The sequence below is a fragment of the Botryllus schlosseri genome, chromosome 6, assembly GCF_051294905.1.
Source record: "Botryllus schlosseri isolate E-star chromosome 6, Bs_hap1, whole genome shotgun sequence".
Taxonomy (NCBI): domain Eukaryota; kingdom Metazoa; phylum Chordata; class Ascidiacea; order Stolidobranchia; family Styelidae; genus Botryllus; species Botryllus schlosseri.
The window spans coordinates 1,718,459-1,774,136 of NC_137241.1; the positions used below are offsets into that span (position 1 = coordinate 1,718,459).

General features: G+C 40.2%; 2 protein-coding genes across 2 annotated transcripts; one reads left to right on the forward strand and one right to left on the reverse strand.

Moving 5' to 3' along the window:
• Positions 1-630: 630 nt before the first annotated feature.
• Positions 631-40,958, reverse strand: LOC145440351 (MAM domain-containing glycosylphosphatidylinositol anchor protein 2-like). The gene is made up of 20 exons (XM_080317935.1): positions 39,821-40,958; positions 31,875-32,010; positions 28,386-28,519; positions 26,508-26,681; positions 26,255-26,431; positions 24,049-24,217; positions 20,967-21,079; positions 18,308-18,447; positions 18,103-18,203; positions 15,393-15,672; positions 11,757-11,889; positions 10,104-10,200; positions 9,026-9,337; positions 8,433-8,509; positions 6,445-6,579; positions 6,171-6,389; positions 4,274-4,408; positions 2,864-2,982; positions 1,916-2,030; positions 631-873 (listed from the first exon to the last, which is right to left on the reverse strand). Exons 1-20 carry the CDS (start codon positions 39,930-39,932, stop codon positions 689-691), a joined length of 3,063 nt encoding a protein of 1,020 aa, XP_080174061.1. The 5' UTR covers positions 39,933-40,958; the 3' UTR covers positions 631-688.
• A 6,021-nt stretch (positions 40,959-46,979) lies between these two features.
• On the forward strand, positions 46,980-51,254 carry LOC145440136 (uncharacterized). The gene has a single exon (XM_080317725.1). It carries the CDS (start codon positions 47,895-47,897, stop codon positions 49,383-49,385), a length of 1,491 nt encoding a protein of 496 aa, XP_080173851.1. The 5' UTR covers positions 46,980-47,894; the 3' UTR covers positions 49,386-51,254.
• Positions 51,255-55,678: the final 4,424 nt, after the last annotated feature.

Here is a 55,678-nt window from a genome sequence, read left to right on the forward strand (position 1 = left end):
GGTTAGCGCCTTCGTTCAGACCTTCTCACGGCCTATATGGGAAACTGGCGACTGTATGTAGTAATAGCAATTATGTTATCATGAACTCGTCAACCATCGTCAGTCAAAACTATAGAAACGTTACCTTAGGTCTTTTGAAACGATTTCGATGTTCATCCAACACACGTCACGTGAAATACAGACGATCTATTGATCTATATAAAATTTTGGTGACGCTGAGCATGTGTGTGTGTATGTATATTGTATAGCCTACTGTTACCAACTAGCACTGTCGGTTAGTTGTAGTTTTCCAGGAAGGATAAACTCTCGTCCTATCGACTTCTATGCACCCGACACTTTAATCTGTGTAGCGATTGCCAGACACCAGTCATACGTTACAGTAGGTGGCGCTTTAAAATGACGCTTCGGAGATCTGAGACTTTATTTGCCGGGTTCGTATTCCACAAAGATCTTTTGGAAAATTAGCTAAAGTTTTCGGAATTGATCTGACGCTAGAATCCAGGTAATTGACATTTTCGTAATATTCATTGGTATCAAGTTTTAGTCGCCAAGACCCCCAGAGAATAGGCGAAGCCCCATGGGGTCGAATACCCTAGGTTAGGAACCCCCGCCTTAAACTGAAACGTCGTATAACCTGATTGTTTGTATTTTCAAATTTTATGCACAGCAGTTATGAGTGTAGGTAATATCAAAAAACACTAAAAAATGTAAAAATGTTCGATAATAGGTAGGATATGAAAACTTGAGTAATAATCGAAGCTTTAAAATATTGCGATATCCTGATTTGTGGAGTCATCATCGTCAATGCGCGGTTCGACCAGATACTGGTGAACGATGAGGTTCCTTGTGCAGCACTTGTGGATGACAACGGAGCTGTAAAGGTACAATATTTATATATCACTCTTCCTATGCTGACAATCGGGTGAATAAAAGAATTCAGGAAAGGTAACATGCAGTCATCGTTACAACCCAGATAGAAGTACTAAATAACAGTGTACAAATAGTAGTAATATTCGGGCAATGTCAAATCGACTTCGAACAGAAATAGAAGCACGAGGGATTGAAACTACGAAGTGTATTGAGAGGAGACTTTCATTGTCGATCGACGATAACTATTTACAAAATTACCAGATGCATTCCAACAACTTATAGACTACCAGGAATGTCAGTGCTGTTTTAATGGGTTAAACTTCTAAACAGTATGAAGTGCCAGGGATGGAACTTTATTCAACTGTCGTTACTGCGATCCCAATCAGAACACTTATCTGACCTAATAGAAATTGTTCAAATCCATGCTATAGTATAGCATGTATTGGCAGCAGTAGCAGCTATACCAATACATTAAAAGCTCGCGAAATTTATACGGTTGATGTAAGCAAAGGCTAATAAAATGTGAGAGGGAAAAATAAACCACTTAGCCTAATCAGTTCAATTGGGCATAATTAAATTGATTTCGCTCAAAGACATTGGGGGTAAGTCAATACTGACCACATCTGATGCAGAGTTGGAATTTCGTCAAATTAGATTAGAATTGAAATTATAGCTGTGCATTAGTTGCCGAATTATATTATAATTAGAATTATCACTTTATCCGGAAAAACACTTGAAAGTTGAATTAAGTTCCGACTTGGAAAGAAATACAACAAATACCTAGTTCCGTTCATATCAAATTAATGTTCATTTTCAAGAAAAAGTGAATGGCAGGTGTATGAGTAGCAAGCTTGGCTTGTTTCGCACTATATGCAGTTCTGATCAGCATGATCTGGAAAATCGGAAACTTAGTTTAGAATTGAAATTAGAGTGTAGAAACATTCCATGAATTACTTTAGAAACGTATCGCCGGGACTTAGCTCCAAATGCACAACAATAATTATCTAGTTGTTCAAGTCTGGGCATATTTCTGATGGTAATATACCTGCAGTGGTGAACTCCGGCGGGCACGGTCCCTCGTCGATCGATACGTCGTCGATTGCAATATTTCCCAAATAATTAGAGCCACGAGGATTTAGAATGACTGCTTCAAAGACAACCTGTATAAAAGTTTAGATGTGCAATAATATACCACCATTCCATGCAGTACATACACTGTAGGTCTGCAGTAAGTCACCAAAAGTTTGTGAACAAAAAGTCTGGTCCAGGATGAGAGCAACTTTTACCTGTGCCGCGTTAGATACCACAACTCACTAAACTCTGAGAATAATGTTGATGAAGCCAAATGCGAGACCACGATGACATTTTTCTCAGGACAAAATGTCCTTTCGCCTCCCGACTACGCCCCTGGGCATAGCCTCGGAACACGCTTAGTGGTAACGCCCATCTTCAACAAAGCCGCTATTTGATGCGTTTATAATTGTCATATCGCGACGGTGCAATCACAGTAGCTTATATCAACTTTTCCAATTTTGAGAATCATTTTTTAATTCATAGAAGATTAAGTTTTTGTAATATTTTCGACCAGCTATGGGAACATCAATAATGCTGGTTTAGCACTGTGCAGCAATACACAGCACTATACTCATTCAAGAGAGATGACTAAAGCTGCATTTTTATTTGTGGGCTAGTCATCTATATAATTACAGACACTAAGATGAAACTCGTGCGGTTCATTTATGAATTACTGTCTTCATCATTCCATGACCAAAGCTTACATCAGGTTGTTGTTTGACTCGTCAGTTTAGTGACTTATGAAAACCTATTCTGAGGCATAAGTGGCGTCCTTTCAACAGTCAACGCATTTCAGGTGCCAAAATCATCGCCGGTCATTTTGACTGAGACATATGTAAAATGAAACGACCGTATATTATTGAAGTCACAAATTTTCCATAGAGTTAATTAACTAATAATTTGTGAGACACAATGTTACCTGGAAATTCTCATACTTCGCTATCGTTATATGTCCTCTGAGCCATCTGTTCTCCTTCGACCCAGTTCGGCTCCAAACAAGCTTGTCCGTCTTTGTGCGAATCAAGACATTCAGTCGGCCTATTTTAAAGAATGGGAATGGTCGGTAATTCACTACGTCACAAAACCAGACATGTCACACGGACTTGAACAAACCATTGGATTTCAAAATGCGCAGCTGGAAAAAGAACTAAAACTACTCACTTTTCAAATCTGACAATAAACTAAGTTAGAACTATAGAGCTGACGGCTTTTAAAACCGTAACTAATAATTAACTGCAACACAACGAAATACTGAATGGGAAATGAGCAATGAAATTTCGGAGAATGGGTCGGAATTTCAATAGAACAGAGTTTCGAGGTTGAAATGGGAGGGCTTTCGGCCCCTAAAACTGACCCCTGGATACACCACCGTTAGTATGTATGTATGTATAAGGAGTTTATGGTGCTCGACTACTAAGGTCTTGTGCACCACGGCTGGGGAAGCTAATAGTTGAATCAGATGCGTCTACACAATACGACAAATTCTATGACTGGATTAGCCATACGGGGATCAGTCAACAGACACATCCAAGTTAAAGCTCACACTGCTATCTATGTTAAGCTATATTTTTTAAATATTGTCTATTGTGATAGTATCAAGGACACGTCAGTAGGAAATGGTCGACAGTTTCTGGTACGCTGCACGTTTTGTAGACACCACTGTCATGACGACTCATGCGATGGAGGTGATAGTTCAATTTACAGTGTCCAGTTTGTGGTCGCAGTATAATGGATGATTCCCTCCGCGACAAATTTCGTGGACGGGGAATGCACGAGAATGGTGCGTGTAAACGTAGGTACGGAGAGTCTTGCTCGATGCCGTTCAATTCCGATATTCACTTCTCAATACATATTCCATTGGTGTGTGACTTCATTTCGGCAAGTGACACCACCGTTAGTAGCCATGACTCTGAGCTAGTAATGGCTGAGAGAAAATCAATCAACAGAACCCCGATATCGCGATTCACGAGAAACGACGACACGCCTTTATAATTGTTCTATACCTAAATTCTTTGGAACATAACTACAACTAGATCAGATCTAGAATTATTCACATTTCGAAGTCCCACAACTAGAACTAGTACTACAACTACTCAAAACAATAGTTAGTTGACCGTCTATCTAAATATATTGTTAGTTTATGCAAGTATGATGTCAGATCGATTCCATTATTTGTTGTATAGGTGGTAGTAATGACTGAGAAACTAGTAGGCTAGAACTGGTGCGGTGCGCGTTAGAATAAAATCTATTGTGCAAAATAATTTCGTCACCTTTAAAGTCCGGGCCTACATATCACTATTCTCCTGTATTTACGCATATGAAAACCAACCGATGTCGGCTCCCCACATGTGATAATAGAACCAAACGCATTTCGAAGCCAGGCGGTTTTTTCGTATCGTTGGACTTAGCAATCTTGCTCTGAAGTTTTTCCTTTTATTCGATGACGAAATAAACATGTATCCACCTGGAAATAGACAGATACATTAAAATGCAGCGAATGAGCGGCGGCATTGAGTAACATTCAGTAGTATTGCGGTATGGAGTAGCAGGACTGTAATTACTCGAATTGCGATGGTTTTGGTGACTTGAATCGAGTCATCCCTTTTAAATCTGATTCCGTATACGGAATCGGTCAACTTCATCTGGCCCTATCTTTATTTGGCTACGTCCTAGAGGCTTCATTTTTGTTTGTAGGGAAAGCTAGCAATCTTCTGATTTATATGATACCAAATTCGAAGGTATAAGGCATGACAATTTTCGAGCACCGATGATCTTACATAAGGAGTTCGGCCGAAAATACGCATGCAGAAAAAAATGGTTATCACCAAAAATTTCCAGGTATTTTCCGAGTGGGAAATCTGGTCAGACATTCTGCCAGAACATTAGAAGTCGACATGTACGGTGTTTTGTGTAATTTTCACCGTTTCAAACATCAAAACTTGTTCTTGGGAGTATTCTGAAGGGGTTTCGTAATTGTGGTCACGCTTCGGTGATTGTCAAGAACATAGTTAAGTTCGTGACCAAATATGAGTCATAAACTGGTTTACTATGCCTGCAAATGGCTCGATACGACAAGAGAAAGTATACCACGTTGTTTCATGCCATTAACTGGGCGGTAGGGGTCCAATTCGGAATTGATCTTGAAGTTGACCATTATGACCACTTACTGACCACACCCATATGTAAATTTTTCATGTATTTTTGATTTTTCGATAACTGGCGAGCGGTAGGGTTTACGGCCATGGTTGACGGCTTGTTTGAAACCTGGCAACGGTGGCTACGCACTAATGCATCATTTCTGAATCTCTGGCGCTCTCCTGGGGGTCAGTCTTAAAGGCGAGAAAGATATTTTTTAGAGAAAAAGTCTGTTTATTTAGTCTTATAAAAAACCCTAGACATGTCTTGGGGTGTCGATCGCGGGCGGAAACGGTAGAGGGATATAGTCCGCCCACTTTTAAACTGAAACAGCCCAGAGTTAAGTCTTGCTGAGGTCACGGTATGAATTTGAAAAGTGATGGTCAGTTTCGCGAAAACTGACCAAATTTCAAAAGGGTTAAAATACGGAAGATTGCTCGACACGACTTCAGTCAATTTGTGTATGATCGACTTGTATGTGAATCACTGAGCATTATTCGCATGATGCCAAGAGACCAACCATGGGACACGAACACAGTACATATCTCAAACTTAGGAGAAGGAATAATATGTACGTTGGCATTTAGGATTTATGACAGCGATATAATTTTGAGTTAGGCTTTGTTTTTCGTGTATCACCCTATTCGGCCCTTTGGGTCGGAAACCTTGAATACACGCTATGTTCGCTTAGCGTGTGCGAGTAATAAACAAAGACACTTTTTGCCAATGTTAGGGGGAGGGGGCGTTTGGTGCGTGGATTATTGGAAAAAGGAAGCGTTGTACGTACACACAACGATGGTCCAAGTGGCAATCGTTGGTGCTCAAGTAGTATCAACAATAACGCTATCTACTCAAATATAAGTACAAGTAGAGATTTCAGGAAACTAAGAAAGTAAGTATTCTAGGCCTTGTTTTGCCAAAAAATGATAACTGTCAAGTAGAACTCGAGGTACGCCGTTATTATCCACCTTTCTCTATAGGAGATATGGCGTGGCGGGTCATTCCAATGTTATCAATTGTGCAGAGTTGAAGAAAAAGAATTTCATGATCACATAAGTGATCCATAAAAACTAGTTACAGATCTAAAATACCTCTTTCTTCCCTGAAGGTGTGGTCAACCAACGGCCCCGTGCCGTGTATCTTTTTCAAAAATGTGACATCATTATTGATCGTCCAATCAAAGTCATCCACTCCCAAAATACCACCCCCTCTTACATCACGTTTGGATACCTCCTGAGAAAAACCACACAGGTCTCCATCCGAAAACGCACAGTTGAATCGCATTACATATGCGTCACTCCGACGGCTGGCTAAAAGTAATATGATGAAACGTATAATTCATGTAGAAATCTGAATATACACTACCTTTTGTAGTGGGATAAATTGTCCTCGTTACCGAATCTCCGTAGCCATATTCGTTCAACGGGGTGACGTCGACCTCGTATTCAGAAGATGCTAGATTTCTCAATTTGTACGTCATAAGCTGACCAGTTGCGATTTCTGCGAAACGTGAAATATAGCAAATATATCAACCGTTAGTAATGATTGTACGCCAGTGACTCGTAATCTTCAAGCCTTCGGGAACCCCAAAGTTTCCCCGAGTTATAAAAACAAGAATATTTCATAATAATACATCGAATTGATTACTATAAATTACTGGTTCACATAATGAACTGTGCATCATCAGAGTTTTAAAAAAAAAGCCAATAAAATATAATTTTATTCACACAAAACGAAAACACTCAGTGTGACTTCTGCTTTTACCTTTCAAATACCTGTTCAGAAGTGCGAGGTTTCACCTTAGAAAGTGCAATCGTATTGCTTCAACCAGACTGATCAGAGTGATACCAATTGCTTAATTACAAATTGCCAAACCTCCCATGCGACCACATCCACAACTATAACTACTGTCCGTGTATAATTGCCTGGAATCTATGAAGGTCAAGATGGAAGTGTCATCACACATCATATGTATGAGTTTCGGGTCTTGACCTGTAGGGTCGCTTATCACCAAAACACGGTGCCGAACCATATGCATGGATTGGCATCTTCGCGCAGACTCACTCACGGCTCATTTAGGTAGCTTGTTACTAAAAACGGATTCGGTAAGTAAAACAAGAGTTCGGCACATTCGACCAGGCCTACTCACCGCTTATTTAGGTAACACATTACTAAAAAAGGGTGCGATACCTTCGCGCAGACTTATTCACGGCATATTTGGGTGGCTTATTACTAAGGCATTTTTTTGACATGCCAAAGAAAGTCAAAATTTCGTCAAAATTGTAGCGTTAGGTCAAAATCTGTCAAAATTGTTTACAAAGTCATAAATTTTTTGCAACCTGCATTTTGCTGTATCGTAGGTTTTGCACTAAGGGTGAACTTATCACTGATATTTTACAGCTTGTAGCCTACTTTATAGGCCTGCCGTTGTAAACGGCCCATTGTCTGCTCATTGTGAATCATAAACATTCAAATGAAACAAATCAGTTGGCATGGTGTTATGCTCAACGTACCGCAATATCCTAATTCCTAATTGATGCAATTCTGCTAGGGCATTGTATGACTCTTATAGCCAGAAGCGCATGATGAAAAATTATGATGCAGACAATATTGTCAGAATGAAGCAACATCGTGTGCCACCAGCAGTGTACGCACAACTTCAGTGTTTACAGTCAACAAGGGCTGCTGCTGAACGCTCTTTCTCCATTCTTGGCAAGCTACTTAGCAAGGACAGGCACTTCTACCCAAGAATATAGGAAAGTATCTTCCGTCGTGCTACAACAAATTATAATTATTCCTACCATAATACGTGATGTAACTACTGCAATTCTTCATAGCGCCAGATTTCGTTAAAATAAAGTTTTTTCATGTACAAATTTGTTACTTTTTGAGTCAAAAAAGTTTTTCAGGCCAAACTACTTCGTAAGGACAGACAGTTCCAACCAGAAATTAAGATAAGTAGTATAAACATTATGTGAGAAAATACCTAATTTGCATACGTTAAGTCAAAATTTGGTTAAAATTAGTTTTCAAGATCAAAAAATGCCAAACATTGAATGTTTTAGGTCAAAATCTTCTGTTTTTAGGTCAAAAAATGTCCCTACTTATTACTAATAAAACGGTGCGACACGTACAACAAGGGTGCGGGACCTTCGGCCAGATTTACTCACTGCTTAGTAGGGTAACATAGGTGCGGCACCTAAACAAGGGTAGGATAGCCTACCTTCGTCCAGACTCGCCCACCGCTTCTTTGGGGAGCTTATTAATAAAATAAGTGCAGCATTAGCTCGGGGAACTTTTGGGGTTCCCGGAAACACAGGTTATGAACTATTAATCTAAAAGTTCATTCTCACCACCAACAATGGGTAGCGTGGCCTCTTTCCATTTACGGCCGGCAGTCGTCTTTAAGTCACTCCGTCTCCACCTTATCCTGCGTTAACATCATGATGGATCAGTCAGAACGAGAGCTATGCACTACAACAGGGTTTCCCAACCTGATGGCCATGACCAAAATTGAAAGAAATGCTACCAGCTGTAAGTATCCTATACTCCACTCCATTTTAACTGCGTGAATATATTACTACCACCTCTCTATATAACTGCTTCTTCATATTATTGCATTTACGTTATCCCCCAAACACCAACCAGCCTTTAAGACATTGCCATGACTAAACAAGCTAAACCATCACATCAAATGAAAAGGTAATAACTAATTAATGTAGCCTACTATCATGGTTATTGCGTGTGGTAGGCCTATTCATATCATTTTATCGTTCTACTGGTTACTAGACAGTATAAATCACTTTCACAATTACAATAACATATCTTTACCTTTTTTGGACAGGTTTAACTAATAGGGGGCATTGATTTATCAAACTTTTCAAAGGTGGCCACGGTGATAAAATGTTATGCAACCCCTTCATTACATAGTCAATAATAAGCCTACCTGTATTCTACTATTGGAGCAACGGCAAGAGGTTTCTTCTGAGTCCATCTCAAATCATATGTTATCTCATTCGCGTTTTCAGTCGATTGCAACGGTGAAGCAACACTCCGGGTATTTATCGTGTCATCTTGGTAGTAGAATTCTGGCTGATATGCGGATCCAGTCACGTTGAAGATACATGACGAGGACCCGATGCTGTTGGTGACTCGGCACTCGTAATTTCCGTAACTGGCGGACTGTGTACTTTCGGATATTATAGTCGAAGTGCTTCCCAGCGACTGCTTGTTCTTGATCCAAACGTAACTTGGATTGCTGGAACAAGAGATAGAGGTGATATTGAATCGAGCACAGCAGTTCTTAACCTAACTTTCCGATATTTTACCGGCTTGTCAAGTTATTATCTCATCGCAGTCAAAGATTTCAGTGTGGAAAGTATTTCATTAGCGATAAATATCACCATCATTTAAACGGTGCTGTCATGATGAAGTAGGCAATCTCCAAGTCATCAGAATCATGCTTTTGTGATTTTTGGGCAATTTCTTTATCCAAACGCTGCCAGAGGCCCATCGGAAGATGGAAATACGCGAAAGGGCATTGTTGCGCTTTCAGAATGCAGAGGAAAGATGTTTGGTGATGGTGAAGTGACGAAATTTCGAAACCGTGAATAGTACTATTTCCCAGAATCGTGTAAAGTTGAAGTCGTTGAAACTTCACTACTAGTTGGGATTGAGACAAATTTGAAGCGCGGCAATATAACAATATTTTGGGATAACTGTTTTTGGCACTCTCAGTATCCAATCACAAGCCGAAAATATTCGGGTTCATTTCAATATGAATATACTATTCAATCACAAGCTCATGACTACGACAGTTGTAATCCAATATTAAATTGTTGATAATCAAGACAAGGTTCCCCTGAAAATAGGCTTACGCGTCCTTAATGTATCGTGCGCTGGACGCCCGTTTAAGACCCACTGATTTAACACTACCCACGTCGCGATCAATATCTGCCATCATGGAATGATCACATTTTCAGGCTCATATGCGCATCAAGGAGGCCAATGCTTTAATTTCTCACCTGCGTTGAGACTGCGCCGATACGATACACTGAATCTCAAACGCAGAGCCCGGAGCCACTCTACGAACTTCATAACCAGGGTGAACGTCAGGCGGATCTGGTGATAGTGAACGTAGGGTTGATTCACTAGTCTGGCAATTAGGCCTACTGCTCCATACAAATGGACAAGCTTAGCGAAAAGAGTGTGTATTCACGTCCAAAAAGGTGGTACATGAAAACGTAACCTATATCAGAATTATGCCGCAGTATATAGATAACACGACATTTCCATCCGAATTAAGCTTGAAAAATTAGGCTAAGCTCAAATGGATAACGAAGTAACCTAGGGACGTAGGATTATTAACAAATCTATCACCATGAACCAATTAGAACCCTTTTTTCCGCAATGTAATCAAAAATGCTAGCGATACAATCAGAGATATCTAAATTAGATTAGATTAGATTACATTAGATTAGATATCCAGATAAGATCAGATATCCCTGGACTGAATATATACAGAAAAAGAAAACGCCGATTGATAATGATGATTGGCCTAAACAGCGCCATTATTTAATCCGGACACAGAAATAAGAAAATGCTGTTCAGTCGCTATTAAAATTGAACCTTGAATGAGATGGCATTTTCTCGACCCAACTCAAGATGTTTTGTGTATTTTAGGGATGGTGTGAACGTGAGGGTCACGTTCGAGTTCTGTATATGTGAACCTCCGAAATTTAGAGTTTCACGTTCACGAGCGAACCTTGGTAGATTCTTCACTTGGGTGAACCCTTTTCATATATTACAATTTTCACTCCATTTTGACACCTTTGGTTTAAATTTATTGCATTTCGACTGCGGGTCACTCTATGCATGGCTCTGTCAGCATAAAAATATCCACACTAAACGAGCATGCATCTTGACAATCTCATAAATTTTACTTTCTTCGTTACATAAGTTTTCTCGAAGTATCGAGCTTTCGTTTGAAAATATGTAGCGACTCTCTGCTGTGAGCTTGACCCGCAATCACGCAACATCAAGAGCGAAATACATTACATGTAGGTAGCCAACTAATGATGCTTATTCAACCAATCAATGAAATTGATATCGTTGCCTGATCTAACAGGCGTAAGGGGTGAATCTTGACGTCATATGTTTATTGTATCATAAAAAACAAATCTATTCGATTGGGGTGTTGGCTACTGTATGACTTGTTAATGGGGTAGTATCGGTGGTAAATGTATAGAAACCCGTTTTACACTCTGCTCAATATCAACGTAGCAATAGTCAGAACCCGAATACATTGTCCAGTCTGGCCTAGACCGCTAAGGCGTGAGCTTATATTCCCTTGCAAGTCCTCGTCGAAATTGTTGGCAAAGCGACGCAAGATATTGATTTTATGTGATTATTATATCATTTGATTGGTCCAGTTAATACATTCGGCGACTTTTAAAACGTCAATATGTACTTCAGCAATGTGGCATTATGTGGCCCGAGTCGTCGCTAGGTATCGTGTACAATGTACGATAATATAGGATATCGCTTCACTGAAATGTATGGTTGGAATTAGTAATACGACGTCCTGCGACGTCATGACGTTCACGTTCGCGTTCACACGAACCTGGACCTTCCAGAGGTTCACACCATCCCTAACTTGCATAAAGTCTGACACATACATCTAACTAGTAGTTCCGTTTGAGCTTGAAAGTTTATTCTTGCCCTTTGACTGAAGCCGTTGTCCAAGGACGGCATGCAGGTGTAGACTGCTTCGTCGTGGCGCGACACGTTTTTTATCGTCAAAATCCCATCCTAAAATAAATTCAGATTAGAAGATGAACACAAATTTTTCAACTGCAAATCTGCAGATGTGTCAGCATCACGTTGGATGACTAGAAAAGTGCCAGCTTTTACAAAGTATATGAGTCTTATAAGGGCAATTCCCTGCACAGACAACCGATGTTCCCACCACTACCTGTTCAAATTTCCTGAAATTTGGTACACGCACAGATGACCTAATTCCAAACAGGATGAACTCAATTTTGTGAAAATTGGACTTTGGCGTCAACAGTGACGTCACTTTGAAAATTGACAATTTTCTGCTCATTTCGGGTCTGCACATTTCAGGTTTTATCAATGCAATATTCAAGAAGGTGTAGCTAGATGTTAGATGACAGTTGAGATACGGCACTTGGATTCATCTGAAGCTTGTCTGATCATCTATATTTCCAAGTGAAGTTCAATGCCCTGTAGATTAGAGTCAAAGGTTAAATTGAGGGGGAATTTGGTCAATGGTCTAAAATCAGTGAGGCGTTACACGATTTAGACTGCGGATTGCTCAAAAACATATTAAAATATTTTGTAAAATATGATCTTAAATGAAAGTTTTGAGACTGTGAAGTAATTAAATTGCAGTTGCAAGAGCACACTTCATTTGCACATGGAAATGCAGTAGTAGTAGGGTGTGTTCGGACATCGAGTCTGGGGTGTGTGTGGACATCATGTCTGGGGTGTGTTCCGACATCATGTCTTGGGTGTGTTCGGACTGTGTTGCCATTCGAACATCGTATCTGGGGTGAGTTGGACTGTTTTGCCCCTCGCACATCGTGTCTGGGGTATATTCGGACATCATGTCTTGGGTGCGTTCTGACAGTTTTGCAACTCGGACATCGGGGCGAGGGTGTGTTCGGAATGTGTTGCCATTCGGACGTCGTGTCTAGGTCGTGTTCGGACATCATGCCAGGGGTGTGTTAGGACTGTGTTGCGACTCGGACATCGTGTCTGTGGGGGGGGTGTTCAGGCATCATGTCTGAACACTCCATAACTATACAGTTTATTTTAGTTACATTCGAATTAGAATTACTGAATTCACAAGAAAAATCGACATTGAATTAAATTCCTTATTTGAAAGAAATACAACAACAATTCAAGTTCGGTTAATATCAATATAGATCTGTCGCATGAGAATAAACGAAAAATTTAAATGGCTTCGCGGCGGCTTATAGGCTACTTGTTAGATTTGAACCAAATTTGGGGTGCAGCGTTTTTTAGGGTAACCTGACAATTTAATCAGTGAATCACTAGAACCCGGAAAACCAACCCTAATTGGGCGGTGCTGTGATATTGGTGATTCGATTTGACGTGGAAAACTAGATATTTCTATCGTCTAATTACTAGGGCAAGTTTTTGCAACTTTAGCAACTTTTTTTACAGCTCCCTGCAGCTTCCTAAATGAATGCAACTTTCCACGGATTTAATTGCAACAAACACTTGCCCTACTAATTACACTGAGCTAAATGCCGGTTGTTTAATTCTAATGTAATTCGCGACATGTTTCTGTGCTCTCAATTTAATTGCAACGTAATTTCCGGTGTTCCCGAAAAGGCTACAGGAAAGCTGAGCGAAATGAGCCAGGACTGGTTTACAGACATTTGCCATTCTTCGCTTATGAGAGTGAACTCTGGTTAGAAATGAACTGGGCTTGACTTAGCCGTAGTTCTTTCTGACTAGGAATTTTATTCAACTTCCAGGTTTTTGCAAACTCATTAATTGTAGCTATAATTCTGCGTCTGATATCATTTAGAAAATATGAAGAGATTCTCGTTGGTAAACTCTGGATTCGATGTATCCGTAACGTCGCGTGACATAATTAGCGACTCCTTGAAATTGGGTTGTCGTTGAACTAAAAGATTATCTATCGCTAGGCTCTTGTTGTATTATTCTCGGCATTGCATAATGCATAGACAACGAAGCGATCTCGCATGCGTGCCTTTGCCAGAAGAATCCATTACGCGTTGAAGACATGCCAATAGAATTGCTATTCTCAGTAGTTATGATTTAGCTTTTAGCTTATTCGATTAGCACGTTGCCTTCGGTAGCGTGTAAGGTTCTAATATAAGACCATTTTATATACTATATATACATGAAGGATGTTCAATCTGCAACCTGTACCGCTAGCCGTTTGGAAAAATATCTCTGATTACGAATTTTCCTATTCGGCGTAGATTGATCTATTAATGTAGGCTGGCTTGGTGATCATGTAACGCGTTGTTGAATATTGCTGTTCGCGATCGATAAACTATACCTGATCGGATGATCTAGTATTTATGCTATAAGCGATCGTAGTAGTAGGGAAAATAGCTTGAAAAGCTACGGTGAACTTTTACGCAACGATCATGCTCCATAGCAGTGACGTGCGGTGAGGTTCATGGCTGGTGATGGTGAGGCACGGACCCCCCCCACACACACACAAACACGCACGCTCCTAAAGTACGGTAGCCTACCTGATAAAGATATCTTAAATGTGAATAACAACAGCAGCAGGTATACAGAGTATTTTCTTTGCACACTGATAGCCGTTGCAATTCCACATTATACAATGCATGTAGGCCGTAGGGCTGGTCGCTATTGTGCTAAATGGGCAAGTTTAGACGGATAATAATTACTATCTCTTCAAGTACCAGTATAAATTATTGGAAGAATAAAGCAACGACAATATAGCCTGCAAGTAGCTATCACATACCACAATTTAACGGAAAATAAATAACAGCTACATAAGTAAGGGTATGTATATGCGTATTATATGATATTACGTATTGGCCGTCGCTACTATATATTTCCCACAAGACAGTCAAGTCAAGACTGTTGTATTCCGAAATCGATAGCGCGTTTCACTGTGCTGCGATTGTCCAATTGTTAGCGAAAAGTGCAAGAGGCAGATTCGTTTGTGCCTCACCTGGCCATTGTTTCTCTGCGATGGCATTGTCTGTGATAAAGCCGAATGTCACCTTCCTTGGTGATTTTGAGGGGGTTCTGGTAGTCTGACACTGCTAATATTTGGATTTTCGGAATCAGTGTGATGATAGCATTTGATTCATACCGGTTGTTATGAATTCCGAGCTATTTATGATGAATTGCTTTGTCGCAGAGGAGGCACGACCCGCCCGTGCCTCATCTGTGCCTCAACTCTCCTTTCGCGCTGTATTTTTGAATAATAATTATGTAAACTGATGATGTTGTGTGAAAAAATGTTCAAATTTAGTTATTTATGAACATCGATGTAAAATATCAATAATCAGCGACTCATGGAGGGTTTTCACAATTTTCACTTACTCGCCCTGACGACAGGTGAGGCACTGCCTCACCTGCCTCATTGGACCGCACGTCACTGCTCCATAGTGATTTTTACACTGTGCTCGAAAAATGCTGGGTGATAAGAGAGAGCTCTGGCGCAGGAGCAATTTAACATTTACCTTAAGCCCTGATTTCAGCGACGGATCGGTAAGACTTGCCAAGTCGGCGTTAATCAATATTACCTTATTAACCGATGCCCGGCCCGTAGTGACAGTTTCGTTGCCGTTTTTTAACCACATTATCCTGGAAAGCGGCTGTCCGATAGCTTCACAAGTCAGCCTAACGTCGGATTGCTCTTTAACCACGACAGTGCGCCGTGGCGCGGACACTCGCGTCGGTGCGGAGTCCCGAGTGATAGAGATAGATTTTTCCGCTACTGCCGCGATGGAGGAATTCAGAAGAATCGCTTTACAAATGTACGTGCCGTAATTGTCCGCGGTCGCTCGACGAATTTCCAGCACACTGTAGAATTGAAATTGACATTGAGTATGCACAGTGCCCACTGCACACACATTCGATTATTTGCAGAATCCCTTCCCAAGTGTTGCACGTTTATTTAGTTTGCTGCTAGCTATCTGACCCGCATAAGCGGTGTCTTGAAAAAGCCTAGAAGTGAGCCGTGCTACAAGTCGGAAGACACAAAATCATAGTAAAGAATATTGGTCTGGTGTAAATGTTCATTACATAGTCGTAAATCACCACAAACAACCAAAACACCCGATTGATTTAACGCAGAGGCTCTTAAACTGAGGTCCATGGGCCCACTAGGTGTCCCCGGGCTGGTTTAATTGAGTCGGTAAACGTCTATAAAAATCTTTAACTATAAACTATAAAACTAGATCGTACCTGATTACACGATCTGTTCACATTTTGACCTGTCCATTCATCTTTTCAGTGAGCACCAAAAATGATGACGTTTTTTCGGCCACTATGCCGCTTTTTAAAACACTGCACCTTGTTTTTGCAATTATTGGGTTTTGTTATAAAATTAAATAAATACCAAGACAGATAAGGTCCGCATGCAACACTGACAAATCCCCATTCGAGCGGTAGATCGGTAATTAAGTGTGGCCTGGTGTACAACATTAGAGGCCCTTACTGCAATCGTGCGGCTGTAGAATCGCAATAAGGAATATCGGCCTGGAGTAGGTTGACCATAGAAGTCGAAACGCCATGAACACTAAACGACAACAGCACCCTCGCCCGTGGAGTCGTACAACTAGACAATTTTAATCTTTTACCAATTAAATTCCAACTAGAATCATAGCTACACAATTTATTCCGAGTTAGACTATAGAATTAGAACAATAGCTACACATTATTTTTCAAATTGTATTAAAATTAGAATTATAGCTACGCAGATTTTTGCAAATTAAATTCGAATTTGAATTACTGAATTCACAAAAACTTGCAAGTTTATTCAAGATCGGGTCATATCAAATGAGAGTGCATTTCCGTAAGCATGTGAATGGCAAATATCTGTATAGCAAGCATAGTGCGTTTCAAACTATAGTCCTCAGGTAGCATTTTCAGAAAATCATAAATTATGTTAACATAGAATAGGATTAGTGACATTTCGCTTTGGATTTAGTCTAACTAGAATTACCTACAGTTATCCAAATCCCCCCATCAGCAAATGTGTAAGTAGATTTATGTCGTGGTTACCGGAGTCAGACTAACTGCACCCAAATACCCCTCTATATCATCACATTATCATTGATTTAAAAATTGCGCCTACTGTTACAATTATACGGGACATTCAATTATAACCCCGTGAGGATATCATGATATCCGCTTTACACATGGCGTGGCACGCTGTACGATCCATTCATCACCATGAGTAGGAATATATTTGCATTCACCGCAACCTAATTTACGCCCGCAGGCGGCGGTAATGGTGTCTTTGCAGCTAAATATTTACGCTACGACGTTGTACATCGGTCGGTGAATCAATGATTAGTATGGCAACAGGCCACACGCAGCTAACAATTTGACTCTTTGCGCAACGCGTATTATTGATATACATCTACGTGATGTAAACCCAAGAGTAATATAAACCAATCTTCCGTGTTGATGGATTGACTCTCCAAAATACGCTCAATACATGCGATTTCAGTCGTTTCAAAAACTTTTTGTCAATGACATTACGGTGTCTATAGTACAAAAATTTAAGGAATAAGGGAGAGGCATCTTCAACCACCCTTTCTAAGCCATTTATCGCAAGCAAGAAATCCAGTTTAACATATATGTATAATGTGAAATGACATGTCGCCTATGTCTGAGCATGATATCGTCATAACGACTGAAATATGTTCTACATCCCGACCTGTACAAATTACTTGAGTTTCAACATTCGAAACTACAACTACAACTAGAAATAACGACCTAAATCCGCCACTATTCCTTTAGATACGACTAACTATAGATACAATTCCGACGCGAATGATACGAATTGCAGAATTGCAACTTAGCTGAGAGGTATTGGGGATATGATCGTCATTTCGAAAGGATGGGTTTCGAGTTTGAAATGAAATGGGGAGGTTTCAACCAGTAAACCCCCGTCCTGGCTACAGCACTGTTATTATTGGTGTTTATATGAGCTAGCAATGGCTGCGCGAACATCGCACGACAGAACACCGGTATCACGATTCACGCCAAACGACGGCGCGTGTTGTCTATTTATTCGGCAACTACTTGTAATGCGCCATTAAAATTGAAATATAAACTACAACTACTCACTTTTCAAAATCCGTAACTAGAACTTGGACTACAAATAATCAAAAAACTAGTTCATTGAAAATAAATTAACTAAATTTATATAGTTTGTAAAAGTCTGTAGATAACGGTAATCGGCAATCGCCAGTCACTCAATCACGGGCATAATTCACTCACGTTGAATGAGCGGGTATCGTTACATATCTTCTTTGTACGGGATTCAAAAGTTCCTTGGACACGACGTTATCCGCTTGGATCGAACGTCGCCCACTTGGCTCCTACAAATATAATGCAAAATCGGCATCATGTACATTTCAAGGGTTAATAACTGCTGGAAAAAGCTAGTCAGTGCGCCGCAGAGACCGCAGCGATGTTCGCCTACCTCTTTGTACCAAAAATAACGAAGTTCGTCTACCGGTTGAGCATCGGTATTACACGTCAATGTAATATCTTTGCCCAATTCCAATTTGCCATCATCGCTCAGCGGGTCTGGCGTAATCCAGAATTTCATAGGACGAATGTCTGGAAACAAATCAGTAGCATTGAAACGGGCACGCGAGAGATTTTTCGGAGGTACGCGAGAAACTTCATTTTCTGTCGTTGTGACAATTATTTGTAACAGCGATTTTATGGTTTATGTGTCAAGTGAAAAAGAAATAATTTATTTTCGCCAAACTCATCGGAATAAAACGTCATGCTTTTACATCGCCGTGTAACGTTATTGCCGTGTAACGTTATTGCAGTGTAACATTACTGGCTCCACTGCTGCGGTGATGACAGTTACTAGACGTAGTCTAGTCTCAATTGTATGGCTAGATCTCGTATCAGCACCGCCATCAGTGCAATCTGCTTATTATGAAGACAGGTACTGTAATGGCGCCATTGATATGTTCAGTGTTTTGCCTATGTAAAATGACATTCTTATGCCCCTCCCCTCCACTCACAGTTGCGACTTGTGATCAAGGTTTGCAGTTGTGCATGGCATGATATACGGAACAGATTACGCGCCAGACATTCTGAAGAAGATAATTTACGCGAGTGCCTTTCCGGAGCACGTATATAACGTGGAATATCGTCAAGCTCCACCATCGCTGTGAAATGATGTTTTGAAAGTGTAATAGCATAGTTTGTTGTGTTTTTCTTTTAATTGTCCACGCGGTACATGCAGATAATTTGAAAGAGTACGAAATTAAAAAGATATCGATAACCCCTGCCACAACTCCGACCCCCACCCAAGACACACGGCAGTGGGGAACGTCTGTATTGAATGTATGATTAATCATACGAGGAAAAAGCTCAATACCTACAAATTTCGTACACAAGAAAGCTCCATTTTTCTGGATGTTCCACACGCTATGCCGATCTAGACGTAGTGATAATACCGGCACTTGTGGCCGGCCGCCATATGTTTCATGCCTTGACTCAGAGTCTTAAAAGTCCAAACAACCGAAAATGTCATTCCCCAAAGGATAAATTAGGGGTGTAATGTGTTTTCGATGCGCCGCCTTTCAGTATAGGAACGATCGATAGCGCTGTCATCGATACTATAACGGACGCGATTCAACTTACTGACATCATAATGAACGTGCGGATCGCATCGAGACTAATTTTATAGATTAGATTAGAATTCTAATTTTTTTATTAGAATTAGAATCAACGAATTCGAACAAACTTGTAAATCGAAATAAATTGCGAACCAAACACAACAAAAATCAAGCTCAGTTCAATTCAAATCAGAAAAATCAAATCAAAGGCCAGAGAATGGCTAATGTCAACTCACAGAGCTTGGCTTTCAGGAAAACCAGAAATTATAATACAATTGCAATGAGAGCGTATAAATATAGTATATGGGAATTAGATTTCTAAAACATCGCTCTTATTAGTTTATTATACAACTAGACTTATTTAGTAGTCTAATCCAAGTCTAGTTGCTCCTATCCATTCTTGGTTCAGATTCAAGCTGTTGGAACTGCTCAAGTCATAACGATAACTGACATATGGAAACTGAAAAGTAACAATGGCTGATGCCTGCGTCGTAGTTTTGATCTCTCTCTTCGTCATCGTTAGCCTTCATTAGGAAAAATGTTGAAGGAATAAATGATCCCATCAAGACAAATATCGATTTATCTCAATGCCCCCGAGCATTCCGCATTATGGGGAAACGGTCGGTTATTCTCAACTTATGCCTATATCCGTAGTGATGCGATTACAATCAAACTTCTCAGATTTATTCAACCGATTGCCACATCACACGCGTGCAATGGACGTAAGATATTTCTCTTTTTAGATGCAAGATTACACAGCAAACTTCTTACGCATGGCCGATAGAATGCGCTTAAACGGTTTGGAGCTGTTTTAGTTGGATCAATATAATTGCTTACTTGAGAGATCACGATTAGCTATAGATGGCTTCTTCGGAATCCAATTTTTGGCGGCGGTTGAAGTCAAGATTTTGGGCAATTTCTGTACACAATGTTTTAGTGTACAGCGATACGTAAGGAGCTAACATCATCAGATTATGTGCGACAACTCACATACGCCTAAAGCTACACTGACGACAACACCGAATTGAACCTTCAGAGTAGGGCTTGGCATAATGATTCGATGAGATACGATTTTTTCGGGTACCCAAATCATACGCCACAATCAACTAGGATTTATATTATATCAACAAGAATTATAATTTCGATGCCTTTTTCCCCAACATGGAATCGGGGAAATCTCAATTGATCAACACACAGCATTGTCCACCAAGTCCAGTGAAGTAGGCCGAGGTCTGGTCGAAAATACGAAACTATGTTTATGTGGTGCTGAGCTGGCATTATTTTTTTGCTGGTAAAATAAAGGTATATATTAGAACGATTCCTGTCATCCATATTCTTTCAAATTCATAATGAGTGCTACTCGAAACCCAATTCCCTTTCCAGCATCTATCACTCAGGTACTCGATGTTGATCAGCCCGCGACTCTAAGACATGTGTCTGATATTACACGATGGATTCATATTGTATCAGTACGCTGTATACTGACCTACAACTTACATCGAATGACAACTTGAACATGCCGAACAACAGCTTTTTGGATCAAGTTATCCGCGATGCAGCTGTACGTTCCGCCCTGGTCAACGTCTACGTTTGCAAGAGACAAAACGCTTCTGAAACAAGAATACAGTGCCTGTGCAGAACACGTTCAATTAAATAAATGCCAGGGCACAAGAGTGTCGTGAAAACTCGTGCTTAATTCCGCGAGATTTTGAGTTTCCGATTAGTGTGATAACATCGCATTTTCATGCTATGCAAGGTATGCATTTACGAATCTCCCCTGCCCAAGTATAGATACGATACGAACTGCTTTTGTCAGGACCGTAACTGCCGCACCCCAAACCCCCCAATTGGGGGGGGCCGAGCTCGAAGGGGTCCCAAAATTATTTCGTAAATTAGCATAAATTATAGAGTATTTTTTGAAAATTTATGCAGTTTTTTCAAAAGATTTTCGCGCTTCGCGCGATTTCTGGTTGCCAAATATCTTGATTATTGGGTACTCTTCACCCAAGAAAAAATACGCAAGATTTATAGAAATGGGCATATCGGCGTTGGCCATTACCGCGCCACGTCACACCGAGATATAAAGTTTTAGGTAATGTAACATGCGACTCCAAGAGATGTGCCAGAACGATCTTCAGCGAGAAAACCTTGGCCGAAAAGTACTGCGCTTATGCCGATACGTATAAGTTTAATTGTCCATAGGCGCTTAAATGACCGGCGCCGAGTGTTCCTGTCTTGGCAATCTGAACCTCACAAGACAAATACCATCCCGCACGGAAAAATTATATGCCAGCAGTGAAGAAATACCAATTTCAAATCGTGTGCGTGTTATAGTTTAGTAGGCCTACGTTTATGCGATTCTACATTTTTGGATATTGCGGAGGTCACGAAATAACATCATGTAACGAAGTCATACCACCGGGCCCGCCCGCCCGAAGATGTTTAATTATTATTTACGAGCCTTACAGTTTCCAAGAGACCTCACTCAGCTCTACCGGTAAATCTGATTACGCGAGCAGAGAGGACACGAAATTGATAGCAATATATATGCAATTCTCGATCTTATTGACCGATTTTATTATGAATCATTAAAAATTTTCGCGCTTCGCGCGTGATCACTACATCATACGACTGCTTACGTGGTGAAAGCGAACAACGTGGTGAAGGGGGGGGAGTCGATTTATCACCCTATGGGAGCCCAAGACCCAAGTTCTTTTGGGGCCTGACGAAGTACTGTTTCGTTCCTTCCTACAGGTATACGCCCGGATATGTTTAATTATTATTATTGAGTGGTCCTACCTTTTCAAACACACCTCACTCCGCTCTACCGGTAAATCTTAATACGTGAGCAGAGAGAGGATAAAAATTGATAGCAATATATATGCAATTCTCGATCATATTGACCGACTCAATAATTAATTATAAAAAATTTTTGCGCTTGGCGCGGTTCGACGAGACAATGTTAGTCACACTTAATCTAGATGATAAGTAGCCGAAATGGCGTAGAAGCTGAGGGGGATCTGGGGGGCCAAGCCCCCCAGAAGTCCGGTTTAACACCCTATGGGGGGCCCAAGACCAACGTTTGGGGGGGGGCTGACGAAGTGCTGTTACGGCCCTGGCTTTTGTTTGAGTCTGGCTCCCGGATAAGTAAGCCTTCGTTTAAATTAGCCTCGTGAAGATACGAATTTCAAAATTCCAATCATAGTAACCATGTCGACTGAAGGCTCGTCGTATAAAGACGATCCATATAAAATGTTTCGCATATACGAACCTGGACGCGTCAAAAAAGGACATATTGGAAGCGAAATACATTCATAAAATCATGTCACGGTCTTATCAGCAAATCAAAAACCAAATGAAGTCGCGAGGTCGACACGCAGGATTAGGGAACGTGACCAAGAGCGCTTTTTATCCTCCAGGGATTTACGGCAATGTTCAGTCCCTTTCCACTTTCTAGACAGTAAATATTTGTGAGCGAAAAAGACGAACGCCTATTGGATAGCCCTCTAATACTACGGGACCAGTGACAATAACACGATTCGACACACTAAAGTTCATTTTACTATTGACCATTTCAAAGTAGCACTCATCACCTGTTGAGATCTTATGAGCCACTGATTAGAAATATCGGCCTGGTATAAATGACCATTGTTGTCCAAACACCATGAACCTCAAAAACAACAACAACATTCTTCGCGCAGAATACATATTGATATTGAAATAAACCCGAATATTTGCGGGTGACACTCGTCATGGGAAATCGGCAGGAACTGGTAGAGAATGGGAAACACCAATCGTATCGTCAAATATGACGTCACAGGCATGGAAATTTTAATAATCGAGGCGATGAAATGGCGTAAGCTCGATGTACTATTTTAGATATAAAAACTCCTGCTCGCGAAAACCAAGTAGGGGTTTACTATTCAATATATGTGTGGAGAGATAGCGTAGTGGTATAATCCACAGCTGCAACGTCAATGGGTTACGGGTTCTAGTCCGACCGAGGTCGACTCCAGAAAACCTACCTATGTGTTGGAGGTTTATCTAGACTCCTCCTCGCCACCTCATCCGTGTAGTAAGCCGTGTCTTATGAAAGCCTAGAAGTGGGCCGTGCTACAAGTCGGCGACTACGGAATAAAAACTAAGAAAATTGGTCTGCTGTTAATGACCATAGCAGTCGACAAGAACCATGAATACCACTAGAACAAGAACAACCGTTCAGTTATATATTGAAGTTCTGTAACTCTCAGAGCGTCTTCAGTTGATATTTTGGACAAGTCATATTGTGATATTGCACATAGTTTCGATTTCATAAAAGGAAGAGGTGACACCAGACGTGGGCAAGTAGAAACTTTTCAAATTTCTCAAATGATATTACAATTAAAATTATTGCTGTAAAGGTGTTGTTTTTAATTAGATCAGAATGAAATCCAAGTCAGATTGACACTACCGCTTTGAAAGGATGCCATCTGAGCTTGTAGTTATGACACACTGAAATACGCCTCTGCTCATCTGGAACCTCCAACATCGCGCGTTCGATGCTACACAATGAAAATCACAGTAAATGAATAGTACTAACTTGGCAAATTTCGTAGCGCGCCGAAGCGTCAGAGCTCCAGCTTCGTTCTCCTTCACCCAGGAAACGATGGGCATCGGATATCCCGCCAGTACTTCGCAAGTCAGGGATAGGTCGCTTCCGGGGTCGGCTACAACAACACTCCCGGTCGATATGTTTATCGATGGTTGAGCTGACGGAACAGAATAGCTGCGTTGACACCGAAGCACATGCAACACCGATACTATCGAAGTAAAGTAGCTGATCACCGTCTACTGTTTTATAAATTCGGTTAATATTGTTTAGATTTTCGGAGGTGCTGATATTCAATAGTACTCCATTATCAGTCAATTGTTATATATATATGTGTTTTGGTATAAAGACAATCATGGCTTCACTTCTGTAACGACAAATGATGTCGTCGAAGTAGATAGTGTAGCTACTCAAGTAGTATTAGAGGTAATTCAGTAAATGACTACGCAAATACAAGAATAAGTAATGCTTTCATGACATTTTAATTTGCCGTGAAGCGGAAGTAGAACATGAAAGGTCGATATATACATTTTAAATGGATGTAAAATATGTGTATATTTTCGATTTCTAGTAGTGAGTGAAGTGCATTTCAGAACGTCGGCACTTTCTGGTACCCGATTTTACTTACACGACCATAACAATCGGTAATTACAAATCAAATACACCAATTCCTATAAAGATACATCCCAAGGTCGTAATGTAGTTTGTCTACGTTTACGTAATCTCGATTTGTAGACGAAAACAGGACCTACGACACTCTCGGGATATATCTGCATTCTTCATATGCAATCAAGAGCTTCCTGGAGGTACAGAACTTCATTATACAATTCAATAGTATATTCGTATTGAAATGAGCCCGAATATTTTAGGCTGACACTCGTCAGTGGTAATCTTCAGCTACTAGTAGTGGAGAATTGGAATGAACATTGTATATCAACTATCGTAACGAACATATGACTTCACCACGACGAAATTTAGAATAACAGAGCGTTTAATGTTCTATTTTTAGATGGTACACGAACTATTTTTGTTGACACAGACTTGGCTTGTGTATTTTGATAAAAGTCGACTCCAGGGCACACAAATGAAAGTGTGAACGGCCGTTTCTGACGACGTGAAATCTGTCGTCTCGATAATTTTTAGCACAAGCAGGATTATCCAACCGATGCTTGCCAATGGCAGAATTTATGGCCTTAGATTGCTATGCATCAAGCTTGAGGGGATGAGTTAAGGGGAGCAATGGTGCATTTGACACCAACCAGGACGGATGTAACAACAAGACGAAAAAACATTACCGGAGATTAAATAAAGTACATTACACGATGTTCGTTTGGTGTGAACTCTACAGTCTCCGCGAAAAGAGTGTGCATTCACACCAAAAAGGTGGTAAACAACAACAGAACTAGCTTCTAATTAAGAAAACTCGATCACGCATTTCCTTATTTCTGTGTTGCAACTTCATTATTGCCCGATTCGAGCGAATCACCGTTATCAAATAGAGTTTACTGCCCTGCATATATTGAATCGCTAGCTTAATTCATGCGGTTACTTTGCGAAGAGGCGGTTCTGATTGAATAATGGCATAAGGCAGTGGTTTCTAACGTGGCGATTCTGAGAAACAGGGGCGATAATAACAATGGGGCGATTGGGGGGGGGTGAAAACGTGCGAAAGAGGCGACAGGGGGCAAAATGTTAGAAGATCCAGTCAGATATATCTACACGGCAACTGGATACTGGCACAAAATATTCTGGTTTATTCTGGAACTGCCGCGAAAGTTGACTGGAATAAAAAGGTCAACTCGCCCCGAGCTATCCTCAGATACCGAGATCACTACGAAAAAAAGTTGACGGTTTTTAGTCAATTAACAGCGATCACAGTTATCTGCATAATTTCCCGTTTATATGTTTTCTTTCTCGGATCCGAAAATATGGGGGCGATGAATATTCTTCAAGCGTCATAAGGGGGCGATGAGTCTAAAAAGGTTGGTTTGAAGCATTATTCTATTCGAATTTGTGAAGCATCATTTGGATTAAACGCTCTATTGGGTTTGTACTGTGGTATAATTCCGAGTTGGGTTTTGATTTCGTGTGGTGTTGATATACACACTATTTTCGCTAAAAGTGTAGTTTTTATCAACCGACTTTCAGCAGACAGAACTAGTTTAGAAAGATTCAGATGATATCTGTATCCGCTCACCTATGTCCTCAGAAAATGTTACATTCGCAATAGTAGCCGGCATCCAGTACTCTCTTCCTAGATCTAAAGACGTCCGGCACGAGTATTCCCCATAATGCGTCGATGTCGCGTTCCATATCTTCAACATGTGACTCGAAACCTCCCCGTCGTACTGTCTTAGCTGCGTCATTTTGTAATCTGCGTATTCCAAAACAAATACAATGGAAATGCCTCTCCATTCATCCGTGATTCTGCATAGTCCAGCGTCACCTACTTAGATTCCTGGCCTGCGTCGTGCTAATTCTCCTTCCTCTCCAATACCATGCGACTGAAGGCTGAGGGTATGAAGTTGTCTCGCAAAGCAAAATAACGGTCCGTACGTACCATCTATTTCCTGGCGGAACGGCGCTGGTTGGCAAATAAAGTCTTAAACGCGGTGGGGATAGATCTGCAAATACAAGATATGATCAGTTTGGCCACACTTACACATTTACAGGCCTTTAATACTGAGACATCACGAAATAAGCTAGCTACTGACTGCATATTTGGGCAGGTTCTTATTCCGATAAAATAGGATACAATTCATTCCGTGTCTATAGCCTATTTCGTAGAATCTGCATGCTCTTTAAAGAGACCTATATACGCAGTTTTCTTCATACTATTAATACCTATAGGCGTAGCCACGATAAAATAATGGTAAGAAAGATATTTAACAATTACATACAGCCACTAATATCCATTGCAACATATAATGGAAGTTCGTTCAAATTGACAAGTCATAAATTTGGAAGGGCATAGGCGCCCGTTGGCCCCTAACCACGCAACTCCTTGTAGAATATCGCTATATAATCATATTGTCATTATGCATTATATTATACGGCAATAAAACGTCATTAGTCTTATGCTTTTGTTGCATGAAAACGTAAATTTTCATTCCGAATTTTATATCACCCTGCTACAACGGAAAAATATTTATTTGATAAGCCATAGGAAGTATCCAAATCAAATGAATGTACGCATGGAATCAATCGTCGTGGACTGGATTTGATCGGGCTGACTTCTAGCTCCAATTAGGGTTGCATTTAAAACAAAAATCAATTTGAAATAAAAAAACATGATTAAAACATGTTTTCATTGTTTGATTTTTAAGCCATGACGTCACGAATATTCGATTGTGACGACATAATGGATTGACATTGACAATTGAAAATGTAGGGTATATATCGCTCTTTGACGAAACATCTGCATTATTATTGATGAACCGACTATTTTGAGGGTTCCAACCATCCCATATCGATATACGTCGGCTATATCCGGTAGTAATTGACCGTTCGGCTCAATAACAACATGCTTTTTGAAAGGTATTTACACAACTATGGCATGATTTTACAACTTGAAAAACCAAATAAAAATTAAGGCCTTTCTTTAAAACACTATTTAAAGCGTGTTTTAAACAAATTGTTTTACAACACCATTTCTTATAAAGGCAACCCTAGCCCCAATCGTTCAGATTATCGTTATTGCGATGGCGGTGCGCCACGGTCACCGAAAATAGTGCCTATTCACAGCCTGAAGATGGTAGCCTATACGAAAACATAATATACCTCAGACTTATACCGTGGTGTAAATCAAACACAACATATAGATGCCAAGATCCCCGACAAACTAGAATAAGCAAAAATAGAATGCGAAAGAAACTATTTATGTACACAGGGACGCCAGATTATAATAACAGATCGTTAAAACCACGAATCTATCGGAAACGTCTATCCACGAAGTAACCAAAAGAACTAAACTGGAGATTGGATATATAAACACAGAGAAAGAAAAACGCGGATAGGTAATGATGATAGACTGAAATTGGCTCTAAATTGAAGCACGTAAATAAGGAAATGTTGTTCAGTCGCTAACAAGTCCAGTAAATATTCGTTCGACACTTCGAGGTTTCTGAATTTTAATCTGTATTTTATTCTGTGTGTCCCGTTTACGGTGTGACTACACACCCTTTTCGCTGGCAGTGTTCTATGCATTGATACAATAAGTTCCTTGCATGTATATTGGTACTGTAATCGTATACATATTTTAACTAGGAAAAACGCGAGCATGCCCTCTGACCAATAGGGTTTTGTTTTGATGAAGAATGTTTACTTACAATAGACATTGACGATAGTCGTTGCAGATTGCGGTCGGCCATGTCCGTTGTCGGCAGTACATGTATATCCACCATTTTCATTTCTGCTGATTCTCGAAATCAGAAGTGTTGATTCGCCGCGTCTGATATTTCTCCTGTTTGCCGAAAAATTGCCGGTAATTGTTGAAAGGTTGGGCCAATTTAACAACAGCATAGTGCGTGTATAGCATACTGTGACTGTCCCATGCGCTTTCGACCTGAGTCTATTTTTTCAACCCGCAACAACACTGTTACAACTTCAAGCAGACCTATGTATATACGTTTGAAGTTCAGTGGAAACCGAAGTTCAATACGCAACACCACTACACAAGTACACAAACTAGTGCACTAGTCAAGTGCAGGGCTAAACCTCGGCATGGACGACTGTTTGTACAAGTTGAGCACACTGCAATATACGGATCTAGAGCCTCCTTCCTCCCCGCTCTCTTTTCTCGAAAAATAATGACGTTGAGTTTAGTAGGGGACTAATTACTTAAGTATTGTCGACAGACTTGTACAAATTGCTAGATTTTCGAAATCAACAACTAGAACTAGAACTAGAACTATTCACTTTTTCCAAACTCGGAACTAGACGCCACGAACTATGTAGAGCTAGAATTAACTACCTTCAAAACTAAACACACCTACCTAGATTCTGAAATTAATTGCAAATGAGCTTACGAATATTGGATATATAAAGTCTTTCTTTCAAAGAAAGCGACGGGGTTTCGAGTTGGAAATGGTAGGGTCTGCGACCCCTAAACCCATCCGAGGCTTCGCTTACTGTTAGCAGTTATGGTTGTGTTTAAAACAAAAATCCATTTAATTTAAAACAAGCGTGTTTAAGACAAGGCCCTTGCCTAAAACATGTTTTTTATTGTTTTCTTAAGCCTTGACGTCACGCATGTTCAATTGTTACGTCATAGTGAATTGATAATCACAATTGAAAATATAGGGTAGATATAACTCTTTTTATGAAATAGGCTTCCAACCCCTGTTATTTACGGCCCAAAAATATCTTTAACCAGACCTACATCGTCTTGCAATATTTTTACGGTCGGCGGTCATCATCATCAGAACATTCATTTCGTGCCAATGATCTATATCTACATACTGTAGCTGTTGAACCGACTATTCGAGGGTTCCAACCATCACATATCGTATACGTCGACTATATCGGGTGGTAATCGTCGTCCGCAGGCTCATACAACATATTTTTGGAAAGTATTTACACAACTATTGCATAATTATACAACTTAAAAAAACACATTTTTTAGGGCCTTTGTTTAAAACACTCCTTAAAACATGTTTTAAACAAAGTGTTTCAAACAAACATTTGTTTTAAATGCAGCCCTATTAGTAGTGATGACTCTGAGCTGGAAGTGACTGCAAGAACATCACACAACAAACAGAACGATTCACACCAAACAACGACGCCCGTTTTCGGGACGTTTCGACACTATTTTTAATACGCAACTAGAAATAGAACTGCTCACTTTTCAAAATCCGCAACTAGACACAACACTCAAACGGTCAGTAGTTATAGTTCGTAGTCAGATCTGTACAGGTCTTATTTTCGAAGGATCGGTTTAGGTATTTCACTTGGGTTTATGGGCCTTGTTGAGGGTTTAGGTATAGGGTTATTAATATTTTGGGCGTTGGGAAAGGGGCCTCCACACACAAGAGAAGAGACGTGATTTCTAAAAAACGGTAAAATTAGTGACGCATTCTTACATGCGTCACATTGAAGTGTTGTCCGGATGATATTTAATTCACATATTGATGCGACATTATACATGCTTAATAGCCGTTATTTCCTATATGTCTCATTCGAGGTGTCAACATAGCATGTGTGCCCTGTGTGCATGTTGAAATGTGAGAATGACCAAGCGTGGCCTACCCTACATACATGTGTCAACAAATAGATTTATTACTGCCATTGATCCGTATCCATTATACAATGATGCAATTATACATTTCGGGAGACATGCCAAGATTATGAGATAACTTTATGTCAGGGAAGTATCGACTGCATGGTTTCAACTTGAGTGCACCTTTACTAAGGCCCTAATCTATATCACGGGGGCACATATACTTGTGATACAGTTCAATAACTGTCGATAAACTATGCATTAAATCAATCATCGGCCATATTATTTTATCAGCATATACACATGCAATGCACAATGCCATACGCAGGGCATAATGTTATGTAACGAACAACAAATCAATGGGAGGATGACCAAACGACCCAGTTCTTGTATATCTGTGTATTAGTGAATACGCTCTCTGGTGAATTCTCACTTATGGCTTATAAAATTTCCTTTCCCATAAACTATCCCCCAAGAGAAAGAAAGAACTGAACATGGATAGCATTAGAGAGAGAGAGAGAGAGAGAGAGAGAGAGAGAGAGAGGGAGGGAGGGAGGGAGAGAGAGAGAGAGGGAGGGAGGGAGAGAGAGAGAGGAAGAGACAGATAACGGGAGAGTAGAAAAAAACATGATCGGGAATCGCAAATCGAAGTATTATGCTAATTATGCCACATTTGGCCCGCGAGAACGTTTTGAGTGCCTCGCGAGGTTATTTTCAAAATAAGTTATATTATCAAAAATTGATTGCCCAGATTGCGAACTTGCAAGCCCAACCAAATATGATTAGTAGGGCCGCAATACTTGGGATGCTGATGACTAAAATATCAGTTCCGACACATTGGCAGATCCATGGGGCAGCCACGTTTCAGGTAGATCTTCGTACATTACAATAAAGTAGAATATTTTGCGCAATATGTTGTCACTCGATTTCTTGCTTTTAATATTGTTACCCCCCCCCCCCCCCCCCCCTTGAAAATGAAAAGAACGCCTAATTTAACAGATTGAGTCCAAATATATTCGCAATTACAAGAGAAAGTGTCGTCCAACATGCGACCTTGCGTTTGCAGAAAGACCCTCGACGATGAAACCTAGGCACAAATTATTGAGGCATGTCGGTCGAAGCTTCCGGTATCGATATGTCCAGTCGCCTAACAGGAACAGTCCTGTCCTTACAATCTGAGACCAGCGATAAACAGCAGACCCGCAATGTACTCGAGTGATTGATTGATTGATTGACCTATAAACTCTGAAAAATTTTCGCACTTTCGCGCGACTGGTGGCCCGCGCAATGGTTCGTCAATTGCATGTGGCCCTTTGGCCGAAAAAGTTGTCCACCCCTGCATTAGACAAAGAGCGAATATGAGCTGTGTACGTTCTGAAAATTAAACTGAAGAAGCATACTTTAAGATCGTCAAATCATCTACGCATGATTCCACTTGAACTTTCAGAAGGGGCAGAGTACCAATCGTTATTAAGCAGGTAGCCTACTATTTATCTTTAAAAATTATAGGTCAAAGCGTATCAAGAACGTTTGTATAACCATCGTTTTCTTCCAATTCTAACAGTAGTTTATACCGCATCATCATATGATATCGATTTACCCTTTCAGAGATCTTGGGAGAGACCATTTCGGTTGCGCTCTTGGATGACCCCCTATGTTACATTCGAGTTGCAGTGTTTCTCCTTCGACGATATTTACCTCTCGAGGTCCTGGTGTGATGCTTACCGTGGGAGATGCTGTAACGAAAATAAGATGGTCGAACAGCCGGTCCATGGCAACTTCCCTGCCGGTCTGCGGAATCGATTGGGGTTTATATCTCAATTGGAAAATACAAGAAGTTCGACGCTTGTCCGTTAGTAATGGAAATTACACTCGCAACTTTAAATTGATTTAGCAATTTGATAGGTATTTTTCTTAAACAGTTGGTTCGTGGTACAGAACTTGAAGATAGTTTTCAATACAACATCCATTGTAGTAAAATATTTATTCAACTCGAAGACTTTTCGGGTGCCTCTTTTCAAGAGTTAACGGCACACCAAAGGGATTTAAACAGAATGAAAAGCAAAACCAGAAAGGCGGTGCGGTGCGGTGTCATAATATGTAGTTCATGGATTACTGCGGCCTTGACGTAATTCACAACGAGGAAACTAGTGTATTTCGATGCGACACTGCTACCAATTTACTACGATTAGCCGATGAGAAGATAGAACATATATCAATCCTCCAATATGTTATGTTGAGATTATTTACAAATTGCATCCCTCGCACTGCGAAATGCTAACAAGTGACGATATCAATAGTGATCACTATGATACGAAATAACAATTACTGTTCCTTAGTTATACGAAGATTTGTTAACATATGAAATGCTAAGATCGTTTTCAGTGTGGCGTGGAAATATATGTATTTGTACATGACTACCGTAGTCTCAGCATTATAAAAATGCTTGATCCCTCTTGGGGGCTGCGGGCATCGAACCAGAAGTTTATAAATGTCCAATGTCCATCTAAAAGTTCAATTGCGATTACAATTCTGTCACCTGATTGAAATGCAACAATACTGTTAACATCAGACACGGAATAATATATATATTGTGCTTGCGGGAAGATTTGCAGGTATTGTATTCGTGGTCGGTGACGGAGAGTTATAAATTAAATTAACCCCGTCACAATTAAATTATTCGACGAATAAACGCCTTTTAAACCTGCTGTTTTAGTTTTATCTCGAAGTTACATGGTGCGACAATGACCATAGAGATGGACGACTAGAAAATCGTCAGCTTTTCCAAAGATAGCGTAGTGGTTTACAATAAGCGCCTGCCGCGTCGCTGTTCTTACGGCGACGAAAAAGCCCAGAAAAAGACCTGATAAAAGGGCTTACGAGGATAGTGCAACATAGAGCCGCGGAATAGAGGAATAGAAGCAGACATCGAAGAAAGGACTGCCACATCGGGCACTAGGCCGAGGTGGATACCAGTTGAAGAGACCGCAAATACAACAGCAGCTGGTCGTTCGGCTTCCTCCAATCTGTTTATTAGATCGCATTGTGAGTTATCGCATTGTTCATTGCGTGTGTCTTGTTCAGACAAAAATATAATCTGACGCATATCTATCTTATCAATTAGAATTAGAATTAGAATTGTGGCTACACATTTTCCAAATTAGATTTAACTATAATTATATCTAAGCAGTTTTGTTTTCAGAATTAGAATTACCGAGTTTGCGAAAAATTGGAAATTGAATTAAATTCAGAATAACAAAGAAAAAACCCAAGCTCAGCCCATATCAAATCAGACTTCACTGTGCGTGCATAAAATGGCAAATATCTGGAGACTAAGGATGGTCTGAAAGTGACGTTCGCGTTCGCGTTCAGTGTGTGAACCTAGGGAAATTAGAGGTTCACGTTCACAAACGAACCTTGGTAGGTTCTGCACTGTGAACCTAGTTCATATGTTACAATTTTCCACATCATTATAACATCTTTGATTGAAATTCTTTCTCTTCAACTGAGGGCCTCTCTATGAATGGCACTGACAGCATGAAAAATCAACACTAAGCGAGCGACAATCTCAAAACTTTTACTGACTTTTACAAAAGTTTTCTCAAAATATCCAGTTTTGCGTTTGTAAATATTTAGGGGCTCTGCTGTCAGCGAATGATGCTTATTCAACCAATCTATAAATTTCACATAAAGAATACATCGTTGTCTGATGTAAAAAATGTAGTAGGCGTATGGGGTACATCTTGATTTGATATGTTTATTGTATCATAAAAACCAAATCCGTGTGATTGGAATGTTGGTTACTGCTGTATAACTTGCTATTTCGATAATATCGGTAGTAAGTATGGAAATCCATTTTACCCTCTGCTCAATATCAATGTAGCAATACTCAGACGCCGAATACATTGTCCGTTCTGGCCTAGACCGTTAAGGCATAAGCTTACATCGCCTTGCAATCCTCGTCGAAATTGTTGGCGAGGCGACGGAGAATATTGATTTTAGAATATTATCACATCACTTGATTGCTCCAGTTGGTACGTTTGGCGACGGTTAAAACTCAGTATATACTTCAGCATTGTGGCATAATGTGGCCCGAGTTGTCGCTAGGTATCGTGTACATTAATACATCAATTCACTGAAATGTATGGTTGGAATTAGCAATATGACGTCACGTGACGTCATGAGGTTCACGTTAGCGTTAACACGAACCTGAAACTTTCAGAGGTTCACTTCAAACCATCCCTACTGCACACAGGCTTTGCTCGTTTCATACTATAGGCCTTTACAGTTCTCATGTAGCATTTCGGAAAAACAATGAATTAGGTCTAAAATTATAGCATAATTAGTCTAATTATACAACCAAAATTATCTCGTCGGCCAAGTCTTACGGTGACTAGGCCTACTATGCATAAGGGATCAAGAACATATTGTGAGCTTTTTCTTGTAGTTCGAAAAGGATCGCTTGATTTTGACATCTGCCGAGGCTGCGATGCCACATGACATTGCTTGTACGTTTTAGCGTGACCGAATCGTCGTACGTAACAAACATGTCACAATGTTTCGGGTATTTACTCTGATGAATTATTGAAACAATGACATATGCTCCCAAAGGGCGAGCAGCGCGGTGATACGATCGCTACAAAGCCAAATGGTAGTAGATTCGAGTCCGAACAAGCTGGCGACCTTCAGAACCCTTCAATGTTGGAAGTTATCTAGGCTGCGCATCGCTATTCAAAGCCTTGAATAAAAGTAATAATTAGGGCAATGTTTCTGCAACTTGTTTTTGCAACTTTTTTTACAGCATCCGCAGGTTCCTAAATACTCGGGAGTTATGTAGTATGGTGTTTTAGGCTGTTTGGCGGATTCAATGGCAACATTCATTTTTTCACGAAACTTTTTTGGAACTTTTTTCGATTTTTCATGCAACTAACTTTTTACTGGAAATAGTTTTCACTATATGTAAATAGATCGCTTGATTATTTCACTGTCGTTTAAATTTGAGCTCCATTCTGATTTGACGTAATTCAGGCTAGACCACCAAAAATTATACTTTCACTGGTTCAATATTTTCAGGCAATTGATATTGTTGAAGTCGCCAATGCTGAGTTTTGCTACAGTGCCTTGGATATGGATCGATTCGAGTATATCGTACCCTAATAATTTTAAGGAACTTGTCCATAAATGCAACTTTTTAATGCAACTTTGTGAAAAGTAAACGCAACTTTGTACTGCAACTTTTGTGAAAAATAAATGCAACTTTCCACGGATTTGACTGCAATAAAAACTTGTCGTAGTATAATTATAATAACAACACATATCACCCAGGTTTAATAGAACCGTAGAAGTCGAGAGATCGAGAAAAACAATAATCCCAAAGGCACGGCTTTGTAAACCTACCGAAATTGATTGGTAACCTGAAAGTCAGGGCCTCGTGTACAACAACACGCTTCTCCCTATTAAACTAGACTCTAGTATGAGTAGGGCCTATATCATATCGAGAATGTATCTAACAATATCCGATATGTATTGTATATAGGCATGTGGTTGCCGCTGTAAAATATATTGCATATCTTTTGAAGTGTGGAAACCAAATCGTTAATATGCACTTAGGTGGCAGATATTGGGTCGTTAGAATTAAATTTCCTGTCATGGATCAAAATCGCCACAACTCGATGCATTTATAAAAGTCAAGTTAAAACTCTAGTGCACGAGCCACGACTACTTGATTGATTATCAGCTACCCTAGGCTGAACACGATAAGCGTTTCGCAGGACTGATTGAGGCTAGCAATATAAATGTGTCCCTAATCCGTTGCAAGTAAACACGGTATGAAGCCTAATCAATCCATTTGTGGATATGAAACTGTCCGTACGATATAAATGACGTTGAAAGCGCAAAAACAAAGAACATATTATCAGTTCTACATCATATGAAAGATTATTTGGTATTTTATTATTTCATTGGTATTTATGACAATGCTGTGAATTTATCACCTCTTATCAGATATGTAGCCTACTTTCCAGTAACGTGCGTAGCTTTGTGCTTCATGTTTTGGATGCTACGATACGCCCAATCGAGTTTTACAGAGGTAAATACTATTCTATTGATGCCTTAACTATCGAATCCTAGGTGTGTAATAAACCGAAAATTCACCACCTACATTCGCACTAACATAAGTCAGCTTTTGTCTCACATGCCGGATAAATCTGACTTGCCCAATGCCAGCCCATCGTCCTATTCCAATTCGTGCAGTTTTGGGGTTTATCGATTTAAATTCCCCGCTTTTGCGGGACTAAAAACGATACAGCCCCCGCTATCTGACAGTGCTTTCGCATCAACGTTTGAAAATCGTTGACAAGTGTTTGAAGTAAGCCAGCCCATGAATTATTCACGATTCTTGCTGCGGTGCCCAAATCGAATGCCGTAGCGTGCATTATTCACGACATAATAAATGCATCAAGCAAGTGATTATTATCTAGGTGTCACGTAAATACGTTTCGTCGAAAGGTCGCGCTCCACACGTTGTCAATCCTTGCGCGTTATCGCGAACTTCACCTTTCAAAACCGTAGGGCAGCACAGCACGTTTGGTGCTCCGGCTGAGCCGACAATGCACACATCGTTTGGTTACTACACAAGTAATGGTGAAAATTTAATTGCAGGCAAAAAACTATCACGATTTCTAGAAGGTTTAGCTGTCTAGTTTCCGTCATTATATTCCTATCAGAGTAGGCTATTGATTCGTATAACGTAGCCTATCTGTATAGTGCAGGGATATACCCACCTGACGGACCACGGTCCTAATGAGTAATGATGAATCCGGACGTTATCTGTCTCAGTATATATTTAATTTTTTATCAAAATCAATTCCATGATTTGCAAAAACAAAGTGCCAAAATGCAAATTCTCCCACTAGCTATGACTAACAGAGCAAAAATACATTTCGCTTATTGCTTTTGCTAATACCGCTTTACCGGATTTTATGTACAGTTATACCGGATTACATTTGTACGACTGTAAATTATTTCATTTCAGTTATACTGGGCGTAACCAAATATTATCCTTATGTAACTGGACTTTTGCTAAAAATCAGTTTAGTCGGTAGCCCTGTTATATATTATGCATAATAAATATCCCAGAATTATTAGAATGAGCCGATGAACCTGATTAAACCACTGATCTCGCAACCTGCATGCCGGGGTTCAAATCGCATCGACGACTGTCACGGTGAAAACCAGACACAGGCTAGCGCAATTCATTTTAGTACCGGCCGAACGACGGAGATAAGGCAAAAGATTGCGGCGTATAACCTCAGCTAAACTATAATGTAGATCAAATATCCAGTGTGGTTTCGCCCACGAAGAGGAAATGCCCAATCAAGAGGATACAGGGATTAGATACGGTGAATTCATCGTGGTTTTGCGGCAAGTCCCACCACGGTGTTTCAAATACCGCGCTGTTCCCAATGACGGCATCTAAAATTCGGTTACTGATTTCCATCCAAAGCTGAGCTACACGTTCCGCATTTGAAATGCACCAGACTGATGTTTGGCCTTTCCACGAAGAATCGATATAACGACGCATCCGTCCATCCGAAATTAGAAAACTTTAAATCGTCAAATGGATGATTTAGGTATAACGAATTAATGCCAATATCTGACGTTACACGCTGCACGACTTATAAGACACACAGCAAGGAAATCAAGACAGTAAACGAGAAGCCAAAGGAATTTTGGTTGATTATTTCACCAATCAATCATACATTCGTCAGCACTTTGATCAACTTATGCAAATGAAATCAGATAACTCTTGACCAAGCATTTATTTTAAATCATGTAAAATAAACTCTATCAATTTATCACGACCTTCTTAGAATCTGGCTGAGGCATATATTTTGGATTCACTCAAACGGTTATATCCGTAAAGACGTAAATGCGGACTTAATTGGGGAGATTACCCCGCGAATTGCAAAACTCAGTGAAACGCCCATTACTTTAAAACTAATTTAGCAATCTTTCAGAAATTTGCAGTCATAGTGCGTTGGTGGATATCCTGACTGAGATAAAAATTTGGTGGCATATGGTCGAGGTTTTTGTTCCGATTTTCATCAAATTTTGTGATTTTTCACAGTGAGCAATGACTACAACAGCCGGTTTTCTCCGCATAGTATATGCGTATAAAGTTGTTCGGCCATCTAGATTCTAGATTATGTTCATTAAGGGGTAATTCTCAACATCACACTGGCGGTATGGGTTATCTATCTCGTTCAATATACATGATCATAATCATAGTTTCAAAATTGAACCTGCCTATACGTCAATAGTAGTCGATGTTGATGTTCATCAATCCCGTGGTACTGATCGAAAGTACATACAAACGCACTTAAGCAATCGTTAGGCTAGACCCAAAGCTAATACTTGAAGATCTGATTACAGGACATGCAATTATTTGTTGGGATAGCGTGCCATTTACTAGCAATACCAATGGAAGTTTAGGTATCCAAACAGAAAACTCAATTGACCAATATTACTAAAATTATCGCCACCATGCGAGGAGAAATTTATGTTCCGAAACGTTGTGTACTAGGACCTTACAACAATTACCTTTCCCAACAGACGTAGCAAGTATGAAAAAAAAGGAGAGACAATTGAACTTGGCCGCATTTAACATTACATAACCGGAGATGACGTTACAATGTCCATTTCGGAAGTGTATGGTGTTGGACTGGTGTCCTGCACTCATAGGTCACGTCTTTCGGTACTCCCAACTAGTCACCACAAATATATAAGAATTACCAACGAAGAATGCTCACATCGATTGTTCCACACCATTACCTCCACGCCAGTCACGTAGGGATTTTGGCTAATGCCATTGACTGCTCTTTAAAGCATCTCAATGGTCAAAGGCAACGTAAAGAGGAGTCCATCTATGTTTTAATTGTATTGTTGTAATGCCGAAAATTTCAGGCCATATCTCTATTTTGTTGGATGAGCTTGTCCGTCGTGAAAATTAATATGATACAAAAACATAAAACGCGAAATTAATTTCAAGCTAGATGAAATCTGCCCCAAACACTCTTTCGTATATAAATTGCAGGAAATAATTTTGAACCAACTTCGATCTCGGATCTTATGTCCACTTGAGCAATAACAATCACTATAATCAATGAAAACTTTCCATTGTCGTTTACCGATTACAGGGATATAATTTCCTCGAAACTTACGGAGTCAAATTACCTCTTAGGCGAGGGCTGACAATAATTTCGGGCATCACTAACTCTTAACGCGCGGCATACTTAATATTCCACGGTGCGACCGATTCCGATTATTTGATAACTTTCCTTTCCTTACGTCCTAATTGCAATTCACGAGTCATAAACGACAATATAAATGCACGGACAAAAACTCTGAAATATTAGTGACCGTGTTCATATGAAACAATAATTGAATCATATTATACACGAAGTATTCTGAAATCGTGGTCCTCTTCAGGTTCAGATGAAAATAATGATTGAACCATACATGAACAATACCAAATGCAGTACTCACTATACACAGACTTTGTCGATATCCCCGCCTGGGCTGATGAGCATTCCGAAAGGTATTTCCAGATAAGCGTCGCAATTACCCATTCCACATTATACCGTCGGCGGACGCGCATGCTGTTCCTCGTTTAGATATTGATCGCAGTTGCTACAAAGCCGCCGAAAACTTTATTATGGTCGATGTCCACTGCTCACACTTTCCTCTTTCTACTATGCGGGACTCCACGGTCTTCGTTAAAGAAAGTTTACGTATGGACTCTTTCTTCCTAATTATCGACGATATCTGCCTATCTGAGTAACATAACTCGGTGCGGCCACCATCAACATGATTCTAATTTTAGGCAGTCCCAAGTGACTTCCATATTGCTCAAACCAGAGAGAGTTTTTTTTCTCGAAACCACCGAACAGGCGCAGTGAAACAATTACAAGCGCTAATGGACATCACTGAAAGGCTTATTGCTTGCTTGGAGTGCCATTGTTTCGTGTGCGTATGCATGTTATTAACATAATGTTTACAGGAGGAGTGATCAGCAGTGAACAAATATGCTTCCAATCGCTGGAAATATCTGGATGAGTCATAAGTAGGGGGATATTTTTGGCTTGTCAAAATAAGACAAAATTTTGTCAAATTTGTAGGGTTTAAGTTAAAAATTTGTAAAAATTGTTTACAAACTCAAAATTCTTTTATAGCCTGCATTTTGTTTGTATCGTAGATATTTGCACTGGCGGTGAACCTATCATTTGACATTTTACAGCTTGTAGCCCACTTTATAGGCCTACCGTTAACGGCCCATTGACTGCTCATTGTGAATCATAAACGGTCAAATGAACCAAATATGTTGACATGGTGTTATGCTCAACGTACCGCAATATGCTATCCGAAGCAAGACTGCGTGGGCTAGGCATTGGTTCTCATATCGAGAAGCACATGATGAAAAATTGTGATGTGGACAACATCGGCAGAATGAAGCAACACGGTGTGTCACCAGCAGTGTAACGCACAACTTCAGAGTTGCCAGCCAACAACTGCTGCTGTTGAGTGTTGGTTCTCCATTCTTGACAAGCTACTTAATAAGGTCATACCGGGGCCTACGATATTTACGGCCTTATCTGGTACATTACACTTGCAAGAGCTAACAGGCCGATGCTCACAAAACAGAAATTCGCTATTACTCTTGACGTAATAGAGAGAGAGAGAGAGAGTCTTTATTTTTCATCAAACCAAAATCCATAACACTCGGCAGTGGTGGTGGTACAGAAAATATGCATGCACAGTATTCGGTGTTAGATAGGAATGATCGATAAGACCGTGAGGGTCATCTAGTCTGATCACACCAGCATCAAACAGGTACACTTGACTCTAAACAGTCTGGCTGTAAAAAAAGTTACAGTAGTTAAAAAAATAAAATAGAAGAAAAATTAAACGATGGTAGCAAATGATCAATGAAGCAATGTCTGGGCGAGGTAGGGCAACAGTGTTAGTGTAACGATAAGAGGTGATCAAGTAGGGCTTTTTTGAATCTATCATAAGGCAATTCACGGATATGTGGTGGTAATGCATTCCAAATGATAGGTCCCGAGTAGTCGATAGATCTCTTAGTTAGGTTGCTATTGGGTGGGGGTAAGTAGATATTTCCCTTTGACGAGGATCTCGTGTAATGGGAATGGACATTTTTAGCAGGTATGAAAAAGTCATCAAACACAGGAGGCAGACTATTGGAAAAATATTTGTGAACAACTTTTGATACTTCGAAGCGATATAGCTCATCAACTCGCAAAATTCGATGCTTACGGTAGTAAGGCGATAAATTGGTACGTAAAGGTACAGATGGGCGAAATGGGCGAAAGTTTTGATAGGACGATTACTCTCAACGTGACAATCGGTGATTGTCTCGATTTCGCTTCTCATACCGGACTCTTCGCATTTTGAAGCGAGTTTTCGAGTTGAAGGTTGATAGCTATGCTATAAGCTGCCGTTTTTACCGTCTTATACTAGTAGGCAGGCTACACTAATGCGATTGAAATACTCTGTAGCAGACCCCTCAAGTTTGAGTTGAAGTTTTTGAGCTCGTCGCCGCGTTTGAAATGTTACAGGATGATGCCGTGATTAGCTAAATGCTCCAGGGACGATATTCCGTATATACTGTAGTGGAAAACGTTTAGCTGTCGTTTTCACCGGATTACAGCATGACGTAGGATACCGCTATGCAGTGGTTTAATAATTCTTTATGGTGCGTATTATGTATGTGGTGAAGAATTGGTGGCGAGCTTCATGTGGCGTTTCTTCCAGTTGATGTTGACTGATTGTATATACTTGGTGACTCAGGCTTAGCTTAAGGTAAAATAATTGATAATGGTCAATAAATGCTGTGCTTAAGGTTATATGGCCGGATATTTGACAACTAAACAAAAAGTTTCAATTTCCATTTGAGGATTTGGAGGTACAAAAAATGGATATCTTTCGTGAATGGAAGCCAACGAAGAATTCTGTAATTTGTGAGTTGCACTTCGAAGAAGCAAAGTACAATAAAGACAGTGGCTTTCGAAAAAAAACTGCTCTTAGATAGAAAACCAGCTACCATCCGATCGGAGCTGTAACGGCCTTCATTGATCCCGACTATGCCCCCGTGCAGAAAACCGCCGAAGAGAAGGATATTTCAGAATGATCAGTTAAAAGATTTTGAGCTGTCTGATAAAATGAGCAGTTTATACGATTTTACCGATTCCCACACTCCAGTAAGCTATATTCCATGTACAGAAGAGGGTAATCAATATGTAATTTTCTACCGTATGGAATTTAATGATGACTAGGTGTGGCGTGGCGCATTATTCAATTTCCCGAAATATCTCAAAAATGTATGAGACAAATCCGAGCACAATTTACTGGAAGAACTTTTCGAGCCAAGAAATTTGTCTTTCCTCCATTCTCATTCGCCGTTGATTCTTCAGATGTATCATCACCCGGCGGATTTAATGCATGAAGCGATCTTCACAAAATAAGGGAATCTCATGATAATGATTCGAATTTGCGGAAAGCGCCAAAAGTGATATATGCCTCTTTACATCCAAGCAATAACAAGCAGAATGTCAACTTAGCTCTTGCTCCATTCTATGAGTCGACTATTGCAGCTTGCAAAAGTTACTTGCCTCTCACGGAAGATATGGCTTCATTCTTGAACCTGATTAATGCTTGGTTGACGATTCTCACGGTATAGGCAAATGTGTGTGTGGGGGGAGGTTTCTGGTTGGTCCAACATAAGTTACCAATTCTGAAAAGATAATACTGCTCTGTTCCATCCTAAAAATTGACATCAAGCTCAAGTCATTTTTACCATTTCAAAAAAGTCATTGAAGAAGTGGCTATTGGAATTACCGAATCATTTCTATCTCCTTACAGTGAGACGGTGTCGTGCGTAGTTGCTGGGTAAATTGTAAAGCAAGTTCACGCTATTCCGACTTACTCGATCTTGGGTGCCTGCTTACTCCCTCAGAACCACTTGCCGAGTTTGTTTCATCCAGTTTTTTAATCCTAGATTGTTCTGATAAAATCATCTGCCCTCGCACTAAGTCGCACTGAATAAGTTTTGCATCGTTTTTTATTTGGGAGGGGGGGGCTTTGCCTTTTGCATGTTATGATCATCGGCGACAAAATCATTGTGAATGTATATTACAATAACAAGCAGAAGCTAGTTAATCCCTCTGTGAGAAAAATGCTTTAAAAACGCACTTTGAAATAACGACAGTTGAGCAAGACGTAGCTTGCATTCTTCGGTGATGCATTTCATTCTCATTACCGGTACTTATGGCCGTAGCTTGTATGCTGCAAGTTTGTTTTTGATACAAGTAGGTTCTAATATGACATGTGTACCAATTCTTCTTCACGTGCTTGACTTGATTTTATAATGCAATAAAATGGTTTACATGAGCATGTCGGTGTTTCACTACTTAGCCTACTTCTGCAATCGGTATCGGTGGATAACTGCATCTACGAGGCTGTCTCTTGTCACTTTCTGATGGTAAGGTACTGATTTGACCTGTTGTACGAATACATACAGCTTATCTGAGGCGATGAGTCAGGTAGCGAGAAGCGAAATCGCGCATAATCGCGAATTTCTTTTTTGTGAGCATCGGCCTGTTAGCTCTTGCAAGCATAATGTACCAGATAAGGCCGTGAATATCGTAGGCCCCGGTCATACACCTTCTACCTCAGAATGTAGGAAAGTATCTTTCGTTGTACTACAATAAATTTTATTTATTTCTACCATAATACGTGATAAGTTTTTCATGTAAAAATTCGTCAGTTTTCAAGTCAACAAAGTTTTTTCAGGCCAAACTACTTCGTAAAGACAGGCATTACGAACCATAAATGATGATAAGTAGTGCATTTCTTACATTGTGTGGAAAACACCTAATTTACGTACATGATGTCAAAATTTTGTAAAAATTAAGTTTTTTTAGGGTAAAAAAATATCACAATTTTCATTTTTAGGTCAAGATCTTTCGTCTTTCACGTCAAAAAATATCGCCCCATCAATAACACACTTTCCAATTTCCAATTAAAAAGACTAACACGAAAATATTGAATTACGAATTATTCTGAACACGAGACAGCGACGCTTGTGGGTGCAGCTACAATTTAATTATGGGAAGAAGAAAGTGTATTTAATCGTCTGATCGAGAGAGCAGCTGGTGCTCTTCAACGCAGTCGCATCTAAATCGACGTGTCTAATGAGATCGCGTCGCTTCGTCTGACTACGAATCACCGAGTACAAATTAGTGATGTGTATTTTATTTATCGAAATGGGTCGTCAAAACACATAGTATTCATCATTTTTTCCAACCACCGTTTGGTTTTTTTCTTGTGCGCGGCACAAGTGTTCTGTGCGAGCAGGCTGTGTCTGCAGTGCACAGTGCGCAATAGCGCACGCGCGCAGCGTAGAGCGAACAGTGCCTGGAAGTGATAATACATTCTTTAATAATTCTTTGAACCGATAGCATACGATAAAATAATATTAAGATCTTGGTTGATTTCACACCCTATTTAGCGTCCACTTGCAACGTAATAATTTTATTACGTATTGCATTCTTTGTGATCGCATAAAAGGAACAAAGGTACATATTCGAACTGTGGTGACGCCATAATCAACGATACTCGAATATTCGACTCGACTCGGAGCCTATCACTTGATTCAGAATCAAATAACTCAAGGTACGATTTTGCCAGGCCATAGTCTTGAGCGGATGAAAATTTAAAAGCCTACCGTTATTACACGGATGGATCTCGGGATGGTGTGGCGTCGGTTAGCTGCTAACAGAGCAAAATTGTTGAGCTAGTGTAATTTCTTCTATCGTGGCATCTCCTTTCTGTGATAGCGAGCGGATATAATTCCAATTTTCGTATCCATTCATATCTGTTTGCGATTCTCTGCACTTTGGATAGTTTGCAATTCTTCTCAGCAGAATGGCAAAAATTCCCCTCCAAAATGCTGACTTCGCCCCTAGCATTGTTAGTCCGACCACGCGCCTTCACAGGTATGAGCGACTGCGAGCACCGAGCAGTCGAAAATGCTAACCATAGGATATGCAGTTATGTGCGATTGGACGCATTTACGGACTGGAGTGGATATGGTACCACGTAGAACTGAAATTATGAGTCCACTTTTCGTATATTGACATAGCTATACCTATATAATGCTTAGCGAGTCCTAAAGATGTGTCATGCCGTGAATGTGTCATCAGAGAATGGATACTGTGACTAGAAATAAATAACTTGCTGTCTAAATTACCGCAGTTTTGTGTGAGCGCTTCCTTCCTTTTCAGTAGTTGCGTTTGTTATGTTTATGCTATTGTGTTGTGGATTTCCAAATTTGAGGTGGATTATTTCATGCCTGATTCATCTATTATCACAGGAGTTCTCGAACTCGACGAATTCCTGAACTCGGTATGAGTTGAGTTGTGTTACAACTTCGAAGTTTTCAGCAACGGAAATAATCGCTGTTCTAAAGTGCGTCCTACCATCCATATAGTACAGACTAGAGATGATGCGAACTCCTAAAACAGTGGTTCTCAAACTCGGGAGCGTGAAAGCATCTGAAGGGGGCGCGAAGCTGCGGTCAACTGAAATTTCCGTAAAGCAATATATTTATGTACACGACACCTAGCGAACCTCACATTCGCACCATCCCTAGTATAGACTATAGAGCAGATGCGGTCGACATTTTTGGCCAAATGATTGGGCGGGCCAATGTAGGGAGAAAGTGGTGACCACGTAAAATTCCTCACCTCCGTTATCCACCCACCTGGGTTGATGTCGAAATAACTAGCGGATGACTAAAAGAGAGCTCAAGAGCTAGCCTTTCCAGCAAATATTAAACTTGTAATTTATCGTCAAAGATAGGTGCATTGATAAGATTTACACCCAGTAATTGAAAGTGTCGGTTACCTGATTCACATCATAGGCTATAGGGTGTAAATCAGGCTTACAGATTAGAGTAATTGTTCCGCGGGTTAGTAAAGGTTAACAACCATGAACTGAATAATTCTCAAGTGAATAACCAACCAAACGTCAATCGGCTGATCACATAGCATATCTAAATCCAGTCAGATGTATGCGTCATAGTCAACAACAGCGGTGTGCGTGCATATAATGCGATTTTCAACCGATAGGGCTAGCGGCGTAATTGGTGTCCAAGTTGGCTGGTAAGTTTACGCTAATCGCAGGCGGAGTAATTGAAGGCACAGACACGCCAAATTCACTGTGCATACTCGATAACCTGTGAACATTTTTTCTAGTTTCGTGCGCTTTAGCTCCAACTATTAGTAAACGGTACGTGTAATCTGAAGTCGAATTTTATAGATAAGTCTAACCATCACTGTTACCAATTTATAATGAGGGGGTTCGCCTTTGCAACTACTTGAGAGCCTATCGTGAGACCACGGTACTGCCGCGTTATTCGTATATGATCCGCTTATTAAAAATGCTGTGATATTGTTGGGTTACAATGAAGATTGACTTATCAAAATATCTTATCATGATCATGTAGCAACATGATGATTGAATTCAGATCAACCGGGGTAAGTTTTTGGTCACTAAAATCTATTATTCGTAGACAGTATTTGTGCGCTGAGCAGAAAATCATTTAGTTCATGAAAATCTTCACACCGCGGGATGCAAATGTCATTTGTAGTATTATATGAAATGATTGACTCCACTCCACTACTACGTGACAATAAATGTTATAATTTCGCCCGATCCGGTTTCCGGGCTAAGCTCGTAGCGGTGACAAGGACAGTCGAAATGATTTGATATTTCGACCAATTTCTGTCTGAGATCGCGAGATCCTTTTTGCCGACAGGGTTTAACAGGCAATATTAACGCCAATTTATTCACAATTTTATAGCAGTGAAATGAGTTTATTTCAATGTAAACATATTAATCGAGTGCATATTAAAGTTATCGAACTATTTCAAACGCGAGCTGCATGATTGAGTTCACACTGGTTGTACGATGTACATTAAGGGTGGAGATCATAAATTTAGCTTATTCAGGAGAATGCTAACCGTCTGACTTAATACTGTTGATCATGGCTCATGGAGTTGGATAAGATATCCCCGAGGATTATCCCGAGTCGTTTGGTGAGACTTTTAATCCAACTAAAGAGGTTGCCCCGATGAACAGTTTTTATTCATACGATAGTCATCATTCTCCAGGATGAGCTAACTTTATGATCTACGCTCGAAGTCCAAACCACACATCCCACTTGCTGATCGCTCATTGACTGCGTCCAAAATACAAATTCTTGTCCACAATATACAGCATTAGTATCATTACATTCGAGCAAAGTTTCATGCCATTGATTTATCGAGTTTTTACAACCTTTTTCATTAAACGCCAATGTACCACGCCATTTGTAGTGCGACGTAACCAATAAAGCTTGAAAAGCTCTGGTTTAGAACTTAATTGATTTTTTTCGAATTGTAACAGTGTAGCCTATGCGAAAGCTTGCGGTCACCCTGATCACCACAGGTTTTCGAATAACACCAGTCGAAGGCAAAACGCTTCCAGCGAAATTTGCGGAATGGGATTGACTGACGATGCTCGGCTGAAAAGGCACACCAAAATCCGCGTTTCTGCTCCCGAGCATATACGTGAAATATGCGGGAAGGATTTTATCACTGACTGCGGTCTTAAAAGACATTCGGAATCTCACAGCGACGTCAAATATCCGTGCTGGATATGCAATAAGGAATACAATGATAACCATGCTTTGAAGTCGCACCTGCAAACGCATTCAGCTACAAAAAACTTGACATGCCAGATTTGTGATCTAGTTTTTTCTAAAAGTTGGCGCATCAAAAAACACATGAAAATGCATTTTGATATTAAAGAATACAGATGTGACGTATGCGGAAAGGACTATCGTTATAAATCTAAACTTAAAAATCATACAGCAATTCATGGCGGCGTAAAATATTCATGTACGATATGCCAGAAGTCATTCTACTACGACGTCAATCTAAGATTGCACATGCGAATTCATAGCGGTTTCAAAGACACATATATATGCGAAATTTGTGGAAAAGCGTTTGCTAGGACTGGTGACATGAGGAAACACATGCACACCCATACTGAAATGAAAAAATATCGATGTGATATTTGCGGGAAGGATTTTCGTGACAGGCAATTAGTAAAGAAGCACATGACAACCCACAGCTACGTTAGACGATATCGCTGCGAAATTTGCAATAAGTTATTTCGTGAAGAAAATGGTTTTAAATATCATCTTCTTATTCATTCCGGTATCAAGAAATTTGAATGTGAGATATGCGGCAAAGCATTTTCTAACGGTTCTGCTTTGAGACAGCATATTGATATTCATACAAACGTCAAAGAATATGCTTGCAACATCTGCGATAAGACATTTCGTTCCATGAACGGTTTGCGACATCATATTCTCATTCATTCCGGTATTAAGAAATCTGAATGTGAGATATGCGGCAAAGCATTTCTTGTCGATACTGCTTTGAGACGACATATTAAAACTCATACGAACGACAAAAAATATGCTTGCGACATCTGCGATAAGATATTTTGTTCCAATAGCGGATTACAACGTCATATTCTCATTCATTCCGGTATCAAAAAATTTGAATGTGAGATATGCGGCAAAGCATATCTTGACGATACTACTTTGAGACTGCATATTAATACTCATACGAACGTTAAAAAATATGCTTGCGACTTCTGTGATAAGATATATCGTTCCAAGAGCGGATTACAACGTCATATTCTCATTCATTCCGGTATCAAAAAATTTGAATGTGAGATATGCGGCAAGTCATTTTTTGACGATACTGGTTTGAGAGAGCATATTGATATTCATACAAACGTTAAAGAATATGCTTGCGATATCTGCGATAAGAAATTTCATTCCAAGAACGGTTTACGATATCATATCCTCATTCATTCCGGTATGAGGATATTTGAATGCGAGATATGCGGTAAGGCATTTCGTGGGATATATGCTATAAGACATCATATGAAAATTCATACGAACGTCAAAGAATAGATTTGCGATATCTGCGGAAAGAACTTCCGTCACAAGTCCGGACTGAAAACTCATTTGGCATTAAAAGGCGATAGTAAGGATTTTGTTTGTGTGGTTTGTGGAAAAGCATTTACTGGTCACTCTTGTTTAAAATTACACATGAAAATGCATTTTGATCTGCAAGACTTCAAATGCGACATATGCAACCAGGGAGTTTGTCAAAGAAGATGCTTAAAAGTCCACATGCAAGATCATACCGTTGTGAAAGAATTCGTCTGCGAAATTTGTGGTAACGGATTTTCTCTCAATGCGTGCATTGCATGCCAAAGCACATGAAGACGCATATTGACATCAAGGAATATAGATGCTGTATGTGCGTGAAAGATTTTTGCGCCAAGTATAATGTGAAAACACATCTGCTAGCGAAGCAAAAGCAATGCGATATATGCTGCAGAATGTTTCAATTGAAGTCATGTTTGAAAAGTCATATCTAAACTCACTTCGGTATCACAAGGTTTGGATGCGAGATCTGTGGGAAAGCATTCGTCCATCGCAGTAACAAGACACGTGAACATTCATTTTGGTGTCAGAGAAGATGGTACTTTAGTTTTTGGAAATCGCAACTGCACCTGATTTAAATAAGGCAGGGAAGTTAAGAAACGATGCTGAAAGCCTACGAAACGATTGTATAAACAAGATAGGTGCCAACCGCCCCAAAGGTTATGCAGGGGTATAAATAATTTCGTAAAGGTATTTGCCATCGGTATTTGTCATGTATGGTCATACAAAATATACATAGCGAGGAAATCCCTTCATTATGACATTTAATCTGTAGCATTGAAGGGAAAGTAACTGTGAAATTCAACATCTCGCAGCGAATTAACAAATTTCTGAACGTGATAAAAATATTGACATGATTGTCTCCGGGTCGGGCTACAGTAACGCTGTGAAAAACCACGTTTTCATGATGATACGATACATCTTCAGCAGATATTTGGAAAATAATCTAGTCCAGTGATTCTCAACCGACGGTCCGCGGCAAGGCCAAGGCGAGGTCAAAAAGGTTGAGAACCACTGATCCAGTCTATGGGTGGGAAAATATGTCGCGTGACCTATTTTTATGCGGCCCGGCATCACTGGCGTCTTCGCCACTTCGAATTTTTGACTTGTCCATCGCCCATCACGTGTATAGTTACTTCGCCATAATGGATTCGTGGCTTGCGTAACTGTTGAACATTTTTCGTGCCTACTCCCTCGATAAAAAAGTTTTCAATTGCGTTGTAATAATTTTCATGCTCGCTACGGCTATATCCCAGTCAGGTTAATTATTTTAGCATATAGTATTAGTACCACATTATTACACCTTCAAGTCTACTTTTATCAAGTTTGTGCCGACAAACGCAGTTCATGTATAATCTAAAAAATAGTATATTGTGCACATCTGTTCGCCACGAATACTCGAACTGTGCGAATAATTATCGAGACCGATTCCGAATCGTTGGGCGAGGCCGTTCACAATTCCATTTGTGTGCCTTGGAGTCGACTTTTATCAAAATACACCAACCAAAACTCTGTGAACAAAAGGAGTTCGTGTACCACCTAAAAATAGTACATTGAGCGCTCTATCATTCACGAAATTTCATGCTGGTGACGTCATATTTTGTAACACGATTGTTGATATACAATGCTCTTTCCAATTCTCTACTAGTTGCTGACGATTACCCCTGGCGAGTGTCAGCCGAAAATATTCGGGTTCATTTCAATATGAATATACTATTCAATTGTATAATGCTATTTTCAATTGTCTCATTTAAATCTCAATTTCCTGACGAGTTTCAGCCGAAAACATCCGTGTTTATGTGAATACGAATATATTGTTCAACGGTATCAGCAGATCCTTTACGTAAAGCCCAGTTAGTCACAGCGACCAAAAGCTATGCGTCTATAGTTCAATAGTTTATAATGGTGTATTAGAGAGCACGCAATAGCTGCAATATCATGTGATGGTAGAGCTCAATTTAGTTTCCATATAGGCCGTGAGTGACAGATGTTCGAAAGGCAGCATGCATGTAAGAAACGGAAAGTAAGCGATGAAAGTCGATCATTCAGCGTTTAACGAGTGCGGAAGTATTTGCTACTTGTATTACGATAGGTAACCCTAAACAGAACGCTAAATAATTTCTTCCCTCGGATAAAGTCATGGATATATTCAGCCGTTTCTACCGAGAATTGTCTGCATACCTCATGTATAATTAGGATGTTGCGGCTGAATCAACATGGTCCATCAGCGTAGATATTGTTGGTAATCAAGTAGGAGTGATCGAATTCTGAATTTCTGCTCAACTACACTGAGTAGTAACAATTTCCAAGTAAGTATTGAAGTAAGTGTTCTAGCCCTATAGTCTTCCCTAAAAAAACTGTTAAGAAGAAGTGGAAGTAGTGTGAATTCATAAGCACTTGAGTATAAGTTGTGAAGGTTGGCAAAACCTACCGCGTGAGTTTGAAAACAAATAAAGTGCATTGTTACCGACCACGTCCGGGTGTAACAATACTGCAAATTCCCCATAATAGTATCACTGCTAGATCATATATAAGCACATACATTTGTTTGTGATTAAGAGTGTTATTCGGTAATCTTCAATTGCGTTCGTGTTTAGCAACTATTTATAAACAAGCATTCTCGGATAGGCTGTTCCAACTGCTATGTAAAGCGTCGCCGAACCGCCAATTGTGGGTTATTTGCTTTGTCGCAAAATTAATTGTATATTCCACGTTTTTCCTTACTTAGTTACGTTCCTGGCTTTCGTTCTATGTCGTTATTACGTTCATTCGGTTGTATGTTGCTGTTGCTGTTCTACTAGTCAGCTATATTAATTTGAAGCCGACTTGAGCGTATTATTGAACTCGCGGAAAACGTGTATGAATGAATTACCACGAGTAGCATTCGTACGAATAACTCATTAGGCAGGAATCTGCTCCTAGAATCGGCAGCGAGGGATGCAGACTGCCACGCAGAAACAACATTCGAGCTCGTTACAGGCCTCGTCGGCGTATGCTAACTGACATGACGGCATATAATATACAATTATACATTGTGCACCATTTACAGTCAGGGTATGCAGCTTGCTGCACGCGGACCGTATGCCAATTCTGAATTATGTGCGGCTTGCGACGTAGCTTTCTAAATAACGCATAAGCTAAGCTCAGGTAGGATAAGAAAAGGGCCTTGACAAAAAGGTTCGAGTCACTGTTATATGCTTATATGCTTATTTCATAAATAAGTGAGAAAGCTTCAGAGTTGTTCACTTTATCGGTGTGTGTAGCCCGATAACTAAATTTATATTGATAAGCCTCGTAAACAATGTTATCAATGAGCAATGAGTGGATGGGCCTCGCCTTAACTAAAAAGTCACATTGTCAGTGACATAAGCCATAGCTATATATTAAAAAACAGCATATCAAATACTCGACTGTTCTGGAAGTTGTGTGACGGCCTAGACCAGTGGTTCCCAACCTTTTACGACTCATCGCCCCCGTATCAATCTCAACAGATAATCCCCCCCCCCCTCCATAATTACGGATCCGAAAAAGAGAACATATGATCGGGAATTTTATTAACCTAACTCTGATCGGTGGTGAATTTACTAGAAAGGCAATTTTTCCCGAGGTCGTAGGTGGTCAGCAAACCGATTCCCGTGACTGTTTGTTTTCGAGGTATTCATGGTGTTTGTCGACTACTCTGGTCATTTACACCAGGCCGATATTCTTCATTATTATTCCGTGACTGCCGACTTGTAGCACGGCCCCCTTTCAGACTTTTTGTAAGACTCCACTTACCCGGATGAGATGACGAGGAGGAGCCTAGATATATCTCCAACACTCAGGTAGGAATTTTGAAGTCGATCTCGGTTATCGCGTCTACTTTCCGTTGAGTTCACCTTTTTTACCGTCATATGCAGAATCAGCCGTCTTCACGTGCATTTTTTGGCCGTGCTAAATAAATATTTTTTACTGGACGTTCTAAAATTTTCACCCCCTTGTTCCTCAAATTCGCCCCGTGAGGGGCGATATCGCCAACGTTGGGAACCACTGACCTAGACTATAAACATAAGCAACTTTTCTACTGCATCGAAGTGTTGGTTGAACACTGCAGTCACGGCACCACTGGACGTGGGTTCGAATCCCGGTTCTGACCAACTTCAATCTTTTTCCTATATTACAATTTTTACTTCATTATAACGTCTTTGATTGAAATTTATTGCATTTCAACTGCGGGCCACTCTATGCCTGGCGCTGGCAGCATTAAAAAAATCAACACGTAACGAGCATGCACCTTCACAATCTCAAAATTTTCACTTGCTCTGTTACAAAAGTTTTCTGGAAATATCCAGCTTCCCGTTTGTGAATTTTTAGTGACTTTCTGCTGTGAGCTTGACCCGAAATGACACAACATTAAGAGAAAAATACACTACATGTAGTCAGCGAAGGATTCTTTTTCCATCAATCAAAGGAATTGATATCGTTTCCGATACAAAAAATTTAGTTGGTGTACGGGGTCGATCTTGACTTCATATGTTTATTGTATTGTAAGAACAAAATCCGATCGATTGGAGTGTTGGCTACTGCTAACTTGTTAATGGGGTAATATCGGTAGCAAGTATAGAAACCCGGCGTTTTACACTCTGCTCAATATCAACGTCACACGCGTTCACACGAACCTGAACCTTCCAGAGGTCCACACCATCCCTACTTACCATACGTCCTCATTTAGGAGGACTCGTCCTCATTTTTCAGGTTTTTAAAAATGTCCTCCGAGGACGCCTAAATGTCCTCATTTTTGAAATTTTGTCTGCAGTTTTTGATAACTTTGGTTGAAGTGCCAAATTCGACTGAGATACAGTAAATCAGCACTGAAGTAACGCTCCGGAGGGTATTTCGGGAGCTGGGCTGGAAAGTCAACTTTTGTTTTAGTCAACTGACCGCGAAGTGAGAAAACTTTACCATTTTTTCAAGATTTACCTCCGGTATTCTAAGTTACGAAATTTTGAAAAAGTCTCCTCCTTTCCCGATTCCAAAATATGGTAACCCTACATAAAATAGGGTGCTTTAATCGACACCGTTTACTTGATGTCTTGAAATTGACTCGTAAATTTTGCTTTGAGTCACGAGTCAATTCACATTTCTGAAGCTCCGAGTCAGGTCAGACTCGAGTCCGTTTCGCAATGTGAATCGAGTCAATTCAAATCATACGAGAAAGTTGACTCAAGTCATCCCAACACTGGCTTGGGCGATTGAACACCAGCAGACACGATAAATAACTTACTCTCGAAACCCATTTTAGAGAATATGCGACGAGACATAAGTAACCAGGGTTGCGAATTAATGACAATCAACCCATGTTGTAAACAGCATCACATTGACACCAACGCATAGGTACGGCACACAGTGCCACAGGAATAGCCACTGCCAACATATGAAAAGGAACCACACAAAACCTGGTCAAGAATCAAGTTGTCTTGCACATAATGAAACGCCACAGGCCTGTTTCACAAATCATGAACTCGACTACTGGGGCAAAGCAACATACCCTGCGGTCATCCCTAATTACTTCAGTCAATATTGTTGCAATGTAGCCCTAACGATATAACTTTTTTTGCGCGCTGCATTAGACTCCTGGCCTAGACGATGAAAAGAAAAGGCATGTACACTTGCATAGTGTACTGAAAACGTATACTACGACCTCAACGCAAGTTTGGTTTTTATTAACTAAATGAAGACTCAAGCAACTAAACACGATATATAAACACAATCAATATATAGATGGGGTAAGATGCGGGTAATCAAAACAACTGCGGGTAATCAACACAAATGATGTGATCACGAAGAAACAATAATCACCACAATCACCCCTCCTTAAAAATAAGACTACAATATAAATAAATCGTTACAAATGACAAATTTTAAAGCTACAAACATGACAATTTAGGCCCAATCTCCGTATCTATCAGGAGGCCGACGGACGCGAGTAGATCGACGGAGAGATACTTCAGGCATCGGACAGCCATCGACGTCGTTTGGGCGATCCACTTGAGAATCGGTGTTCGTGCGTTCTTCAACTACTTGTTTAAGCGCACTCTCCATATCTTCCTCAGTTTGGAGCGAAAGGATTCTGTTCGTTCACGAGGAGGACCCGGAGCAAGGTCTGTCACAAATACCGTAGTTTCACGACCGTCTCGGCGCTTTACAAGAGCATACTTTGGATTCGCAGAGAGGATCGCTTATATTTCGGACAAATTTCCTCAGCAGCGCATCTT

What these genes read in the sequence shown, in the direction of transcription:
- LOC145440136 (XM_080317725.1), top strand. Translation starts at nt 47,895, where the DNA reads ATGGGATTGACTGACGATGCTCGGCTGAAAAGGCACACCAAAATCCGC.
- LOC145440351 (XM_080317935.1), bottom strand. Translation starts at nt 39,932, where the DNA reads ATGCGCGTCCGCCGACGGTATAATGTGGAATGGGTAATTGCGACGCTT. An exon ending in GACTATCGTCAATGTCTATT is followed by an intron (nt 26,682 to 28,385) that starts GTAAGTAAACAT and finishes TTGTATTTGCAG; the next exon opens with ATCTATCCCCACCGCGTTTA. An exon ending in TCGGCGCAGTCTCAACGCAG is followed by an intron (nt 9,338 to 10,103) that starts GTGAGAAATTAA and finishes CTCTTGTTCCAG; the next exon opens with CAATCCAAGTTACGTTTGGA.